Source organism: Saccostrea echinata, unplaced genomic scaffold (assembly GCF_033153115.1).
Source record: "Saccostrea echinata isolate AGI-Se365-2 ecotype Australia unplaced genomic scaffold, CSIRO_AGI_Sech_v1 ptg000027l, whole genome shotgun sequence".
Classification (NCBI taxonomy): domain Eukaryota; kingdom Metazoa; phylum Mollusca; class Bivalvia; order Ostreida; family Ostreidae; genus Saccostrea; species Saccostrea echinata.
The window spans coordinates 12,376,089-12,446,745 of record NW_026889776.1 but is presented as its reverse complement, the minus strand read 5'-3'; the positions used below and the strand labels follow the sequence as shown (position 1 = coordinate 12,446,745).

Genomic DNA, 70,657 nt, shown 5'->3' with positions numbered 1-70,657 from the left:
AATATCAGGCATGAGCTGTTCTTTTGTTTCCTTAAGGAATGCACGGCTAAGGGTATCTGCCAAAAACATGCATTTTCCAGGTTTATATACAACTTCGAGGTCGTAAACGCTGCAAGGTTAGCAGAAGGGACTGTAGTCTGGCAGGCGCTTGATAAAGCGGCTTACGAAAAATTGCCTGGAGTGGCTTGTGGTCGCTCTCCACCAATACGTGGCGGCCAAATACATACTGATGAAATTTGGTACATCCAAACGATATGGCTAAGGCCTCTTTTTCAATTAGGGCGTAGTTTTGCTGACTCCTTGTTAAAGCCCGCGACCCGTATGCACTTGGCTGACCATCCTGAACAAGAGCAGCACCAAGACCCTTCGAGCTGGCATCTACAGTCAAGGTTAGTGGCTTTCTCGGGTCACAGTAACGCAATACAGGTGTGTTGCTGACGAGACCTTGAAAGTTTGAAAGCTTTCTTCCTGTGGTTTGTCCCAGTGGAAGCAGACGTCCTTCTCCAGGAGTGTTCTGAGTGATGAACTCACTTCGGATAAGTTTTGTAAAAACTTTCCTAGGTATTATATGAAACCGAGAAATGTTTGTAGTTCTGAAACATTCTGTGGAGCAGGCATATCTTTAATCGCGCGAATTTTCTCAGGATCGGGCTGAATCCCTTCAGAGGTAAGTACATGCCCTACATACCCAACCTGGCTCTTCCGGAACTCGCACTTCTCAGCACTCAGTTTCAGATTGCGATCACGGATGCGATTCATGACAGCTCTTAGTCTATTATCATGTTCCTTCCTGTCTTTTCCCCATATCAGTATATCGTCTATTATTGCTTCACATCCTTCCAGGTCCCTAACCATATCTGAAACTGTGCATTGGTAAATTTCAGAAGCAGAGTTTATGCCAAATGGTAGCCTGGTGAACCTATAGCGCCCATATGGAGTATTAAAAGTGGAGAGTTTCGAACTTTCTTCTGTGAAACCAATTTGCCAAAATCCAGATGTGGCGTCTAATTTAGAAAACACCTTGGCTTCAGTGATCTGCTGTATGACGTCCTCAATGGTCTTGAGTGGGTAATGCTCTCTGCGAATGGCTTTGTTAAGATCCTTGGGATCTATGCAAATACGCAACTTTCCATTTGGTTTCAGCACGGTCACCATCGAATTAACCCATGCTGTGGGTTCTTTCTGTTGAACGATAACACCAGCTTGTTCCATGCGGTTGAGTTCATCCTTGATTTTGTCACGGAGTGCTAATGGCACACGACGAGGTGGATGTATCACTGGAGGCACCAATGGATCAATCTTGATTTCCTGTTTCACAGGTAAGAGTCCTAAGCCCTTGAAAACGTCGCCATATTCGGACTGAATATCCTTAGGAATATTTGTTGTTTCTGAATAGTCAAGCTTGTAGGCTCGCTTAACAAGTCCCATGGCTGAGCAAGAAGCAGATCCTAGGATGGGTTCTGAGGGTAGGTCAACAACTTCAAAAGTGTTTTCACTTACATGGTCTCGATATATACACTGGAGTTTAATGTTGCCAACAGGTTTCACTTTATGTCCACTGTAAGATTTCAAATTTGCTTTGGATAAAGCAAGCTGGTCAAGTTTTAAGCCTAGTTCATTGAAAATTTTCATTGGTAACACATTACACTTAGCACCAGTGTCCAACTGGAAGCATACTGGCCTGTCATTAATCCTGATGAACTAGGTCCAGTCTGTGTCCACCCTACCGATGTCTACATCCACACAACCCAGAAATAGTTCTTCAGCATCTGTAACAGGGACATGTACCGTGTTAACATGCTTTGAGCCTGAGTGACATTTTTTTGCAAAATGGTCAAGACGGCCACATTTGTGACACCGATTTCCCTTGGCTGGACATGCTAAAGGGGACGCACTGTGTGAGTATCCACAACGTGAACAATCATCTATTTGCTGTTGTTTTGTGTGGTGCGAATTAGATTTCTGTCGTTGATGTTGTTTACCATTGTTTATGGGAACAGCTTTGTTTGGTTTGGTGGATTTCCAAGACTTAGGTTGTTTGGACGGTAGTTTGCTGCGAATGGCATGAACTGAAGTGTCTTCACCAGATATTTGTCTTGCCTGAGTTGTAGATTGTTCATGAAGTCGTGCAATGTCAAGTGATTTCTGCAGAGTCAAATCAGACCCAACGTTTATGAGTTTTTAACGTATTTTATGCGATTTTACACCAATGACAATTCGATCTCGGACCATTTCATCACTTTTCTCATAGTTGCAATCACGAACAAGTAATTTTAACTCTGTAACGAACTGATCAAATGTTTCTGTATCAGACTGAACTCTAGTTTGAAATCTGTACCTGTTATAGATCACATTAGTTCGCGGCTTGACATACTCCTCAAACTTCTTGTAGTGTACACTTAGCTTTTTCCGATCATCCTCTGATAGGTTCCATGTAGCGAAGATATTACGACCTTTATCTCCTACCCAAATCATCAGGTATGCACATTTTTCTGGTTCGGATTTCGATTCAAGCGGCCCGGTAAACACAAATTCCACGTGTCGTTTGAAAGACTTCCAAGCACCCTCCAAGTCATTACTGTCCCAATTCATGGATGGACTTGATCCAATAAGGCTCTCCATCGTCCTTTTTAGAGATGATGGCTGTCGATGGCTTGGATTCGGCACACTTCTGACACCATATAAAGTTAGACACCCGTGCAACAGAACATAACATTTATTGTAGTGTCTTCCGGTTTTTGTATATTAGACAATTCGTACATAGATCATTGGTAATATGTGACACTGATGTTTCCCTTCTTAACAGTCCATAAATGTATATTACATCAGTAGTGGATGCAAAGTAGTGTTGTTTTTGAAATGCATTAATTATTTCAATAACAGTCCTTATATAGTTGTTGCAAGGAAGTGCAGTTTATGAAATGAATTCTCAACCAACATTGTTATAGTTATTTCAACAGAAGCGTTTTATCAATAGTGGTTACAAATGTATATGTACTGTTTCTAAGGTGCACTTTCAACCATTACACTGTATTAAAATAATTATTTCAATAGCATTCGTTATTATAATAGTTGCAATTCGCCCGTATCATTTAAAATTATACTCTGACAGTTACATAGAGAGAATGATAAGGTATTTACACCAGAATACAAGTCCAAAAGTTTGACAATTTGAAACTCAATAAGCAAATCAAACAAAATGCAAAATAGCTAAAACTATATCTACAGTACTGCTAAGTTTAAGAGTCGAGTCTCCTTGAAGTTTGTCGTTGCCTACACGGCTATTTACAATGTACATTTCCTTATTTCTACAAAAATCAATTTATTTATACCCATTATTATTTGCAGTGGTATCTTTAACAACTCTTTTTTAAAGGATATTATAATATTTAAATATCATGGATCTTGTGATCGTATATGTAATCATATTTTCATTGCAATTGTTTTGATTTAGTAAAAATATATTGCCAGTGAAACAGTCATATAAATTACCAACTCTAACATTTCAGTCATCCAACATACATAATAGTTAAATCTGTATTTAAAAAAATGACAATCTCTTGTTCAATTTCTATAAAAAAAAAAACAACTCTGGAAAGAATATCTACATTCTACTGGGGGTATAAAAAGAACTCCATAAATTATATTTTTGGTAGTAATAAATAAACCTTTGTTCATCTTGAACAACAGAACGTACAAAATCTGTATTTATCATGCTTACAAATTTAACAACGTTATCTTTAACAGTTAAAATAATACCCTCAGATCGAACATACGAAAGTTCACGTCTATGTTTCGTATGAGTAAATTTAACGACGTTATCCTTAACAGTTAAACAAATACACTTAGATCGAACAAACGAAAGTTCGCGTCTATGTTTAGTTTTGAACCTAGGTATTTGTATGCTATCGGAATTACATGTTTCAGTTTCTGTCAGACCAATTATATCATATTTTGAAAAAAAGGTATATAAATTCACCATTATTCAATCTGTTTTAATCCCCATACATTTAATGACAGAAATTTTAAACTATTTATAATTACACACAGCGCCCTTCGGCGCTTATTCTGTTCCTCCGCGCATTCCAAGTATCTATTTTGATCAAGAGTTGATATGTAACGCGGCTATTTTGTTAATTGACCCATCTTGTCGTTTGGATTGGATCTTCTCGCTCTTGTTGTGCTGTTCAGCTCGTGTAACCTGGAGGCATTGCGGTGAATTCGGCAGGCGCGTGATATTTAATGCAATTTATGAAAAGGGGGTCTCACAAATTTAATACGTTTATAATCTTTTTTTGAGCCTGACCACTGGATGTAACTCTACCAATCAATTAATGAAAAGTGACTGAAAGACATAAAAGGTGACCAAATGGGAGAACTTTGCCATTAAGTCACCTTTCTAGACCTTTCAGTGACCATTCAGTTGACTGAAAGGTGAAGTTTCATCCTGTGGCCCGGATAAAACTTCTTCCTTTTATTTTCTATCTATTAAAAATTGTTCGTTCACCGAGGCATGTGTTCCATTAGACCTTCAGGCTGCATTTAGACAGATATATTTCATATTTCTAGAGTATGTGAACTTGGCCACGATGTTTCTCGGCAACTTGCTAAATTCATTTGCCTTGCCCATTTTGTGCACTCGCTCGCAAAGAATATCATAATCAAGTCAAAACTTCTGATGTATCAGATTCTGAATCACAGCCCCTGTATCCTCATCTATCTCCTCTGGAATCCCTGGGAATACAGAATTACCCTGCATTGACCTTGCCTTAAAATCAGTCACAGATTCTTCTGTTCTTTTTTTTTAAACTAGGACATTTGATGTCAGTTTCTACATATACCAATGCTTTCTGGGAAAATGAGCTCATCCAGGTTTTTCTTGACATAATGAACAGTATTTCTATTTGTAACTGCTTTTTCTTTCACTGAACCAGAAATGTTACTTGGTGCGCTCTCGTTGAATTCAAGCTAACTGAAATAATTTCTTATGTTTTTCACCTCATTTTCAAGTTAAGTAGAAGATGATTTAAGTTCACTTATCGACATTTGAGTAGTCTTTAAAGACGACGCTTTCCTTTTCAATTTCACCTAATCGTGTCGAGAACCTATTTTCTTTACTTCATAATTCGAAATTATTGAATCCATCTGAGTAATTAATGTGTAAATGATTCACTTCACTTTCCCTCTAAATTTCTACAGCATTCTCCTAAATTATTTAAACATCCAATTAACCAATTTGGGATTTAACTGCAGGGTAGTAATTAACATATCCCTTATGAGGTCTCACATGCGTGGATGATAGTTGGATGTCGTCATTACCTGTATACTTTCATTAATGAAGACTGAAATGCTAAAAGAACAGGACTTGTAAAAAAGAATCAATTTTCTATTTTTTTCTTGAATATAAAAATTAATAAAATATAAAACATTTATTTTCGTAATAAATTCGCCAAATCCTTACGTCAAAATATCCAAGTATACTGACCGTTCACGGTAGCTCAGTCGGTAGAGCGCTCGCTCCGTGATCGGGAGGTCGTGAGTTCGAATCTCGGCCGCGACAGACCTAAGTCGATAAAAAATAGGTAGCGACTGTTCCTTCGCCATGCGCTCGGCACTTTGGGGTGAAAGTTGCGGGTCTTTCGGATGAGACCTTAAAAACCGAGGCCCCGTGTCACGGCAGGCGTTGGCACGATAAAGATCCCTCACTGCTCAATGGCCCTGAGTGCCGAGTAAAGGTCAAAATTTGAAGCCCTTCACCGGTATATGGTGACGTCTCCATATGAGTGAAAAATTCTCGAATGGGACGTAAAACAATATACAATCAATCAATCAATCCAAGTATACTGTAGAATATCCGAAATATAATTTTGACTCAAGTCTGTTCTCAGTTTTTATCTCTAGATGTGGTGATGCATTGTGTCAACGGACGATATTCTCAAATTATTCCTATTTTCCAGGTGAAAGAATTACATCAAAACATTTTCTTGTTTCATATTTGGATGTTTTACAACAGAAAGACATTTATGGCAAACACATAACATAATTTCATGGTGCGTATGATGACGTCGTCTTTTTTCTTCATTTTTATTGAAGACAGTAATAAATCACAAACGTACGTTGAAACAATACAAATTTGGAGCAGAACAAACAAACCACTGAAAACACCAGAGGTGGGATCAAGTGCCATGGAAGAGTGAGCGTCCCCTGCTGACTGGTCACACCCGCCGTGTGCTCCTTGTCATGGTCGGGAAAAAGGGGGGAAACCGTAGACAATGAAGTATGTACATTGTGAATAATGGCCTATCAATTAGTATGAAAAAAAAACGTCTGTCAGCATTTGAATCAATGATAGATTTTATTTGCTGACAAGGTCATTGTATCGGCCATAAAACTTGAAAAATAATGACTTTAAACGAGACTGTTTATATCCTTGTTTCATCAACTTGTTTGTCAGTAGCTTGCATGCTCTTGCGCATCGAATCAACTGAGAAACATAAACTCCATATGCAGGTGATAAGGTTATGTTGTTACATAAGTAAGGGTAGATGACGATTGAAAAGTTGAAGTCATTACGGTTATCAAAACGCTATTTGTTAGATTACCATTTTCAAGTAAAACATCAAAATGTTAAAGAGATGTGTCAGATTCTGTTGTGTCTTTTATTTCAATCTTTGAATCTTTGAATCGCCTTGTTTTCGTTCTGGTGACTGAACGACAGACTTTGTCTAGCTGATTCCATTTTCAGTTTGTCGAAGCCATTTTGAAATTAAAAGGGCGTTAATGGTAATCATTCCCGTAAAAGTGTATTAAGTTTTTTCCACGCCACAGAATATTTAACATTTCCCTCTGTTTCCATGGTAAAAGTGGCCAATTGTAGATCTAAATTTGTCCGAATGATTAAATTATACTTAATAAAGAGTCGTTGGACCATCTTCCTCAAATGTAAAAACGAAAAGTTCTTTTCATTAATTTTAACATTACCAAACTTTGTTTTCATATGGTCCCTAAGGCAGGAATAGAACAAAGATTTTTCTTCAGTCCCTAGCTATAAATTTCTTCTTTCAGCGTCAATTATCTTTATTTCAAGTGGAGTTCACTTGGAGTTCATGGCAATTTTTTATTTATTTATTTATTTTAATTTTTTTTTTCGATACGCAAGAGCATGCTCTACGTATGACCAATTTCTAAAACGAGGTATTCAGAAAATAAATTGATGAAACAGGAATATCAGTAGTCTCTTTTAGAGTCATAATTTCGTAAGTTCTGTGGTCGATTTAATGACCTAGTCAGCAAATACAATCTATCAATAAGTCAAATGCTGACAGACGTTTTTCATACCAATTGTTAGGCCATTATTTACATACTGAATTTGTCGACGGTTTTTTCCGTTATTTCCCAATTATAACGAGGAGCACGCGGCGGGTGTGACCGGTCGGCAGAGGATGCTCACTCCTCCATCGCACCTGATCCCACCTCTGATGTTTTAGAAGTCCGTGTTTGCTCTGCTCCTGATTTGTATTGTTTAATGGATTTTTGAGCTTGAACACTCTTCGTTATTTGTATATATTTCATGTACATTTGTAGATAGTGAAAGCCTAAGAGGAGTAGATACATTCTTTACCGTTGAATAAAATATCAAGAATTTCCTGCTTTTCAATAAAAGTAATTTCATTTCACTGTATATAATGCACTGCAATATTTGTAATGCATTATAGTGTTAGAATAGCATGGCTTGTAACGGAGATAAGTTTTTCTTCTTCAAAATAATACTCGTCCTGTACTCAGTTGCAAACTCCTATGGATACGGTGAGTAATAATTCTAAATAGTAAACATTACTGTTTGATTTCGAAATGGAAGCAAACAGTTATCAAATGCGTCAAAATCAAATATCTTACTTGTCAAAAATATACTCATTCCTTATATTTATTTTTAATTTCCAAAATTACTTGCACAATTTTAAAGAAATCAACATATTTACGATGGATTGAATTCTTTTAAGGTTTTTTTTTTTTTGGGGGGGGGGGGGTTCAAGCGGATTCGATTCCCTGGTTCGAAGAAGTGCGGGGTTGTTATACATTAAAAAACTTTTACTCCTCATGGGTCTCTTCATGCCACGAAAATAGGAAAAGAAAATTAAAACATAACAAAAATATGCCATTCTACAAAATGTCTTAATCGAGGGCTGAAGCAACCATTTATCTTGTCAACAGAAATCATATCTAAGTCTCTTGAACAAAGTCAGTGCTCTATATGAGAGAAAAAAAATGTTCTTTAAAAAATATCTTACAATACCGAGCGCTGTAATTTCGATTAAACACTGGTCAATAAAAGAAGAAAATCAAATTCCACCTGATACAAAGGATAATTCTCAATAAGGTCATTTTCCGGCCTCGATAAAATCACTTAAAAATGAGATTTTATGTAACTTTTATCATTCTTTTTTTATGAATCTGATGTTTGTTTTTCAACATCGATCGCTTGAGTCACGTGATTTAGAGAGAACAAATGGTGGTCATATAAAACAAAATTGAGAGTTGGTCTATTAACATCAGGTTTCTATGCATTTTTCTAAATGTAAATAATCAAAAATTGTTTATTTATGTCGGACACATATCAAATTATAGTAATGAATGATATTTGACGCATTCGCATTTTGCATATTTTAAACGTAAATGTTTACAAAACGCATACCCTATGATGTAAAAAAAAATGTTTCATTATCATTTAATTCAATTCTTATTTCATATGAGTTTTATTTTGAATTGTGTATTGTTTTTATAGATGTGCTACCTATTTTATGCTTGAAATAATAAATGTGGTTCCGAAGTATCTATTGAACTATCACAGTTGTGTATCAAATGTTGAAAACATTGAAGGACTTGTGTTTGTGTTTTAATAAAAAATGAGTTATTACTAATAAGATGGATTCTAAATTTAAAAAGAAAGAAAGAAAAAGAATCCATTAACGTACAGGATGAAAATATTAATGCAAGTAATGCAGATTCGGAACGTTTGTATTAAAAATATATACTGGTAAGTAAAATGAAATAAAATCGTTAGAGTTGTTTTGATTTAATTTCATTTCGCATGTATACACTGTAACAATATATTTAATTAAAAATGCTTTAGAAAATATAATGCACAAATATATATAAAAAAGTCAAGTCCTACCCCCTCTCTTTTAAGGGCACTCTATAAAAACGAGGAAGATTTTCAACACCTCCTTCCAATATGCATATCAAAAGTTTTAGTATATCCTTGGACTAACATCCCAGATACAAAATGGGCCTTAAGTGTTTGACGCTCGCTTCGAAATCTTGAGACCAAAGGGTTCAATAGTCGTTCCCAGTGCCGCGTCTAAAACTAACACATTTAGTGTGGCTAGTGACCTTTCCTTTGCTATGTCCTCGGCGTTAAAAGTAAAAGCCATGGGTCTTTTGCATATTACCGTAAAAAAGGAGGTCCCGTCAATAATGAAATCATTCATTTATCAAAATTGTGACACGTCACCTAAAGCGAATAATCTCTTTATCTGGATGAAAATTCTAAAATGGCGTAATGCAACATTCAAATATCAATCACATGCGACCTTAGGGAACCCCTATCCCCCTTTGCATTGCATTTTCTAAAACAGAAGTGCTGTTCTTGTAGCTAATAATGCTACCAAAGATATGTATTGCTTCCTGAAATCCAAATTGATTGAGTCCTCTCAACACCCAGGTAACACAGAATACTTGGATCCTATGCTGCTCATTCGGAAAAATATTAGGGTCCCTCTGAAATATTGAAGCGAGAATTTCCATTATGAAATCATCCCATCAGAAATTCCCTATCTATAAAAGTTACATGTGTACTCATAGAAAAATAAGTTAATGACACAAATAGCAAATTATCTTCCCACTACAACAAAGATACATGTAGCTTTTAGCATTTCTAGTACTAACAGGTATGCGGTACTACTAACGCAAAAATTTAGCATAAATAAACTAAACTATAATAATTAAAATAAATAAATAAAATAAATAACTTATATTCACACCTTAGTATGTAAAAAGTATTTTCCTTTTATTTTCAGCAGACAGTTAAATTAATTAATCCAGTCTTTGCAGTCCTTTAATTTTAGATTTTTTTTGAGAAAAAAATTCATTTATCGAGTAAAAATGCATGGCTTGTATTATTTTTGTTTATTCAACGGAAACGTGTGCTCTAACTGAAAGTTTATCAAATAAATAATCTATACAAGCTGATAACCTTCATTTTCATTTATTAGATATTCCTGCAAATATCGTTAAAAGGAAGCGAGTTTTTATTTACATGTCATAACCATCTTTAACCAAGTTAATAACTGGTAGTCACTTTTTATGTTTATAAAATGTTTACATGTAAATTTTGGTGTTGGTTAAAGATGGTTATAACATGTTTAGGAGTTGTCTAACACACCACCCCTCTTGAGTTTTCCCATTACCCTAGTGCTAATACAGACATATAGAACATTATTTTGTGACCTTATATCATAATAAATACTATAACTTCGTTAACCAATCACATTTATCATTAAATTGGATAGTTAGCCTACTGATTCATGCAATTTTTAAAGGAAGAAAGGAAGAAATACTTCTTCAAAATTTGAAGTCATTGTAGGTCGCAAAACTGCCTTATGGAGAATTGTCCTTTGATATAGACATACATAAAGCGATAACTCAATAATTCAATAATAGCAAAATGTCATATCACAATGTACTTGAATAAAGTATGATCAAAGTGGCTTTTAAAAAGTATCTGAAAAAATGTAAAACATAACCTTACATTTTCGTTATGAATGCATCTTTTTCTTATTTATTTCAATCATAATGAAAAGATCTAGAATATATGCATGATATTGCTGATAAAAATTAAAGAAAGGATTTGAGAAAAGAAAAACATATTGGGGTTTGTCTTCCGACTGATCTAATGCTCTGACTATTTTTTTTTTAATTTGTATCTATCAAAAGTGTTTGCTCTTGAATTAAATCTTATGTTATTTGGTACAACATTTATAATGGTTTTCAAAAATGTCCTTCACGAACTTAGCAATCTGAAAATCATTCCTAATAAAATAAAAGGAAATAATGTGTTATCCGAAGCTTTTGATTATAATTGAGCATTATCTGTAAACCTTTTGTTATATATCTTTTCATAGTATAAGAAAGATAAGGAAACTTTTAACATATGTAAATTTATATGGAATACATATGTTATTGTCTACCGAAACTTACCGGATGGCAGTAAGTGCAAAATTTATAATATGATAATTAAATAGCTTTATTTGTATTAACTGCTACCCGGTAAATTTTAGAATCTAGAATTAAAAATTTGAATTAGATATATTTGTTTAGCTTTAAGCCATGAATTACAGACGAAATATAACAAATTAACGAGGAAATATTAAAGTCAACACAGAGTCTGACACATCTGTTTCATATTTGGATGTTTTACAAAATAAGACATTGATGGCAAACTTGCAACTAAACTTTATGTTAAACAAAGTGCCTCCAACTTTTCTACCATTTACTTCACTTATTTATGTAGCAATATACCATTATCAGCTGCATATGGCGTTTATGTCTCCCAGTTTATTCGATACATAAGGGCATGTTCTACGTACGATAAATTTATTAAGAGACAGGCTATTGACCAGTAAGTTGATGATACAAAGATATCGAGAATCTCGTTTAAAGTCAACTTTTCCCAAATCGAAACAATGATTTCATTTGCAACTACAGTCTTTCATGCGAATTGTAAAGTCATAAATCTCACAATGAAGTATCTACAGATTTTTCCGTTTACTCGATCATGACGAAGCACACGGTGGGTGTGACCGATCGACAGGAGATCCTCACTCCTCCATGGCACCTGATCCCTTCACTGTTTTCAGAAGCCTGTGTTTGCTCTACTCACAATTTGTATTGTTTGATTTGAATTTGAGCTTGAATGCTAATCGTTATATTTACATTTCATTTAAAAACAATGTGAATCGACGCCATCCTATAGAATATAATAATGCTTATTTTGATGTTATGAAATTTTGTATGTCCCAACCTTCTGAAGAGGTACACATACCCCTTAAAAAGTTAAGAACGATAGAATTGATCTCGTGTTATCGCTGTTGAAACATTGATAACCAATAAAGTCCATTATTCTGGAGAAATGGAACAATATAATACATAATTATATTCACGCTCCGAAGGAGAGGGGTATACTGTTTTACCACTGAGAGTCTGTTTGTATGTCGGTAACAAATTTTTAAACGAAGATTTCTCAGCAACTACTCTTCGCAGATGCTTGAAATTTTTAGCACACATTTTGTTTTAGATGGCATACGGTGGAATTCATTTTTGTACAAATCCGATGTTTACTTCCCGTTTATCAGTGTGTACGTCCGTACCAAATTTCCGTCGCAGGGTTCTCAGCAACTACTTTTCGCGCGGATGCTTGGAATTTTAGCACTTTTTCTTTATTCAATCTATATGGTGGGATCTAATTTTGTACGAATCCGATGTCAACTTCCTGTTTATGCTTGCGTCAGTTCGTACCAAGTTTCCAAAAAAGTGTGTGATAGAACCTTTTGATCAATGTGAATGATTCCATAATGGATTTATATTGTTAGTACATATTACATGATGAAATAACAACAAACACAGTATACAGTGCAGGGAACTAATTTTGTTACAGCATCGATGCTTATTTGAATGCTTTCTCTTAGCCTGCCGATTTGAATGCTTCCTTTGCTTGCTGATTCAATTCTAGTAATCTTTATCCTGATGCTGTTTTATAATTAGATCAATGCTAACGGAAGTAGCATCATGCTACCGGAAGTAGATATAAATTGTATTTCAGCATTGCCGTTTCAAGCTAAAAAAGTGCCTTATGTTATCATTTGATCATAATATTTCATTATGTATCATTAATTTGAATAATTTAACCAATTATCTTTCTCTGTTTTCAAATTTTAATGACTAAAACCTCATTGATATTCTGATGCTAGTAGGTCAATGGTGATTTTAAGTAGGCCAATGCTAGTTTTATCCTTTGCTTGCTGATGCTGCTCCTGGCAACACTGTTTTTTTAAATGCTGATCCTGATGCTTGCTGGATGCTGATGCTTAATTTGCTTATGATGATGCTAATGCAGATTTATGTAATAAATTAGTTCCCTAAAGTGTATTTCTAACAGGATGCTTTGGTTATTATGTTTTGTTATTGTGGTCATTGACTTGCTGTATCAACTTTAATGATGATAAAAAAGATGAATCTTAAATGAAACCAGAAGTCCCTGATGAGACTGTAGCTCTACTGGTCTGTACGTATAGCAAAGGAAAAGTAGAACTTGGATTTGAAAATTTGCAACATGCAACAATACATAGAATTATGTATCTTAATGTAGTCTACTTCTGTGCCAAGTTTTATTGAAATCATACGAAAACTGTAGGAGGAGTAGCGCTTTGAAAGTATTTCACAGAAATTCATTTTTTAGTAACCATGACGACACCATTCACTGAAATCAAAAACCGAAATACAGAATATGTATCATTATAGTGTATTCTAATTGTGTGCCAAATTAGATTGTAGGAGGAATAACGTTTTCAAGGAATTTCACAGAAATTTCTATTCTTAGTAACCATGGCAACACTGTTCATCGAAATCAAAAACCAATGCATTAAATTTTGTATCTTAGTATAGTCTTCTTGTATGCCAAATAATATTAAAAGCAGACTAAAACCGTAGCAGGAGTAGCGTTTTAAAGGAATTTCACAGAAATTTCTATCTTTGGTAACCATGGCAATTCTGTTCTTCGAAATCAAAAACCGATGCACTAAGTTATGTATTTTAGTGTAGTCTGCTTCTGTGCCAAGTAATATTGAAATTAGACCAAAACTGTAGGAGGGGTAGTGTTTTAAAGGAATTTCACAGAAATTACTATTTTTTGTTACCATGGCAACACTGTTCATCGAAATCAAAAACCGATGCACTAAATTATGTATCTTAGTGTAGTCTACTTGTGCCAAGTTATATTGAAATCAAACCAAAACTGTAGGAGGAGAAGCCTTTTGAAAATTTGTTTACAGACAGACAGACAGCTAGACGGACGACGGACACCTTACTATCGTATAAGCTCTTTTGTCAGACCAGTAGAGCTAAAAAAATCGTAGTAAATACAATTTAAAAAAAAATATATAACTTGTTTATATCTCATGAGAACGTATATCACATCAGTAAGCATTGGCTCACAGACTCCAATCTTCATTTTATTTATTGATTGCCTTTTTGTTTCTGTTTTGATTGGACGAGAACAAATTCAAGAGGAAGTTTGCACATCGATAAATCTCTCAATCAGAACTACTTTCTTGGCTTAGCCTTTATTGTAAAAAATTGAAACAACTTGTTACTTCTCTGTTTTACATAAACGATAACAAAAACTTGAAATTAAAAAAAAATATATAAATAATTAAATAAAAACTGACTTCATGCAGGACTGATAGATGGGAATATTATGTTTATGTCATTCTCAGATCACGAGTGTGAATTTAAAAATCTCTGATATAATTTCATCGTCGTTCCCAAGACTAAGCAAATCAGCTCATTTCTCGGTGGCGCCGATATACAGGAAAGAGAAACGTATCTCAGACTCTTCCCTTATTAACATCAAATTCATATTTCTGTCCCGTCTTTGAACAAACCAGAGCAAAGCAATGGTGTCGTCGGTATGCTACTTTCATTTGAGAGCGTCAACATGGTCACGGACGAATTCTTCTGAAGTCTACTTGTATTAACGGTATTCGTTGACTTAAACAATATTCGAAAAGATTTTATAAGATTATTTTATTGAATATTTTGACAATTTAAGTTTAACTTTATCGACGTTCATCTCGATTACGTTTCATTTCCACATCGCGACATAAAGTATTCCTACGCTGTGTTAGTTTGTGAGTAAAATGTCAAGAGTTTACACATCGATAAAATTTTCAAAAAGAACGTTTAATCCTATTTTTTTTTTAATTAAAGCAATATTCCATCATTTTCAAAAAGTGTTATTGCAGATCCCACAGAATATTTATAATAAATTTATGACACCATAAGATAAATTGTATAAAACAGTACAATTACAATTTTGGCTCTCAGAAAAGAGTAAAATGCCATGTCATTATTGACACATACTGACTGTTTTGCAATGCCAGGAACGTAGCCTATAATTTAAATATTTCAAGATAATGAGAAGACGCTCTTTATAATTTTGTTTCATATGTTTACCAACAGTTGTACACTTACCTTTACGGGATCCTCTGTAAATAACTACATACATATACCTTTATATGATGAATTTTAACCATCAACTGTGCTTATTAATGATAACTCTTAAGAACTACGCACGCTAACTCTCGATTCCCGCCTACATTTTACACCCATTTAATTCAATACTAATGGCAATATGGCCAAAAAATATTTGTTAAATGCAAAGAAGAGTTCAATGGTAATTGATTAATAATTTTAATATCAGTGTTAAATAGTTAATTACTCTTAATTCCAGCTCTTTTTAAAAGGGGGTAAAAGATGTTTTTCATTGAAATCAAGCTTGAATGCAACAGCATATTTTATAATATTCTTGGATATGGATACATGTTCTTTAAATCTTTTCTTATGTTTTACACATGTAAAATGAAACATATGTAATTGATAAAATATAATGTTTAAGTTGTAAACCCCTTCGAAATTGGTGAAAAAATGAGCATATTTGTTGTGTTTTTTTGTCTGTAAACATATGCCCCCCCCCCCACCGTGAAACACAAAAAAACTTTGGTATGAATCTGTGAAATAATAATCCATATTACCTGTAAAAAGGAATTTTTGTTTCACGGGGGGGGGGGGGGGGTAAAAATATTTTCCGTTTTCTATTGATTTCTATAGTGAAAAAACAAGATTTACCAAAATTATAGAGTTATCTCTCTTTGTTTTTTTTTTTTCAAATAAGTAATGTTTTATGAAAATTCATATAAACATCCATATAAATATGAAAAATCATTCAAATATGTTAACTTTTGAGAATTGACTTGGAGGTAGGCGGGAGAACAATACTATCGTTCGCAGTTCTTTGACTTTTTTCATGTGTCAGTTTGCATTTTATCGATCCAATTGCCAGCTGATTTTATGAAAAGAGGTCCATTTTCTTTTTTGTTTCATTTCTGCTTAATTTTATATTCATTATTACCCAGGTTTTACTGACATACAAAGTTTGGTTACCACAGACATTTTTTTTTCCAATTTAAAAAAAAATGACAAAAAGAACAAAAAACTTTTGTTTCTTTTCCACTATTTTCTTCTAAGAAATCGTGTTTTACATCATATTGGTATAATACACACGTGCGTTTTTTCCGCTTGGGATTAATTTATGCTACTTACTCGGTCACGTATTCTCCGCAGAAATTTGTTATTGCTTACATTAAGAGCACATAAATATGAAATAGCAATTGGAGAAGTCTGTGTCTTTTTGAACCCGCGGACTGAAATTGCAATTCTGCGAATATGACCACTTCGAAAATACTACGTTAAAAGAATTGCATTTACTTACTTTATGCGCCTTAAAGAAACTGCATAAAGGCTAGGAGCCCTTATGACAAAAGAAAGTCCATTATTTTTCTCAACATCAAATGGTTTTGAGAATCAACGTATTGGGCATGCAAAACTTATGATGTATAATGGGTATTCTGCAGATTGCAGATATTCTGCTTTGTTTTGAATATGTTTAATGAATGCCCTCTATACATGTCCGAAAAATACAATTATAATTTTGATTTTTTAAGTGGATTTATCAAGGGCTAAAGTCGCCAGTCAGAGCTCAATTTACCCTTGTCTAGATGACGCCTGTAGCAAATTTTATATAGCATCAAATGCAGTTGATCGAGACTTGTCCACCTGTACAAGAAGCATGTACATTGGAGAAAATTCAATCACAAACACTGTATGGTGGAGAGTAGATCTCGGAAAAATTTTCAGCATTTACAGCATCAATGTTGTCTTCAAGAATTATGGTGGTTATGGTAAGAATTTTCATGTTATGTTGATTTCTGTTGATGACGGCGTTTCTTGAAAATGAATAAAAGATTTTTTTGTTAATCTAAACCAGAATGATTGATTGATTGCTTAGCCAACATGGAGTTTCCAACTTCTTTGGAAAAAAACAAAATTTAGATTTGCTCTGTTAAATACCATCAAATCAATATGTAGATAATACTTATCATTCTAACGCCCCCTGAAATAAGCTTTATATCGCAAATCTTAAGTACAATAGTCATTAAATATTGAATTAAATATGAGAGTTATTACATAACGCACATTACAAATGATAATGATTTTTTTCTTATTCCATTCAGAAATGCGACAAAGAGGCCGTATTGCGGGGTTTTCTCTTTATTTATCGAATTCTAGTCTCCGAATAATTGACTTCCTGTGTTACGAGGATGGGAAAGAATTGCCACCATTAAACTTTACGACGCCATGTGTAGGATACGGACGATACGTAACATTTTATAATCAACGATTGGATGAAATCAAATATCCTGACGGATACGAACGTAGAACAATCACTGAATTGTGCGAAGTTATAGTGAAAGGTAAATGGATTATCATTTTCTTTTAATTTCATTTATTTATAAAAAGAAAAGTTTCATCAGGGATGTTGAGTCAAGGTGACAAAATTATTAGAAGTCCATAGTTATTTAGTTCACATATCATAGATGTATGAACCCTGCGTTATTGATAAATGAGTGAATTCTATTTAGAAGCAAAAACCACACTATTTGTTTCTTATACATCTCAATGTCTTAAAACTATACAAATTAAAAAGGTTGTAGTGAAGCTGGTGTATATGGAGAAAACTGTAATGTAGCATGTCCGAAGAACTGTCAGGAACAGAGGTGTGACATCGTCAATGGAACTTGTCTTGGTTGTTTACCTGGATGGAGCGGGCGATTTTGTGAAAACAGTACTAGATCATAATTACAGTCGAGCCTCAAGAATCCGGACGCCTCTAATCCGGATGTTTTCCCTTGGGAAATATTTAAGGGCATAAGAATTTTTCGTATATATATAAACAATTAAAGTTCCGTCTCGGTGCTTCATTAATCCCGAGAATGTGCTTGGGAACCCCAAGCATTCGGATTAATGAGGCTCGACTGTATATTTAAATGAAAGTAATCAGTATCATCCGTTTAAGTAAAACTGATTGAAGACTTTAGATTTTTTTTTTGACTTTACATATGTTTAATTGATTGGAAATTTTGATTGCATAGTTTGCCAAGGTGGATGGTATGGTTTTGAATGTAAATTAAGGTGCTTTGGGCACTGCAGAAACAACGCTTTTTGCAACCACGTGACTGGTCAATGTGACAATGGATGTGCTGATGGATGGAAAGGATTATATTGTAATAAACGTACGTACATGTAGCAATCAATGTATATGTATTTCAACAAAGGTGATATTATTTCCACAGATTGAAGTTCATCTAATATGTATGTTTCAACTCCGCCATAGTAGTATAACGCGATGTTCGTTAACATGCAAGTATCCAAAATATATACAGTACATTTCCTGAAATCAGTTCTTAATTCCTGATATCAGGGTACTCACACTTGAACTTAGGGTAAGTTTTTGTCTTGATTTAAATTTTAACTGTAATCCCTCAAGAGCATGTAGTGATACTTTAGATTACTTTTGTATTTTGATTTGTTTTCATTTGTTAGCAGAGTGTAAAGATGGATACTATGGCTTGGATTGTAAATTCAAGTGCAGTGGTCATTGTCAGAATAACGGTCCCTGTAACAAACAAACTGGACATTGTGATAAAGGTTGTGAAGTAGGATACACTAATCTCTTATGTAACAGCGGTAAGGAATCTTTTTTTTTTTAATTCTAAAGGATGCTAAGAGGGATACAATGATCCCTCCCGTCACAGCATAACTTTTTTCTTAGATATATTAAGTTCACAAAGAAATATTGAAAATTAGATGTGTCAGGGTGACCGCATACCCCGCTGATATGCAGGTTCAATCTATCTGAAAGTTCAGGCATGTGAAAATAACAATAGGTGGAAATGATTAGAATAATAAGAAAGTTTAATTGGCCATAACTTTTGTAAAAAAATTAACACGAAACTCCTATTCGATCTCTAGGTCATTCCATAAGGAATTAATTCAAACTGCATTATCTACAAGCATAGCATAAAAATATGAAAAATGAATAATTTTGAAAGTTTAAGGGCCAAATTTCTGTAAAAAATCAATCATCATGAAACTTGACCTTGATCAGCAAGTCATCAATATTAAAGGTACCGTACAATAACTAGAAGATTATCAATGTTTTGTAGTTGGATAAGGAATTTATTTACTCGTTTAGTGCGAACACGGATATAGCGAATTCACGGATATAGCAAAGTTTTCTTGGAACCCAAGCTATATAAATTTTATGTATTCCTTATACTGATATAACGAATTACGGATATAACGAAGTAATTTCACAGGTCCCAATGACTTCGTTATAACCGAGTTTTACTGTAATGAGTGAGGCAGGAGTTTTTGATATTTTCACGATGGAAGGAACTTTGAGAGTATTCTGTAAGACAGTTGGTTAAGATCAACTTACTCGAAATTTATTTCCAATTTATCAGTATCTAGAGGCATACCAAAGATTCACCCTTTTTCAACAAGCATAGCAAAAAAGAGGTCTGGAAAACTGATTTATTAGAAATGTATATAGATAATAATATGTGCATGTTATTATTTTTTCTTGTAAATTTTTTCTTCTCCATGAGTTAGTGTGTCCTTCCGGGTATTTCGGGAACCGATGTATGGAACGCTGTAGTGCATATTGTTTGTATGACATGGTATGTAACCACGTAGACGGAGTCTGCGCAGACGGATGTGACGATGGGTACATAGGAGACAGATGTGACAAATGTAGGGAAAAGATACGATAATATGTATGTTTTTACAAATCACTGAAGATTAAGAACTTTTAAGAATCATTTGAATTTTTTTGTAGTTTTATTACCTGACGTCACGAACGTCAGATAGGTGAAAGATTAATTTTTCCATGGAGGGAAATCATGGGATGAAAGCTAGCAAGCTAAAAGTTGCGCAAGCAGATTTACATCTCATTCTGTTACTTATATTTCAATAACAATAGTTAGCAGAAAAAATAATCATATTACTTATGCAAAACATTGATATGTTTACTTCCTTTGGTTTTATTTATTTATTTTTGGTATGCAACTTTTTATTCCATGCAATTTCCTATATATATATATTTCCATATATTTCCTCTGTGTTTCTATATTACAATGTACTTGGTCAGTCAATTTGTCTTCTATGAAAGGGGGATAAAAACTATAAATCAAACCAAATAAAACGGGTAATTCTTCGAACCTTCTCCTTGGAATGTTCTATTCCATGGATGTGATGGCTTCCCTGGAATATAAAAATTTGTTTCTTATAACCCGATTTCTGAGACTTAGAATGTTTATTTATCAAATTCGACATTAAAGATACCCTATATGGGCAATTCTATGATAATGAATTTGCTAAGTTTAACTAATTATTTTATTTTTCACCTAAATTTGGACAAGTTTGATAAGCTATTAAATCATTAACAAATACAATCAGCACTTGCTAAATTACCATGCATTATCGCATAAAAATACACACTGCAATTGTTTTCATAAACAAATTCATATCCTTAAACACTAGTAGTCTTTTATTATAAGGTGGTTATCAATTTTCAGCAGTATTTTGGCAATTCCTGGTCTTATATGCAATTAAACTCATCCATATAATTTTTCACAGCCAAAGCTTTACAGTACTATTCATTTTATTCATTTGTTTTACTTACTTAATCTATTTTTAATTTAAAGTCATTAAACAATCTTCACTATAGCATCATTATTAAATTCTGTCAAATATTACCCACACGCGTACATCCCAGTTTTATTAAAAGAGTTCTGATGTTCTCCTAAAATCCACTCATTGAAAGTCTTCAAAATATACGGTAACGAAACATTTCGCACCCAAAGAAGTTTTTCCTGGAGCGTTTCGCACCAAAACACGTTTGGCACTACGGGGTTAAGGATTCTGATATCATTTATGTTCCATAACTTGCATCTATAAAAAAAATAACTTTGAACTTCATTAAACAGTTTTTCAAGAAAAAAAAATCCTTTTTCTATTTATTCAATATGACACAAACGCTTCAATGAAGTAAAACGTTGGTCACCTTATACGTACTACAGATATTGATTGCTATAATCAGGCAAGCTTTTTGATTGATTGATTGATTGTTTGTTGTTTAACGTCCCTTTCGAGATTTTTTCACTCATATGGAGATGCCACCACTTGCCGGTGGAAGGCTGCATATTTTGACCTATACTTGGCACTTAGGGCCATTGAGCAGTTAGGGATCTTTTCCGTGCCAGCACCTACTACGACACCGGACCTCGGTTTATACGGTCTCATCCGAAGGACCTGTCTCCACGTCCTGCAGTAGGATTCGAACCCGCGATGTAGAGCAGACGCTCTAACCACTGGGCAACGCAAGCTTTTTGAAAAACTATTACTATTAATACAGATATGTCTAAATCATTCATTATGTAGTGTGTAAAGGAGGATATTATGGTAGAAATTGTTCTCAGAAATGCTCTCCAAAATGCATTGACACCTGTCAACACACTGACGGCTCTTGTACTTGTTCCTCTGGTTGGATGGGCATTAACTGTAACCAAGGTATTAAGAATATATAAATATGGTTTTCTTAATAATTTATACTGTATAATCTATGATTACTTATCTAACAAAACAATAGCAAAATACACTTACAAATGCAATCCCCTCCATTTTTTTTTCTGAAAATCAAGAATGTCCACCTGGATATTACGGAATAAACTGTAATGAGGAGTGCAGTTTACACTGTGGATTTAATGACACATGCGAAAGATACAACGGATCTTGTCCAAGGGGATGTCAAGAACCATACACAGGGCCAAACTGCTTTAAAATGACAGGAAACTGTCCACAAAGGACAGGTAATTCTGAAAAAAATGTTTATTATTAAATTTGAAAATATCAGTTTAAGAAAATTAATTATTCTTTGTTGATCTCAAAAGAGAAATGCTATTTTATTATTCCCTTTCTCTCTCTTTCCTTAAAAAAAATTAATGTCAAAACAATGTTTTTACTTATTGATATATTATTACGCGCATTGAAGGATTGCGCTTATTGAAGGATTTTTGTCCTTTTTTATAATCTACTGTATACATGTAATATTTGTCGGTATAACAAACTCATTCTTGATTTCCTTAAGTGGATTTTATTTTATTCTACAGATTCTACAGATCCTGTTCTTCCGATTCCTTTGATCTGGTTTCTAGGACTCCTCCTGTCAGTGGTTCTGAATCTGTGTTTTGTACTCATAGCAGGTTTTAAACATTTCAGGTAATTCTGCATTTAATTGTTTAGGATTAAGAATTTCGTTGTTTGCAAAGATTTGATATTTCTTTCTTTTGGTAAATGAATTTAGTGATTTGTTTTACAATCACCGTCAACATAAGGAAATTATGGAAAGTAAAATAATTTCTAATTTTCTTTTTTGAGAAGGAGATGCCCAAACAAAAAGTCAACTTCTGTTGCTTTAAAAGATGCCTCAAGTCCTGCGCACACCCGATACGAAAGAGGAATAACTCCGCCTGGAAAGCAAAGTTATCAAGAATTAAAAAATAACATAAGTTATGAAAATGTTACATTATAACAGTAATACTGCAAAATACCTTTATTACAAATTCCTATCCCTATTCTTACTAAGCATACGCTTTATTTATTAGATATACCACAGAATCTATTTTCATAATGTTTCAATTATGTTAAAAATTTTATTGTAATTTTTTTTTTTTGCAAAGATGGATGTTATATTAAATACATTATACATGAGGTGAACGACAGGATGTGTGCTTTGCTATTTTATTCGTGTACAAGTATTTGCATTATTATGTCACCCTAAACCAAGACGGGACTCTGTATATATTGTTACTATTGCACCTATAATTTTGTGCGCAATTGCTCTTGCAAATGGCTTGAACTACCTTAATAAAATTTACAGAAATATAAGTGTAATTTTTAATTTTGCAATCGACATTTTAAGTTTTCAAAATTGATTTCGTTGCCATGGAAACAGAGAAAAAGTCAAAAATTTTTCAAGTCATTTATCCCAGTAACTATTCAGCCGATTTTCGAAATCTTTGAAACTTAAAAGGATTTTTCCTTGCATCGTCTCTAAGTGGCTTCTGTAAACAAAAAGAACTTGGTAGTTGAAGACATATTGAAGAATAAACAATTTCAGAAAACTTGCTGATACATGACCATTGTGTATGGGCATTGTTTAGGTGAGTTATCCTGTGAAATCTAAGGTTATGCGTATTTGCATACCCTGCTTCAAACTCTAAGGTCATTTTACCTGTTGCTTGTAATAGAAGACTGCTCTAATTTTGTCGCCGTGGACGCAGTCGGGGCGACAATCCCTTGGACAACGCCTTGACCACGAAATCAAATTGCAATGAACCATTATAATGTTCTCATACCAAAAAAAACATACATAAAAATTTGATACCAAGAAAATATGTGATTTCACGGTCGGTAAAAGTGACGTCACAGTTGGTTTCCCGCATTCATGAACCTATGGCCAAAAGTGCGTGTGAAGCTATGAAGAGTAAAGCTCGGCAAAATACTTTCAGAAGAATTGTAATACCAGGTATTCTTGAAGACGCGAAGGAGAAATAGTATTTCATAACTTTTGATATGACTAATTACGACCCTGTTGATCTTGATTTTTTTTCCCTTAAAATTCTTATGTAAAGTTACATTCCCCTAGCTTGCCTCACTCTAGTTCTGGGATCTTGGTTTGAACAGATTTAAATTTTTCTCTCAGTAAGGGGGTTCCACATATACTTTACCTTTTCTGATCTAGTGGATCTTGAGGAAGTTTTGTAATACATCAAGACTCGTTTTATCTCTCCTCTGAAGAGGCAATGGCTTTTCATTTTTCATCAAAAAATTAAAATTTCCTTTATCAAAGAATATTTTGCTGCAAATCTGCTAGAAATTTGTTCATTGTCTATAGAGAAGTCAAAAATCTGAAAAGTTACAACATACAGACAGATGGAAGACGTATAAATGTTTAACTGAATACCGGTAGTTCACTTAAAAATTTCTTGAGTAAACTATAAAGCAAAAAAAAAAAAAAAAAAATAACAAAATATAGCAACAAAATTTATGAAAACATGTTTTATGTACCTACGGCAGATGCAAAATTTTAAGTTGAACAATAAACATAAAACAGATAATTAGTATCAAAAATAAGCTTGATTGGATAAACACATTCTGTTAATTGCCACCTAGGTATATCTTGATGAGTGTTGGAAACCTATTTTAAGTGATTACATTACACAACAAATATAACGTAGATGATGTGCTACATATATCCATACAATGACATTATAAACTGAAAAATTACACTTTTACAATAGATTACAATGAAAATTGAAATAAGACAAAAACATTAAAAAATATTTCACAAAATAAATGTTATTTTAACAAAACCCCACAATGCAAAGTGATACAATAAATAATTTAAAAAAAAAATAATTAAAAAGCAGTTCAAATAAGCTTATCACTAATGAAAAAGTCTCGAAAGATTAATGAATATGTAAAGTTTCTTTTGATTTCGTAGGTCAAAAGTTTTTACATTAATTACAAAGGTTCATCGTATGATTTAAAAAACCACGAATGTTAAAGATATTATGTGATAAGTTATAAAAGTTTCTTCCCTTTGTCTAACAATTCGCGTAAACACTGTCATTCTGCATGTATTCTGCAAGGACATCATAACAAAGCTGGTACTCCTCCTAAAAACAGAAAATAAAATGTTACATCTAGTAAAAATTTTCTTTATTCAGTATGGGATTACCATAAATGATATGCATATTCAAAATCAAAACATGTTATTAAGCATTAAAGAATTGGACTATGCATTCGAGAGATTAAGAATGTACGAGGGTTGTTCGAAAAGTTCGTGGACTGATGCGATAAAATTAATACTATGTAGTGTATGCTTACAAAATTTTTAATGAACATAAAACAACAAAAATTAAAGAAATGTTGAAAATTTTAGCTTGATACCTTGAATATTTACCAAAGTATCATAAAATAAAAAAGACATTATATGATCATCCGGCGCTGTCGCCATTTAGTTTCATGACGTCATTTATTTTCAATGTCCGCATTCTCTACCTCATACACTTTTCTTGATGAGTTTCCTTGGAATTAAGTAAAGATTTAAACTCGCGTCTCCTGTTTATATGGTTTTACAATATCATGAACAGCATGATTCAATGCATATAATATTGTAAATAGATCTGAAAGATCCTCACTTGATTATAACAGCATATTTGCTTGTCGGAGTTCTACATCTATCACACATGATCAACGTCACTTTTCGACGTGACAAACTTTGAACACCCTCACTACAAATCGACATTCACTTTTACATCTCTCGTCTCTCTAATCTTTTTCGGCGTTTAAAAAAAGTACTCTGAATGCATTTTATTTTTTGGTAGCCCATTTAGATATTCCCTTGGCCTATGCCATTTTTTCCAGAGGGTGAAACTTTATAGAATGTTGGTAAAAGAAACCCACCCACCCCCCCTTTCTGACGTCATTACAAACCCATAATTGTTTGGACATTTCATATAAATTTTACGATAAAATTTCATAGAACTTACAGAATGGGGTAAAAATTGCAAATTTTACGGTACAACTGTGTCATACCGATGAGTGAATTAACGGGATTTTTTACATGACGAATCGTCATGTATCAAAAAGAAAAGAGTTTTATCTAAGTTACACTAAGGTAGAAAAAAACGTAATCTATGAGGTTGCGCCGCCTGGGCATACCATTGCTTTCAAAAACATCAACAATTTATTAAAAAATAAAACTAATGATGTATTGTGTATTATATAAATAAAAAAGATTATGCTAATTAAACGTTAAAAATTTCATTGATGTATCTTAAGCGGTTTTAATCTTATGGCGTTAGTCCACGAACTTTCCGAACAACCCTCGTATATTGTAACACGGAAAGCTTAAGACAAAAATAGATTTATCTCAAATTTAAGAACTCTTTTTAAAACCTTACTTACAAGAGAATCAGATTTTACAATTTGCTACATTGCAAATAACGCAAGTAAAATGCAGGGGGAAATATCGTAAAACTTTCAAAAGATCACAATAATCTACAGTTCAATCTAACTCGTACTTAGAGTGTAAAAGCACCCACCAAAGTAGACACAAACTCCGGTCTACGGATCTGAAGTTGTCGTGTGATGGTGAAGATGTCCACTTCCTTATCCATCGAGAGTTGTTCCAGAGCGTTATAGACAACAGCAAATGCTCCACAACGTGTAGCTCCATCACTAGCAGATAAATGTAATGAAGCACATGAAAAAAATTAATAACAAGAAATTCATGTGCGTTTGAAAATAATTGCTTTGAAAGTTACTTAGATGTGAAGACATTTTCTGTGCAAGCTGATTAGCATATTGACGTCCATAAAACAAAGCTGGAACTCATTGCTAAAACGTCAAGATGTTACTGACACATGTATCAAGGGTACATTTTCATCAGAATATAGTGAAACAATTGCCTGAAGATATACAGAGCTGAGACGTACCTGGACAAAACAAGTATTTTCCCCTCTTGCTTATCTTTCTCTGATTTTGCCTCTTTGACCACATCAAGTAAGACTCTTTTGTCGGTAAGAAACCTTCCTTCTTTCCAGGTCTTGCATTCCATTACAGTTAGTGTCATGTCGCTGCCTCCCTACAACATTGAAATTGTGTTTCATGTAACATATGGCCTTTCGGATACAAAGTTAGAAAGAACTATGATATGTAAACAAAACAAACCTTTGGCTGCAAAACTATATTCCGGGTTGTAAAGTTTATCGAATTTGTTGATGTTGCTAGATTAAGTACAAAACTGCCAACTGTTTTATTTTCGGATTTTGATGGAACCCAAAGGGATGACTGGAAGAAAATGAAACAAATTTTATTTGATTTTTTTAAGCAAGAATGTCAGGAGATTACATGCAATCCGTTTTTTGGTGAAATGATATCACTTACAGGTTTGCTTAAGCTTTTGTATCTACTGTACTTTAATATCAAAATATTAACATTTTCATACATTTTTCCTTAAGATTCTTTGCAAATTAGAAAAAGTTTATGTTCTCATGAGTTACCATGGGGTGAGTAAGAATATTTCCATTGTGATGTGATTGGAGAAAAAAAAGTGCAATTTTTTTTTCCAAAGATGATCGTTGAATGACAAAAAATTGTGTCAAGTCATCAGAAATATAATAAAAACATAATATATGAATTTAGATTTTGAGAATTCATGAGGAACATGAACTACAATGCTTCACGCCTGCATATTTAACAAAAAGCGTTAACGCGCTTTCATGAAATATGCCGGCGTGAAGCGTCGTAGTTTATGTCCTCATGAATTCTCAAAAATTAAATTCATCTGTTAAATCCAAAATACTTATATTATTTTCTTCCTACTTCTTTCAATTACAGATATGTTTATCTTACAGATTTTATTTCTTTCAAAAGACCTAGGAAAACCACAACACGAGCATCAAAATCTCTGATGAGTCTCAAAAGGTCCTCAGTGTATTCAGGAAGTGGGTACTGGGCGCTGATTAGACAGTCATTTTCAGTGAAAGACTAGAAAAAAAGTCCTTTTTTAAGAACGAGTATATTCATGTTCAAGATTAATCACAGAGAACAAATTAAGCTGGATTTAATATTTAAAAATTAAAAATTATTTTATATGTGTACAAAAAACCGTTATATTTATCGTTTAATAAGCACATATTGAGGAATCATTACCCTCTTTAAGTGAGAAATCTTTCGACTCATCTTTTAGATCAGCCATTCAATGCATATGGAAGACATAATTTTAAATCATGTTACTAGGAAAGCATTACTCTTTAGGACATTATCATGGTATACTTATAAATATCAGACCTGTAGAAGAACAGCGTTGTAGTAGTTGTTCCTTCCCTTTGTATAGGACAGATAGCACATGAACTTTTCCACTGAAATCCGTGTTTTAAAATGGTTAAAATATTTAGGAAAAGTTTGAAGAAATTTACAACTACATGTTATTTGCAGGCTATTTTTTTTTTCAAATATTTCTACTATCAATTCCAACATGTACTAGACAACAAAAAATTGATGTAAAAAATAAAGAATGTTATGTCCTGCATATCGACCTCTGCGTTTTTAGTCGATTGTACAAAAACCTCAAGAAATTTACAAAAATCATAAATTTTATTATTTTTCTTCCATCTAGATATTGCTACAGAAATTCCAATATGACGAAAATACATGGAATTAGAAATTGATGTAGAGAATATTAAAGATTACCCGGCAAAACACTCTCTGTATAGTTGGCTGATATGTTTGTAGGTCCAGATTCGTAATCTTTCTCTGCATATTTTATCCGAAGAGACAGTAACTCCTACAAATTAGGAATAAACTCTTGTACTCACTGTACAACTAAATTAAAGCAAATTTTACTTGTGATAGATTTCTACATTAATGTTTTAAATGATTACTGGTATCATCTAAAGTTGTATGTGCAAAAAGTACAACTATTATTAAATTTAAATGGGAATCATTTCGATGGGTTTTACCCGTATATGAATCATATCAATTATTTTTGATTTGATTACAAAATGAAAAAAAAAAACCGGTGCATTGTGTTTTGCTAAGTACGATGAATTTACCGGGAACTCTGACGACAAGGAAGTTGCATGTGCAACTTCCCCACAATTTGTGTAGCAAGATCTATCTTGCGATTGTTGTGAGAGTTTTTCAGCTGTCAAACATCTGGATCTACCACTGAACGATTCACAAAGTGCGAGATAAACGACTCTGTACTGGTCCTGATGGAAAAGAAGTTGTAATATATATTGAAGAATCATACTAAACATAAACATGTACAAATGTCAAATATGCTTAAAATCATGATATACTCATTTAAAGTAATATGTTGTTTTGATTTCACAATATTGTAGGCAAAAATCGGAACTAGAATCTGAAATAAATCAATTTTTTAATATAAATATTGCTAGTAGGTTTTTAGTATAAAAAAAAATTGAATCCCGAGAAATCATTGTGAACAAAGATTTCTAGAAGTGAATAAAAAAAACAATTTCCTTGACAAGATATCAAAGAGGCACGAAACCCTGTCGGCTTTGCCTCATTGACAATGTTTTTCTCGGAGTGTTCTGAAAGTCCCTAAGGCTAGATGCAGTTTAAAAATCTATGGTGATCTACGCGAGCATACTTTTATAAAAATAATATCAGCCCTTGTAAGTAATTGAGCCCCTTGCCATACGATATCACCCTCAGGGTGTTGTATCTTTTTTCAGAAGGTACCATTCTGTATTTTGAATTATCACCCGGCCAATGAAATAAGATAACCGTTCATGAAATTAAAATACGGTTTACTTGCCCTTCTGTGAAATAAGGCGGACGAAAGCAGCATTTTTATAGATAAATAGAAGAAAGGAAGAATTAAATTGAATGTTCCAATTGACTGACATTCTTTCCTTTCTATGCCCCCGTATCGAAGATTCGGGGGTATATAGTTTTTGCCCTGTCCGTCCGTCTGTCTGTTTATCTTTTTGTCTGTTTGTCCGCAAATTGTAATCCATTGACCTTGACCTTGGAGTTTGACCTACTTTGAAAAACTTCAACCTTGGTCATAACTTTTGAATGATTGGTTCTTCAGCTTTCATATTTCACCTGTATATTTATTGTGAGAAGGCCTTTCCTTAGGCACCATTAATTTTGACCATTTGACCTTGATGTTTGACTTACTTTTGAAAAACTTTAACCTTTTCCATATCTATTCAATGGTTGTTGCTAGGGCTTTCATATTTCTCAGGTATATTCCTCGAGACTAGACCTTACTTTGGGTACCAACATATTTGATTTGCATTTGAGAAAGTTTAACCTTTGCTATAAGTTGCCATACGGGGGCATCAGTGTTTCACAAACTCATCTTGTTTCTTACTATCTTGAATGATTCATTTGCAAATTCAGTCGAACTTCGTGAGCTCGAACTCGATGGGACAGAGGAAAATTCGAGATATCCGAGGATTCGAGATATCAGGGGTAAAATACTTAAAGAATAAGGTGTTGGGACTTCCAAATCACTTCGATGTATCCATGGTATTCGAGATATCAGTGTTCGAGATATCGAAGTTCTGTATCAATTTTTCCATATATCGTATTTAGTTTACTAATCAAACTGAATCCTATACCTTTTTACCAGTTGAGTGCAAATGGTAATTAAAGTAGCATAAAGACTGGAAATGGCAAACAAAAAAGATTGTATATTGCATTTCAGCATTGGAAATCTTATTAACACCATATTTATTCGTTTACGTGCAATACTAATAAAGTTCTTTGTCTTTTCTAGACATTTTCTAAATCCTTTAAATGTTTACTAAAATACTTATCTTACAAGAAAACTGTTGACAAAGGATTTGATTGCTTGTATTTCGTTAATAACTACAATTACTTCAGACATGCTGCGTGATGCAGCATACTGATTATTATATGAAAAAATATATATGTTTTTTTTTTTTTTTTATAATTTTAATGTAGGTCATATACCATTTACACAGAGTTGTTAACTAAGGCAAAAGAGCGTAAAGATTGTCTTTCCTTTGGAAAAAAAAATTAACTTCTTAAAAAATAACGTTTTGTATATAAACGATCCTTTCTTCTTTAATTGAGTTTTAAAACGGGATTATCTTTAAAAAAAAATTATTGCTGCCAAGTTATTAAAAAAAGAATGGTGTAATTCGTCTTTCTAGACAGCTTTACCAACAAGGAAATGTTTGAACAGGTAACACAGGGAAGGTCTTTGCATGTTTACAAGGACACGATTGGAAAAGATTATTAACCTTTAACTCTTTTTTCTTCATTTGAGGAAGGGTTTTGGAGGAAATTCAACATAAGAATTTTAACTGGCTAGTATGAGGAAATCTTTGTAGCTAGTTACGTTTAAAATTCATTATGACGAGTGAATTAAAGGGAAATATTACTTCAATTTGTTTTAAACTATGTGAAAGAAAACTTTACATAATACTTTTATGTAACAAAAGTTTTTTGTTTACTAGAGGCTTAATAATGTTATATAAGAAGAAAAAATATTGCCTCCCTGTTGCGATTAGATATAGAATGCGGAAAGTATTGTACATATTATTGCATGTACAGGAAGTTAAAACAACCATACAGGAAGTTAAAACAACCATAAAACAACCATAGAAGCACCTCTTAATTCTTTTATTGTTTACGCTGATTTATCAATACAAGTGTTTACGGAAAATCTAGTGGTAGTAACAACAACTTAAAAATGATTTTCAGAAATGAGCATTTTTTTTTTTACATCAAATTTAATATGAGACTTGGACTTTTAAATTTGTAAAAAGAAAATGTAAAATACAAATTTAAAGTCGTCTCATTTCCAAATGAAATTCAGGGGGGGGGGGGAGGAATAAAATAGAAATATAAACATACATCGCCTTGTATCATGTTCATTCTGTCTTTTCTCATGGTCCTGACATACATTGGTACATTAACTTGACCATTTCTCTTCCCTTCTCGATAGAGGGCGTCTAAAGCTATGTATGTCCCGGTTCTTCCAATTCCAGCACTATAAGAAGTACATCATGCGAATATTTCATTAAGGCTTCATCAAAATCACTTTCCATTTTTTTGTTTAACATTAAAGGTACAGATTAAGAACAGCATCAATAAAGAAAATACAGTAAAACTACAAATAGTGATCAGGGTACTGACACCAAGAAAACATCAGAGCTGGGATGAGGTGCCAAAGGGGAGTAATTATCCCCCGTAGACCGGTTATATTCGCCGTGAGCCTTTTGTATTTATTATAACGACAACGTATTCCATATTTTCATTTAGCATAAAACAATGAAATAGCAATTGTTGTGAAACTTTCGAGAAAGAAAAACATTTAACCCAGGGATAGGCTATATTTGAAAAATCATATTAAACTCACTTTAGCAAAAAGGGTTCGTGGACTTGAAATAAGCAATGAACGGTGATGTGCAGTATGAAACCAGTCGGTTCTTCACGTAGTATGATATTTTATTCACTATATACGAGATATAGTAGAGTTTGTTTGTATGTATGTTGTTTAACGTCCCTCTCGAGAATTTTTCACTCATATGGAGACACCACCACTTGCCGATGGAGAGCTGCAAATTTTGTCCTATACTCGGCACTTACGGCCATTGAGCAGTGAGGGATCTTTTTCGTGCCAGCACCTACTGCGACACGGGACCTCAGTTTATACGGTCTCATCCGAAGGACCGGTCTCCACGTCCCACAGTGAGATATAGTAGAGAGACAAATTATAAAATCAAAACGAAAGAGGAATACAGATCTTTAACAGTTCAGCAACTTTAAAAATTTAATTTGCTTTCAACAAATGAAAACTAGATGTAAGATGTCATTATGAATCTAATTAATCTATTTACGGAATGAATTTAATGGCTACCCAAGTTATACTGGTATAACCTGGGTTGGGGCAGTTTACGCTTTATAAACCGTAATAGTCCGGTACTGGTCTGATTTGATCCAGACTACTGGTTGGCTTGCCTTTTTATGTCACATATACCACAGAATAATCTGATATAGAATGTGCATGTGCCTGAATACTTATAAATAAGGCAAACGCTGATTGGTTGAAAATTTCAATGGAAAACATCATTTGCTTGAAGCATATATTTTTTTTTATAAATAGTTGCACAAAAATAAGACACTGAGTAAAATACAGTAGAACTCGGTTGGAAGATATTATCAGAGATTTTAAGATCACTTCCTTACCTCTATAAATAATTCGTTATATCCAGTTTAAAAAGCAAAACTACTGCTTTGTTTTCTGCTATTTGATAAAAATTGTCAGTTTTTAATGAGCTGATTTCGCAATGCTCGTGTTTGCTATTTAGTGTTTAACTATATAATTTGAAGAACCGAAAATAGTTCTAAGTATGTTGAAATTTAAGAATAAATTTTCAAAATAGTTTTTCTCGTCATTTTGTGAATAACTTTCTGCAATAATTTTATCAAAATAATAAGTAAGATGTTTTTGCCTTTCAAATTAAACAATCCATATTATTTGATTGTATCTTAAGTTATATTTTGTAAAAATTGAAAAATGGCAAAGAAAAGATGAATATAATAAAAAGTGAATGCATAGCTCCTATCTGCTACTGTATAAAACATACAATTCTTTGCCTAATTGGCGCTATGATGCAAACAAAAAAATTCGTTAAGGTTTCTTGATATGCACAAAAATTATGTATAGCATTCAGTGTATTTCCTAGAAGTCTTTTAGTATAACTAAAACAATGAAATATGTAAGCAAGATATGTTTATGTAGTACAAATTTTCACCGCCAGGGTTCTTTTGTAAATAGTCTATAGATTTTGCAGGGAAAATTTTGAAACAATCCATCCGATGTTTAGGTCCGACCTCGATTATACTGGTTCTCTTCTGTCTATTTAATCTTTGGAATGAAACAATATTCGTCATCTCATCATGATATACGTATGTCTTGTTCAGAGGGAGAGCTTTTCGCATACGTAAAAATTTGCATATATGTTAATTAGCTATCTTGCTGTATCAACGCACATGCACATATTCAAAAAATACTGTTTAAAGCATATTTACACCAAGTAAGGACCAGCTGCAACAACGTTTATTCATATGGCATAGAAAATCCTGTGTGCTTAGAGGTTTATGTATGTGTTTCTTGATTAAGGATAAATAACACAAACATTTTTTTCTGAAATTAGGACAATTTCTCATTTGAAATATTTGAAATACTTTGACATTTGAAATATCTCCGTATTTGATTTACCAGGTTTTTGATAGGTAAATTAAGTGTTCAATTTCACTTGATATTTATGTACACTTTCTTGAATAAAATCATATGTAGTCATTTTGTTGGAATTTTAATGGGCACTCATTGTACTCCTTTGTCATTCTACCTGTACTTATATTCTTAGGAATCACAATGTGCATAAGATGAAGAGGAAAATTTTGTGTTTTTCCATCCTTCACGCCAATATATGGACATCGTTTTAAAAATTTATATCAATTAATATTTATCAACTCGATTTATCCAAGTGAGCATCAATCAAAACAGATACTAGAGACTGCCACATCTGTTTCATACTTTGATGCTTTACTTTTTTTTCTTTTATACAGTGTAAATCATATACGGTACCAATTTTGATGCACCAAATGCGCATTTCGACAAATTATGTTTCCTTTGTGATATTCAAGCCGAAACGTTGAAAGTCCAAAATATTTGAATAAAAAAGACTTGGAAGATCTGAAAAAAGGTGCCAAAGACTGCAGCCAAATGTAGCCAAGTTATATTCCATTTTTGGGTTCATATCTTCCATTTAGTTATGTGCTCATTAGAAATGTTAAGAGTGCATTTTTTTCAGAAAGAAAGAGAGAGATAGAGAATATAGAAAATTAATAGTTAGATATCACAATATAACCTGCAGTGCACCAATGTGTACTTTCCAGATTTTGAGGTATTTTTCGTCACGTGACGATGGAACACAACAAGATTGAGTGGATCAGGAACTCCATGGTCTGGCCATCTTGTGTAGTGAAACATCACAACCTCTCGGTCTTTTCTTTCCTTCAATTAAGGAATTAAGAAAGCTCATTTATCTGATTTATACCTTGTTTTCTATTTGTCATTCAAATGATAATTTCACATTGACCCAGCTTGCAAGCTCTACGTACACTTTTAAGTATAGGATGATTTCAAATACACGCTATACTTTTTCGCTAACATTTTTAAAGATAATAAAGGCCAATTACAACTACAGATATTTATAAAGACAATAAATGCCTACTAAAAAGACAGACATAGTCAATAAATGAACATGGAAGAAAATTAACGGTTTAAGTGTATGAAAACTCTTTCTTTCTTTCACTGTATGTGATTCAATTATGATAACCGCCGAAATATGGCTGAAATATTGCCGACTCGGCGTATAACAACAACAATCAATCAATCAATTATAATATAATGTATTAAGAGAAAGAAACGGCATCCTTGATGAATATGTCTTACAGATGATCACATTTCCTCAATAATTCCATTAAAGATTGTTCATTTTATTTTCTTAAATACTGAAAAGTCCAGGCCCCGGGATCATGAAACATCTTAAGCTTACGTCAAAATCTTTATGTTGTACTAAAATGTTGCAGAAGTCAAACAGAGCAAAATTAAGCCCTTTTACAGTACTACTTAACACAAATGTTGTTATCTGCAAAATTAGAGATTAATTCAATAAATAATAAGCATTTTACAGGCAATTGAAAATTTGACTCAAGTCTAAGTCTGTTTCATGATCCTGGGATCAGAATGCACGTTACAGTCCTTTAAATCCCACATTTTGTGAACAGACAGTTACACATCTAGACGGACAAATAAATATAAGGGTAAAAACATTTTGATTTCCAATTTTGTTTGAAGGGAATGTTGGAAGGGAGTAGATGTTAAAAAAAACGCAGATGGACATGCAAACTATTCCAATAATCAAAACAGAAATATTTTACTAAATAAATATACTTATATAAATTTGCTACAGTTAATAAAAAGAGAAAAAATAGGATAAGGATGATTAGAACTCTAGAAAAAAAGTTGGTTGCTTTATACATTCTGTTGAAAGATCCAAAAGGGGGAGGGGGGCTAACCAAAAAAAAAAGTATAGTTAGCTAAAGATTACTACAGTTAACTATAGTTTACTATAGTATTAAAGTTTTCACTAAAGTAAATGAAATATATGGAGATAATGAACAGTATTCAAGCTTAAAATCAAAATTTTAACTATAGTAAATAAAAGTATTTTTACTATGGATTTCAAATTGTTATATTTTATGTTCTCCAATTCAAGCATAAACATTTTATATACTAAATGGAAATATCTCTTGTAAATTTACATATTATATCAAAATTTTATATCACTGTTATTGAATTTAAAAGATTTTTAGCTTTGAAATCTCAAAAAAGTTCCAGAGTTAAGTTTTATAGTAAATCAAAGTATAAAAGATTTTACTATAGTTAAGCAAAGTAAACTATCGATATCTATAGTAAATTTTTGTTAGGGGGGATATAGTGTATATCGGACGTTTCATTAACACTAAATTTTCTAGACTTCTATAGTAGAAGTAATTCTAAATAAGGCGCATTTGAACAGTTCTGAGCATTTAAAATATGAAATTGTAAGTTTCACTGGAAATTATTCTGGAATTATTTGGTATCGTTGGTTAGATGAAGAAAATATGTCCTTGAACTGTTATTTCACTTTTTTGTGACATGTAACAACATAAGTGATGGCATTTAGTTCCTAAAAAATGTAACAGTGATGTCATAATGAGTATGACGTAACAGTGTTATATTCTGAAGAGAGACTAATCTATAAAAAAGCATAGATTTTAATGCTATTTTCGAAACAGAAAAAAAGAATAAAGAATTAATCAATGTAGATGTCAACTGCTTCGGTTCAACTCCCAAATTCTAAGAACAAATCAGCACATTTCGTGCTCGTTCGATATGATTTCTGTAAGTTTTTATATCTAGGGATATTTCAGTCATTATTTTTGAAACGTTGCTTTTAGCTAAAAAATATCTATACGAAAACAAGGGCTTAATTTTTCAAGGGTTAATAATACATTACTTGAATCATACTCACCTCCCGCACACACACTTCCAGCAAAGTATTATGTTTATGATTATCGCTTGTTATTTCAATTTTGATAATTCTCGAATGGGACTTTAAACAACATACAAATCAATCAAATAATCAATGTTGATGTTAATTCTGACATCGCTAAGATCTTGAAAGCAACATTAAATATCAGAATTACAGAGAGCCTTTGTATCGAACAATGTGCTAGCCTAGGTGCTTACAGTAATAAGCGTTGGTTCATACTGTTTTAAAGGAGTAGGTAAGCCTCTTTGCTCCGGTCTTAAACGTAGGCTGAATTTTATGAATCAAAGTCAATGATTAAGCATTTTTCTATGCCCAAAATCCTGCATATATGTGTAAATACGAACTTCAAAGCAAGCATAAATTTCACGTTTTTGTGCTGATTAAGGTATCATGCTTTTCATATGTAAATGCAGCAAAAGATAAATTTTAAGTATAAGTAATTGGAATCGCTAATAGATCGAAACAGATCTATATGTATTAATTGAAATTTTGAGTCGATTTACATTCAAGCAAATAAAAATAATTATGAGCATGCGCATTTATTGTAAAATGGCATCTTCCCTTAAACATAGAGTATATAAGATATGTGCTAGCGTCGATATCATTTTTGGACCGGGCATTTTCTGTTCGATGTCGATCATTGAAAGTATTGTTTTCTTTTATTCCATTTGTGCTATACTAATGGTAATATACTGAATGAACATAACAGAGGATTAATCAAATAGTGGATATTTATCTATTTGCATTGAACACCGTAATAATAGGAGAAGTCAATGCAAATGAGGTCAATTAAACAATTTGTAAATCCAGGGAAATTATAAAGATTCAAGGAGGACTGACATTGTTGAAAAAATGAAAATATTGCAGATAAGTATATTGATTCTACTTGTGCTCGAGAAAGATCATATTTTGGATCTAGTCTTATTGCTTTATATGAGATGTAATTCATAATCATTCTTTTGTCTGTGTTCCTTATATACTGAGCATTTTTTGAAATCATTTTGGAGATTATGTTTTAGATGTTCAAGATGTGTAACAGCTAAAATAGATTCAATTTTAGACCTGTTCGAGAGTGGACCTGTCCATAAATATTCATTAAATAAATTGTCGGTAAAAACATGTTTATTGATTAGGGAAAAGTTCAGAAGTAAACTGCATATTTTGGCTCCCTCTAATGTACAAAATACATGACTTTGTTTATTTGAATGTTAGCATTTGTATCTTTATTGAGATTTATATGATCAATTTATATGTTCAAGAAAAAAAAAATAATAAAAAAAACTTATTTCTGTTACCTAAGCATGGCAAACATGATCATATTACAATGTCTTTGGAATTACAAGCGTAAGCTGTCTTAAAAACGAATTTACTGTCCTATAGTTCTGAGTTGATTTAAGTCTATTATAAAACATCCTTATTTCTTACCATATGGTTGTACACTTTGAAGCGTCTTGACGTGTAATTGGCGTATACCTTTTCTTCCAGATTTCTTATCACAAAAATACCATGCTGCATATTGTCGTTAAAATTCGGCCAATATTGAGTACATTTAATCTACAAGAAAAATGAGGGGTTAATTAACCAAAACACTCTCCCCTAAACCACCATAAAATAGGACATAAACACTAATCAAAATTGCATAATGGTGCCAAAAACTGCATGTGCAATGAAAGAAAAAGTGAGCAAGCTCAAATACCCCACGCTCCCCCAAATATTGACAATGCAACACATAATGAATGGCACTGTGCACTTTAAATACACAGTATTATTCAAAAAGTGGCATTACTTGCAAAAAATCATCACATCAAAACTTCTTGCATATAAGGACATTCAAACCTTTGTATGTTATAAATTTAATCGGGTTGAAGTTTCTAGATAAATAATGGAATCAAAATTTCTTATTTTCATACAAATCTACACATTATGTCTGAACTGCCTACAAAGTTTCAGGAAATTCAGTGCAGGAGCTATGCTGTTAAATTATTATTTAAATTCCTCAGTGATTTCGAGTTGTTAATGAGTGTAAGTCCATGTCTAACGTACGGCAATTTACAAATTTAAATAATTGATGGAAATTATGATGTAGTCATGGAAATTTGTTTATATACTGTACTTATGAAATTATTTAGGACACAGCACTAATTTGAAGGGGGAGGGGGGGGGGGGTTGAGAGCTTTTTGTGTACTTCTATCCAAGATTTGTGTGTGTGTGTTTTATAATTAATATTTTGATCTCAAAACCATTAGGGGTCATTATGGTCCTAAAATATTTCACATAAAATTTCATTACAAAACCTGATTTCAGTGGATTTCCTTATTACCTAGCTGGAAAGTTTCTTCAATAATAGCCAAAACTCGAAGGGCAAAAATAATAGAATCGGAATTATCTAGTTATATGCACATCTACACACTGTGTCCTAAATATCTGCAAAGTTTTGCGGAATTCTGTGCAGCGGTTTAAGAGGAGTTGCACTAACAAACTGTTCATCTCTATATTCCAGATATGGCCAAAAATCTGAATTGAAAATTTCCGAAATTCCCAGAAAAAAGTATTGAATCGGAAATTTCCTGGCAATATGCACAACTACACACTATGTCCTAAATACCTGCAAAGACTGACGAAATTCTATGCAGCGGTTTAAGATGACTTGCGCTGACAACCTGTTCACTCTATATTCAATGTATGGCCAAAAATCTAAGCTGAAAAGTGCCAAAATTCCCAGAAAAATAACCAATTCAGCATTTCCTGGCAACATACACATCTACACACTTTGTCCTGAATATCGCTTAAGTTTGACTAAATTCTATGCAGCGGTTTAAAAAGAGTTGGGCTGACAAACTGTTCATTTCTATATTCAAAATATTGGCAAACATCTAAAATGAATAGTGCAGACACTCCCAGAAAAATAATGGAATTGAAATTTCCTTGTAATATGAATATCTACACACTATGTCCTAAATATCTGCAATGTTTGATGAAATTCTATACAGCGGTTTAGGAGTTGAGCTGACCAAAAAAAAAAAAAAAAAAAAAAAAAAAAAAAAAAAAAAAGGACCTGACGGAATGACTGCAGGACGGGTCAAAAACATTATACGCCACTTAAACATTGTGTGGCTTGTTTTTTTTTTTCTTCTTTTTTTTTTTTAAATATTGCCACTTACATATACTTCTATAAAGGATAAGTTTGATAAATACCCATGAGTAGAAAAAATTATCAAAGATTTAATGTTTTTCAATAAAAGACAAAATAAACCCAACCCTTCATCGACTCATCTGCCAAAGATGTTTGTAATTTATAATCAAACAGTTTGCCTGCAAGAAATACTGGTAATGCATTTTTAATGTATGACAAATTTTTACCATGCACACTCGTGAACCTGAGTCTTGGATCCATAGCTAATAACGTTTACAATTATAATAAAGAGCTTTCTGCTAATTAGTATCATGACAACACTTTGTTTCTAAGTGTCCTGTAGTAGCAAAGACGATTTCTGAAGATTGCAGCGTTTGGTTTGATGGCTTTGGACCCCTTAGGTTTCAGGGAGTTACGACGATACATGATGACAGACAAAAGCTGATGGAGTTCAAATGAGTGACTCAGTTGACGGATTACTTGGATACATTTTTTTTATATAAAAAAAAGCACTTGAGTAGAAATATTGAGCTGCTAACTTTTGTTTTTTTAAAGGTCCTCTTTGTTATATAAATATTTTATGATTATGTTTTGAATCTTACTTATACATTACAGACATAAACTTCCTGTTATTACACAACTTGAAGTGACAACGAAAAGACATTTCTTTTCTATTTACAGGTACGCACAAACAGGAAGTAATTCAGATTACGTTCATGAGTTTGTTTGTTTATATGTTGTTTAACGTCCCTCTCGAGAATTTTTCACTCATATGGAGACTCCGCCACTTGCCGATGGAGAGCTGCAAATTTTGTCCTATACTCGACACTTACGGCCATTGAGCAGTGAGGGATCTTTTTCGTGCCAGCACCTACTGCGACACGGGACCTCGGTTTATACGGTCTCATTCGAGGGACCGACATTCATGAGATACATACGATAAAATGTTAGGGTGATTAAGTTGCTATTCATAGATAATCAACAAACCTTTGTCCCTTCTTTTAGATTGGTCAGACAAACAATTACGGTTATATATTCCTGCCACAACATCCTCCAGAAGTCAACCACTGTTTTTGGTTTTGGGCCTGAAAATATGATTTTACATATATTTTTAAATAGCACTATCACGCAGATTTCTCAAAATTTAAAACAATTAGGGAGATATGTTTGTAATTTATTGGTGATCATATTTACATCCATAAATAAAGTTACCTTGAGTTGCAATATACTTGAGATTACTCTGTGTATCCTATTGACGTAAAATGCAAATATGAAACTCATGCAAAATTAGCTAGGAAGTTAAAATTCATTTCAAAACATATCATCTAAAGCATACCAGAGGACACTTTTATGAATTTAAGAAGCAAATACTTTATAAGCATTATGATAAGAGGGATTAGATTCTGTTTATTGGGAATAAATTTTTCATGGTGAAAAAAAAAATTGTATCGCTACTGTTCTTAACACAAGACAACGCACAATACACTAGCATAAGCCAACATAGATTCGTTTTTTCTCTTTCTCAACAAAGATTTTTGGAAATAATATTCAGCTGGGTCCTTAAAACATTTATTCTTATAATTATACTTCCCTCAATATAATTAGCATTGATGTAGTCACTTTCATTTGGAGATGTAGTTTTCAATACAACTCGAGAGTGATCATCTATGGAACAACATGAAAAATACAATATAAATTATTCTTTTCATGAAAATGGGGGAAACATGATTTTATATGTACACTCTAGAAATACAACTCGAGAGTGATCATCTATGGAACAACATGAAAAATACAATATAAATTATTCTTTTCATGAAAATGGGGGAAACATGATTTTATATGTACACTCTATATTGTAGTTGTAATTCTTACATGGAAATGTAGTCGTGTATCTGTTTTTAGGTTTATTTTCAGGCTTCTTAGCTTCTTCACAGGGAAGCAATTCACCTCTTGGAATTTCCTATAAAGTTCAAGAAATTATTTTACATGGAAAATATCGAAGTATACATACAATAAAACAGACTTACAACGAAGTTCTTGGGAGGCCGATTTTGCTTCATTATAAGCGTAATTCGTTATATCCAATAAGTTTACGATATATTTTAAAGTCATGGGGGAATGAAAATCACTTCGCTAAAACGTCAATTCGTTATATGTGTGTTTGCATACATTACTGTTTTGTTCAAAGTTTGTCAAATATTGCCTTCATGTCACAACATGAATGCACAAAATTGTCATATCCAAAAAGATGGGAACATATATCTTTTAAATTCGATTGTTTGATTCTAACATGTACATAGCATATTTCAAATTGTAAATACTCAAGGAAAATTAAATTTTATATTATTTGATATAACAAATGTATCATACATGGTATTCGTGTTTGAATCCAGCATTTTCAGTAGCAGACATTTTGGCTATAACGGCCTGTAAATTTCTTGTGAGAATGGTTTTATTTGTAGGTGGACCTCTCTTAGCTATTTCCTCGACATTATGTAATTGATGATTATTTCGTTCTTTACTATTCTTTGTTGTAAATGCTGAAAAAGAAATTGTAATTTAATAGATAAAACTTACCCGCCTCTGAAGGGAAAACATCAAATCTTTGATCCATACTTTAAATACTGGTTTTTTAGCTAATGATGTATTAATAAAAATTTTGCTTATTTTTATATTTATCAGACTGAAGAAAGGGCCAATATTTAAATAGATAGTGATTAGCTTATTTTATCGAAAGTCGTTAATCTTATATTTCATTTGCAAGGTACATTGTTATTTGTTTACATTAAGAACTAATTTTTCAAGGTTTTTGCAATACAGGTATAATATTATTTTCAAGCCAAATTTAAGAGGTGCAGAAAGTCACATTCATACGTTTTTGAGAACAATTTTAATTAAATTTTTGTAAAGAATAAAATATCAAATAAACTTCAAATGAATAAAAGAGCTTTACCTGCACCTGCGCATGCAGCTTTTTGATTTTGGAATGTTACTGTGGACATTTGTATAGGTATAGAAGCATTGCTGGTTCCTTTATGTATTCTTTGTCGTAATCTATGAAATATAGACACAAATACGTTTAAGATTTATGACCCATTTCAATTACCATAAAAAAATCTGTATAATTGCAACGTTATGCTTTTCTTTGCAAATTACAGGTTACATTTTACTGTTGTATTTCTGTATTTCACAAAAATTTCAGAAAAAATTACCGCATATATAAAGCAAGCAGTGCAATTAGGACGATAACTACGGCAAATGCTCCTAAAACCGCACCAATGGTAAGTGGTTGCACAGTCGTACTTTCAGATTGAAGGCGAAAAGTTCCTTCTTCTTCAAAATAATGTAAAAAGACATGTGAAACAATGCTATAAAAAGTTTTGCAAGAACGTCGTTTACCATAAAGAATATTTTGCTTAATATGAGCCATTGGCTTAGTCATGGAATAACTTAATCAGAAACTTTATGTGCGTTTATAATATTTCTTGAATCAAATTTCCATGATGGCGAAGACTGCTGAATGAAATTATGACCGTTATTCAAGCTTTTGAGAGGACAAACTCGAAAACTTCATATTTCTACACTTACTTTCACTACACTTTTCTCCAAAATATAGTTTTATACATCCTTCTGTACAACTTCCATTAAATCTATCACAGGTCGCATTTGCACAATTTGGACTGCAGAGATGATTACAGTCCATACCATACCTATTCTGAGAACATTCTAAAATTATAAAATTATGCTAAGTTTATCTTTATGGAACAAATTGAAAATGAAATAAATATAGTACCTGCATATCGAGTTTAGAAACAACATTCATTCGTTAATGATTCAGATGTTTTAAAATTCTTGTGAAAGTATCTAAAGACGAACCTCTGTCTCCCAAGTTCATATAAAATGTGAGAAAAATAAATCTTCCAATATTATGTTCTCTTTGCATTGAATGAAATAAGTGGTTTTTCGGATATTAAGATGTCGATATTTTACTAAATTTTAACTAAATCAACGCCCAAGAAATTCTTTTGGAAAACACCAACATTTATTTACCTGAACTGCAATGTGGGGAACCCGTCCAACCAATTTTACACAAACAGGATCCATCGGTATGTTTACAATTTTCATTACAATTCTGAGAGCACATTTTAGAGCAGTTTGTACCGTAGAAACCATCCGCACAAGCTATAATGAAACATTCATTGAAAATGTCAGTCATTACAGAGCAAAAGAGAAATAAGAACTTAAAAGTAATGTACACATAAAATGTTTGTAAATTAATACTCTTAAACTTCTACATTACATTTGTCGCACATATTTCCAAGGTAGCCATTTTTACATCCATTAGGACAATATCCATCTACATGGTTACAATATTTCTCATTGGTACAGTGTCCACTACAACGCCGTCTACATCTTTCACCAAACCAGCCTTCTGTACATGCTATTAGGTACAAAAATAAAACAAGAAACATTTTACTTAGCCAAAATCATCACATTGGAAACTGGTATATTTGAAAAGTATAAGGTGATCAAAATTTAAAAAGTATATACACCTTTACTACAAAAATCTCCGATATATCCAGGAGTACACCCTGAGTCACAATGCCCTGTTTCCTTGGTACACGTGATTCCGTTTAAACAATGTCCACTGCAGTTGGAAGCACAGTTTGGTCCATAGTGTCCATAACTGCATGCTGTATTTGAGTGTCAACAAAGATAGAAGTACATGTAGCGATGAAAACAAGTTAAAGAGTGAATCCATTATAATATGTACTGATTAAATTATATTTCTGGTTAATTCTTTCTCAATACTAAAACTGAATATGAATAAATTTGAAAAAAACAATTAGAAAACGTACATTCACTACACATAGGCGGAGTCCATCCGGGAGCACAACCTTCATCACAGATTCCTGTCACTGGGTTACAGGTTTGACCATCCCGACAATGTCCTGAACAGTGAAGTTTGCAGTCTTGACCGTATGATCCACTATTACATGCTATTTTTAAAATGTCATGTATAAAGTTTGAGGACTGGGAAGTACCCACAAAATTGTAGTCAACTACTACACTAGTTTAAATAAGTCTTACCTTTTTGACACAACTTTCCGGTCCATCCAGGTTTACATCCCAGACATGCTCCGTCTATGATATTACATTCGTTCTCTTGACAATATTTGGAGCATGATAAATTGCACAATTTGCCATATGTTCCTTTTGTACAACCTACAGAAATGTTGGCTCTGAAACGCATTTACTTCCGAAAAAAATACTATGTTATCTTAAACAGAAAATGTCATATAGAATTGAAAGGTAGACCCAATTTTGACATACATTAAAGTTTCAAAAACGACAAAAAGACCCAATTATAGAAACTAGAGTGTTCTAAGTAACGCATGTGTCGTCTGCTTTAAAGCTTCATTAAAGATGTAAATGAATCTTAGAGTGGTCAGCTATTTCTTTTCTACTAGCATTATTGTTCATACCTTTACCTGCCAAAAAAAATTACATGGACAGTAACACTGCGGCAAACCCTGACAATCAAATACAAATATGAGTCCCTCAAAGGTAAAATGAATAATGAAATTGAAATTACTAACATTAGAAGTAATAATATTTTTATTTTATTATAATCTCCCAAGAGAGACTTAATCTGTCTTTACTGCAATAGTCAGTCTACATGATCAGTTTTATGAGGGGATGCACCACTTTGCGGTGCCCTTGTTCTATTCTTTTATGTGTGTCTTTATTACGATCCCAATATATTTTCATAGTATGTATTTAAATTTTAGTTTGTTTGGTAACTGTATATCATACAGTTTTAAAAGGCAGTGTCATGAGATCATAAACATTTATAAATGCTTTTAATGAAAACTTTACCTCTTAAAATTAAAATGGGGTAGAAAAGGAATAACTGACCATTCTTAGATTTTTTTAACATCTTTAATGAAGCTATTAAATAGGCGACACAGCCGTTCTTTGGATCATTTTAGTTTTTCATAACATTTAAGTAAACATGTCAAATTTCTACATAAATGCAAATGATAAAAAAAAGTTTCTAGTGTTTCACTTGTATAACGAGCTTTGTAGCAAACGGATTAAAAGTTTACAAATATTGGCGTTTGCAAAAAAAGAAATTGTTTACAGTGGGAGAGACTTGCGGATGTTGGACACCTACCAGACCTGCATATAAAAAAACCAACCTTTAACAATGACTTCACACAATTCTGTTTGAAATAAGGTCTCATATCCTTTGGGATAAACAACCCCATCCAATCGTTCGTTGTAAAATATCACATGTGAACCATGTCTGGTACAGTTTGTTGTGAAGTCCAGTGGAGGTAATTGTGGCCCGTCTTTATAACACAGATGTCCATCTTCTTTGTTGACAGTATTAGAGAGATAGAGAGAAAATCCTGCAAAGCGACCTTTTTGTCTGTTTTCTGCAAAGGAGAAATTATACCGTATAGCTAAGGCCTACGTTGGTGCGACCTCTCTTAAATTCTTTGTACTGTAGGTGACTAAAATTATCACCATGTTATTGACGAGTGATCAATGGAAATGCCAAAGACACAGTAGCAGATGGCTTTAATGGACACCTGAGTGTCATGAGTTTCTCAATTAAGGTTCAGTTGAATTGGCCTGGACTTATTTGACAAAAGTCTTACAGTTGATCTATAATATTTCATGTTCATGCAACTTTTGTCTCCTCGAGACGTCCATGAGTTAAATAAAGATAAGGAACAGTTCAATAAATTTCAAAAACGTATCCCTACTCTGGTCATGGGAAGGAGAGGGGGACTGATTTTTTTGATTATTTTTTGGAGGTATAGCTGATTAAGCCTTTTTCTAAGTTTAGCGTCCGCGTGCGCCTTGGTTTTAACAGCCAAACATCGGAAAAGGGAGTCCTGATATTGATTATTCTGGTCGAAATCTTTGAATTCTGTCAATTTCTCTAAATATCTGCCTAAAATATGTCATATTACGTATATTTTAAGCTTTAATTACCTTGATTTTGCTAAAACATAGATCTTTCTACGAGAAAAATAGATTAATGAAATCAAATCCATTGAATGATGTCATTTTTATGACTATAGAGCCTGTTTTTTTTTTTATTTTCTGGCTTGTGTTTTTTTTTCGAGGGGGGGGGATAGGTAGGTAGGTTTCTGAAAGATGGGTGAACGCTAAACAGAGAAAAAAACTTGAAATGGCCATGCATATATTTGCCTGCCACATAATGAATAATATTAATGAATAATAATTTAAAAGTTGTAATTCGCCTCTATCATATTTAATTGTTTATGACAATCCTTTATAGTTTGTCTGCTAGATATCTAAGAGAAGGGAAATTTTGTAAAGACGTAATATATTTTTAATATATGACCAAGATATCACCACTTTTGGACCTTGTCTCTGAACCCAGGAGGAACGAATTTTACAGTTTTAATAAAGGGTTGTGAACATCATGTATTTCTCAAACAATTTGTTCAAAAGATGATTTAAGAGTAGAAAAGAAATCAAAACATTTAACGAATATATTACCAACATCGCTTGACTGATACAGATACCAATAAGTCATCTAATTTACCCAGGTGACCTTATAAAAACTGTAAGTCTGGAACATATTTTTATCAGCGAAACTAAAAATCAAGGTTATTACTATTCAATTGTAATTGCCAATATAATGAAGAATTTCCCACATACATGTATTATTATCTCCTGCGATCTATGTGCGGTTGCATCAAAAATTTCACATACTCGTACAAGCAGGGCATTGAAATGTGGTTTTATTCTTTTTTTAATTCAAAAAAAAAAAATAGTTCGTTGATGATTACAGGAAATATGGATATAACGAACAATAATCCAGCTCACGAATCGGGGGCAGAGCCACGGACCTCTAAAAACATAGAGTTGGGATCATGTATCAATATTTGTGTAAAATATTCATAATTTGCTTTCAACTATGTCTTACATTCTGTAAGTGCTGTTTCAATTTTATTTTCATTTTTCATCATATAATTATTATTGATTTTTCATTTTGCTTATAAGTGTTGTCAATAGATACATGTACTCTCCAATATTAGAATGTATAAAACATGAACGCAAATCGCTATGAGTATCCGGATAATAACTAATTATCAAAAGCAGAAACATAAACAACATTATCATTTTTATGTTATTTATGTCTCTGGCCTAACGTGAAAAATAACAAGAGGCCCATGGGCCACATCCTTCACCTGAGCACTCTTTTGCGAGAATAAAAAAGAAATTGGTTGAGCAGTGAAAAGTTTTAAATATAATCGGTTTTATGTACTGAATGCGTTATAAATCCATTTATCACAGCGCACCACGTGGAATGATGCGCGCGCAATATATGCGCAAGCATTTGTACATTCCATTCTCGCACCATTTCCAAATGTTACACGTTTAGGGTTTGCTGTGAATTTTCAAGAAAATTTAGAATATTGCACAATGACATTGTCAAAAGACTGTGGCGCACAAAGACGAGGTTTTACTGATTGTTTGCACTAAATGTACCGTTAGTGTACTTCAACATGCTAATGGTTTTTTTTTGACTTCGCGCCGAAGGGCTGTAAGGAGCGTATGGACGTTAGCCGAGGCTCTTACTTGTAGGAGTATTGTTGCTGTAAATATTTGAATATTGATTGATTGATTTAATATTGATTGATATTATTGAAAATGGATTGATTCATTGGACTGAAACTTTTTGATTGATTCAACTGAATATTCATTAATTGATTGGATATTCATTAATTGAATTGATAAATTGATTGATTGATTGATTGAACTTGATATTGATTGATTAAATTGAATATTGATTGATTGATTGATTGAATATTGTTTTATAAGGCTGGTACACCGCAAAAATTGGAAAGCAAACGCCAGTCTTATAGTGTAAAAAATGACATGTGTACAGTTAATATTGATTAATTGATTGTTTGTTTGTTTGCTTTGATTGGAGGTGTGCCAAAGAACAATTGGGTCGGCACCCACTGAACACATGTATCTTAAATAATTGATTTGCAACCAGCCGTGGCCATATGATGCCAAACTTAATAAAAAAATAATTAAGAAATGGTGTCACTTGTTTTTTAGTGGTAGTCTGTGATAAAAGTTGTCCTAACCTACCCCCCAGAGGAGGGAGTATGATTTGAACGAACGTGAATCTACACTACATAACAGTGCTTCCATAAATAAATCAATATATATAAATATATATATATATATATATATATATATATATATATATATATATATATATATATATATATATATATATATATATATATATATATATATGTAGAGAGAGAGAGAGAGAGAGAGAGAGAGAGAGAGAGGATTTTACTATTCTTGAGAAGATTTTTTTAAAGATTTTTTTCCTATATAAAACTTTGATAGTCAAAAAGCCTCACCATAGCCACAAGGGGGATGATTTGAACAAACTTAAATCTACACCACCTGTGGATTCTTTCTAATAAACATGACTAATAATTATTGTGCTATTTTTAGAAGGTTTTTTATACATATCCCTATGTAAAACTTCCTAATGTGGGGCTTTCTATGGCATGTCAAACGTTGCAATATTCGATCTTTTCCATTTGTATTGTATAATTTTCCATTTGTATTGTACATTTTTTATTTGTATTCTATAATTTTCTATTTGTATTGTATAATTTTCATTTGTATTGTATAATTTTTATTTGTATTCTATAATTTTCTATTTGTATTGTATAATTTTCATTTGTATTGTATAATTTTTATTCGTATTCTATAATTTTCCATTTGCATTGTATAATTTCTTATTTGTATTGTAAAATTTCTTATTTGCATGCGATAATTTTTCATTTGTATTGTATCCGCGGATTGTTTATTTGTTTCGTTACGAAGGATTTCATTGGTCACGTTTCTGCCTCTATCGGGTTGAAGATGTTCCGGGTGCTCAAAGCAAACTGGGCTCATATGTATTTGCTTGCTTGCTTCCTTAATTGATTGATTATCGTTTAACGCTGAGTCGGCAATATTTCAGCCATATTTCGGCGGCATATGTATGGTGGCAAATAAATAATCTGTCCTTAGAAATAATGACTGAGAAAATGAATAGATTGACCTTGAGTGGTGGAACCTACCCCCACCCCAAAGAAACTGAGTTTTCGGGTTTGGGCAGATTTTCTTCTTATCGTTTTTCTCCTTGTCTCTGGTCATATTGGAAATAAATATTCCAATAAATAAACAATCCTCGGATACAATACAAATGAAAAATTATCGCATACAAATAAGAAATTATACAATACAAATAAGAAATTATACAATGCAATTGGAAAATATAGAATACAAATGAAAAATTATACAATACAAATGAAAAATTATACAATACAAATGGAAAATATACAATCCAAATGGAAAACTATAGAATCCAAATGGAAAATTACAGAATATAAATAAAAATTATACAATACAAATGGAAAATTATACAATACAAATGGAAAGTTATACAATACAAATGGAAAATTATAAAATACAAATGAAAATTATACAATGCAAATGGAAAAGATCGAATATTGCAACGTTTGACATGCCATAGCTTTCCTAGTCCTAGTGATCATTGTTTAAACAAATTTGAATCTACACTACTTGTAAATGCTTCTATATAAGTATGACTTATCATGGCTTTACTGTTATTGAGAAGATACTTTTAAAGCTTTTTTTCTATGTATTCCCATGTAAAACTTTTATCTCCCATTGTGGCCTCATCCTACACCCGGGATCATGATTTGAAATTTGAATTTAAATTGAGAAAGCTTCCATTTAAATATGACTATTCATGACTTTGCTGTTCTTCAGAAGAACAATTTAAAAGATTTTTCGGTGTATTCCCATGGAAAACTTTGATCGCCCATTGTGGCCTCACTCTAGCCCAGGGGTCATGACTTGAACAAACTTGAGTTGAAAATACTAGTTAGGGATGCTTCTGCATAAAATGACTAATCCTGGCTATGTTGTTCTTGTGAGAAAAAAATTAAAGAATTTTTCCGGTATATTCCTATGTAAAAATTTGATCGCCTAACTAGGCTCCTCCCTAGCCCGGTGGGTCACGATTTAAACAAACTTGAATGTACTCTACCCAAGATGCTTCTTTATAAACATGACTAATCATACCTTTGTTGTTGTTAAGAAATAAAGATGTTTTTTTTATAGATTGTTCCTTTAATATCTTTTGAAAAACTTAAATACCTACTGTGGCCCAACCCTAGCCCTGGGGGTCAAGATTTGAATAAATTCAAATCTACATTTTACTAAAGCTGTCACATAGGTTTTCTCCTCTTTTCTGGCTCAGTATTCAGGAAAATTTTATAAAGATGTAATTTTTTACTAATTCTTAATAATATCGCCTTGAAAGAAAAGGTGGCCCTTCATTTAAACTAACTTAAATCCCCTCTACCCAAGGGTGCTTTGTGTAAATTTGATGGAAATTGGCCCCTACATCTTTACTTTGATATCAAAACATACTTATCATATAACACTGATTTTCATGTCGAGGAATCAGATTGATATACAAATTCACTGAAAGTACGTACAATTCTGTTTATCTTTCAATTTCTATTGTTAAGGTTTTCCATTTCAGACGGATGACTTTATAGTGATTCTATAGCTTATTATTGTTATCTTTTCCCCTTTTACAATTTCTTAGAGATGATTCACTGGATTTTTCAAACTTTCAGGAATAGTAGACAATAACAATACTTGTGGATAACTATTTCATTTTTCCAAAACGCACTTCTGGTCCTGGGATACGCCCGACTTCCGATTTTTTTTTATTTTGTCCGATACGGCCGTTACTTCCGGTCGTAACCAGAAGTTATCAAAAAATCGAAAATAATTTGACTGAAACTTTCATCACATTATTGCATCTGTTTCGCAGTTTCAAAATACGTTAATCCAACCGGAAACATAAACAACTTCTGGCTAGAGGAGAAAAACTACTCAAGTTGGGTGTTTAAAGAGCTAAAGCCACGAACCATCAAATTTGGCCCTGTTTTTTTCCACAAAGATAAGTTTCGATTAAATAAGAGTACTATACATTAAATATTATAGGACAACATACTTCTTTTCCATAGGTAACTTATTTTGTTAAATAATGCGCCATTAAGCACGTGCGACGGTTGAAACATGCGACGGTGTCATAAAATTAAAGAATGCCGATTTTCGACAGATTTTCCCAAAGTTAGATGTGGCCACAGTAACGAACAACTTTTATACTTACCATAAATATAGATATTGCCGATATAAATCTTTATGCTTATTATCGTTGTTGTTCGTGGGTGTGGCCAATATGAAATTTGATTTTATATTTAAGGACAGACGATACGTTCCTCAATAATATATAATTTTTTCTACGATTTTGTCATTGAAGTATTGCTTCTTTAACATGTTAACTCGCAAAAAAATTGAGGTACCTTACCAGGCATTTGTGGAAGATACCAGAGGATGATGTTTCCCATATAATTCTTTTGGAAAAAAAACTTATTTGCCAATATCACATTTTTTAGTGTTTCAATTTTTTAAAGGCAATTAAAAACCAGTTTAGAAATCAGAAGGTAATTAAAATTCTGAATATTTTTCATTCAATACGAAGATATACAAAACAAATATTTGATGAACGTATCGTCTGACCTTAAATTTAAATGGATCAAATGATCACTTAATTGTGAATCAGTCGTTAACATTTAATTCATAAACAAATAAAAAATAATAAAAAAAATCACAAAATATGCGAGAAAAGCAATCCATTGTTCATTTAACCCTTTAACGCCCAGTGACGCCAATTGACGCCTTTTCAGCATCACATATATTTAACTGTTGGCGTTTTGTAAATAATTGGGATAGAACAAAACAATTGATATTTTCTGAAACAAGAGAAGAAACTTAACATTTTTTTCTACTCAAAGTTTTTCTGTGCGATGTTAAGAAATTATCGTAAACTTGAAGTGAATAGTGTATATCCTTGCAGGAAGTTGATAAAAGTACGCTTAAATGACTGGTTTTGTGCTATCTTCTGTCGGCTTTATCAGTCCCCTACCGGTGAAACCGGAAGGGGCTATAGGTTTCCACTGAGTCTGTTCGTCCGTCTGTCTGTCTGTCTGTCTGTCAGTTTGTCCCACTTGGTTTTCCGCATTTTTTTCCTAAACGCTTGCAGATATTGAGCTGATTTTTGGTATGTTAGTGTATCTTGGTGAGTTACACGATTGCGCTCACCTATTGTATCAGAAATCCAGGTCGAATTTTGTTTCAGCCCTACATGTACATGTAGTTAATCAAATAATTAATCATATAATTAAATACTACCGTTACCATTTCCCCAATCTTCGGATTTATTATTAGAAATGAAAAATACAAGAATATAAATCTTTCCTTTTTAGTTTGCTTTTTTCGAGTATTTTAAATGCACGTACTTTGAAAGGAAAAGTGCATTTTTTTTAATGAACGCGACAGCTGTATAACGCAGTTAGTCTTTATTTTTATTATACGATTAAAAGATAAAAATATATTAAAAGCATCCACAATTTTGATGGAAATCACAGGGTATACTAGTAAGTCTTACATTTTCTTGTCGATGAGATGAAGGATATATTTTTGATACCTGCACATATCGCATGGAAACGAAACGATAACTTTTCTTTTCCTTTTTTCAAATATAAAATAAAGTTTTAATGTATAGAAACATGAAAATAAAATAATAATAAAATATATTGTGTTATTTTAAAATAAAAAAAAAAATCAAGAAACTGTCGTTTGAATTTCCCTTTCTGTTACCATAGTTGTTATGTACACAGTGGGAAACGTAGCATGGAAGTAAGTTCGGGTTGCGATTCAAATTCCGATATTTCTACTGCGACTTTGAATAAGAAATAGAAGGAAATGGTATTTTGTCAGACACAGACAGAGATGCCGTCACTGATTTGCAAGAAACTTGTTCGACTGTGTAAATCATAATGAGGTGTAAAGGACACCCCCTCCAATAACCATTCCCTTTATATCACAGGTTCAAGTGCAGGTTCAAATCTATCATAGTATTATTTACATCACTGTAAAACTTTCTTGGAAATTATGGTATCTATTATAAATATATTTATACATGTACCAAGTGTCCAAGGAAAGACATCTGCGTGCAAGTGTAAGTTCAATGTGTCACCTATGAACTAAATAAATGCGTTCGTCGTAAAAGTAGGTTTCAATATCTAAAGTGATAATCATCATCTCAAGCCACAGTCCAGAGTCTGCTTATACATGCGCAGGTCTAGGGGGGGGGGGTCTAGAACCCCCCCCCCCCTGAAATTTGCAGAGGTATTAATATAAGTATATACTGAAGCATATAAAAAAGACCTTGGACACCCCCCCTCCCCTTAGAAAACGTGGAACCCATCATCAACACCACGAAATAGGTGTGTTTCACGTTTGGAAAATGGATTTTACGTTGTTTTTTTGTTTGTTTGTTTTGTTTTGTTATGGGTTTTTTTTTTGGCTTGTCAAGAAATCTTTGGATTGGAAATTTTTTTGACTGGAGTGGACCTCCCCCTCCCTGGAAAAAAAATCCTGGATCTGCGCTTGTTATAGCCTCCAGATTGGAAGTGGATATTTTGGCCGTGGTTAGATAGACAGCAGTTTTGCACTAGAAAAAGCGAAGTTTGTGTCACCTCAACAATTTTTCCAGTACATGTATTTTACCTTAGATTACAAAGCATATACGGTATGTCCCTAAAAAACGTTTGGTGAAATTGCTTCTCAAAAGCCTGCACTGATATTACCTCCTTAAAAAATAAAATAACAATTTAATACATCCATGTATCCTGGGCAGAGAACATGATCGAGAGCTTGACCCAAGCTGGACGCAACCAGATGCAGACACGTAGTTTTTAATTTCCTTTTTTTTTTGGGGGGGGGGGGTCACACGAGAATAGTTTTTTGGTGTTTATTTAGTAAGGAAATTCAAAGGCTGTTAATTTGCCTCCTCCATTTTTTCATCCCACACATAATAAGTTCCGTTTCCTTTTCTCTTCTTTAATTTTTAACCCCCCCCCCCCTTCCGACACAAACACACATACACATTTTGGAAAACGATGATTTATGTCTCACTCTGATAGTAAATGGAGATAGAGAATTATTCTGGGTAGTGAATATAATGGGAATCAAACAGCTATATTCCTTTTCATGCTCTGGTTGGATTATTTATTGTAAGTGCTTAGAAAACAGCCAGTGTCTATTTTGCATTTGCAAAGAAAAGCATGAAAATTTTTGGAAGGGGAATCGTGGGTGATGATAAACCATGTAATGGAAGACACGTGCAGTACTTGGTAAAACCTTCTTGTTATTAGGCACCAGATATCTTTTTTCATTGAACGGAAAAGTGGAGTGGGGATCGAAATTCAAACTCATGTGTACAGTAGTGAGTTATGTTCCCCCCTCCAAAAAGAAAAAAAGAAGATTTTCAGATATTTACCACACCATGAAGGTTTGATGATTTCCTTATATTTACTGCATAAAGTTTTTGCAGGTGTATTAAGTATTTAGACGCAGTTAAGCCTTTGTTTTGATACTAAATTTGACTACCGAATGTTTCGTCTACCTGATCAATACAAGGGCTCTCAGTGTAACAGGTCAACAGGGAATTCTTACTCCTCCTAGGCACCTGATCCTATCTCTGGAATTTCGGTGTTCCTTGTTTTTTGTCCTGTTCACAAATTTGTATTGTTAGATTTTTTTGAGATCGATCACTTTTCGTTGTCTTCCCCTTTTTCATATCATTTCTAGACCAGTAAAAAGCTCCAAGGTCATGTACATGTACACTAGTATTAATTCTGTAAGTCGTTTTATTTTCACGATGCAAAAAATTCACAATTTGTTATACGTGTACGCTACCAATGGCGACAAGATTTTAAATTTAACGTATGGGATAGTCTCATTTTTTCATGTCCGGGTTGGGTTGCTGGGGGTGGAGGGGTGGGGGTGTCAGTCTGAATGACCTTACATTTGGTCTTTTACATACTCCCAGGTAACTATATTGATAGAAATAACTTCTGAATAAATTCACAGAAAACTCAAGTTTCTTGATTCTTGTTTATTTACTTCATTGTTTCAGGTAGTCTTCACAGAGTTAAGAACAAGTATATTTCCAACTGGATTAAAATGGAAAACTAACAAATTCTCCTTCATTACCTAATTCTGTACAGATTAGCCAGGATTACAAGCATCAGTATTGCGGAAACTGAAAAAGTTTAATGTACTGCTAGAAGAATAAAACGGGGCGAGTATATAAAATATTTGCCAGAACATCGCGCGAAAATAGTAAAATGCGCTATTGAATATAAAAGCCGCCATTATACTATTTATAAAAAAAACCGCTGTGGAGAAATATTAATGAAAACACAATCAGAAGAAACTATACCTAAGCTCTATAATTTTGGTAAAACTTGTGTTTTTCACTATAGAAATCAACGGAAAATATTTTTACTCCCTCCCCCCCCTTCCGTGAAACAAAATCTGCTTTTTACATCAATTATGGATTGTTATTAACAAATTCATACCAAAGCTTTTGTTGTTTCACAAGGGGGGGGGGGGTATTTACAGACACAAATATGTTTATTTTACATGAGTTGATCATATGGAAAAAATGAAGGATCATTTATCCATAACCATGAGTATTTCAAAATCTTGGAACTATTCTAAAATCTTGTGATGTTTTCAATGGATAACATCTTCTAGCTCCCTAATTGAAATTAGTTGTAATTCAGAACAATTAACAATTAGACACTGGTATTAATATTATAAATCAATCACTATTGAACTCCTGTTTGCGTTTAAAAAAAATAAATAGCAAAAATGTCATTTTTATTGAACTAAAGGGGGATTAAAATGTAGGCTGGAAGCGAGAGTTAGTGTGCAGAGTTCTTTGCCACACTCTCCCCTTGGCTTTTAAAACTTGTATGATGAACTAATGATATTGTTTGTTCGAATACATAACAGGTATCCTTCCTTCTCTCCCTTCAACCAATGTTTTATAGATGTCAATTTTTGTAACGTTGATATTTGTAATTTTAATGCGTACCATGGTCACGATGGTGTTGAATAAAGTCGTGTTTCGTTAAGAAGTCGCCCTCTCAAATTCCTATTTTTGTAACCATGGCAACACTGTTCGTTCAAATAGAAATACTAAAATAAAGAATTGTGTATCTTTTTTTACTCTACGTGTGTACCGAGTTTTATTGAAATCAGGCAAAAACTGTAGGAGGGAAAGCGATTTGAAAATTGCTTACGACAATCAGGCAGCTGTTAAGCCAAAGCCGCACGGATGGCAGATATTTTGTATTTGTATAAACTCTTTCGATCAAATAAAGTTGACCAGTATAACTAAAAACTAATTGACTGCATGCTTTGTTTTAATAGAATTACAAAATCCTCTGTTATGGAAGTATTATTTGTAATTTGTTTGTATTTCTGGGACCCCCCCCCCCCCCAACATATTTTGGAAATTATGGGTCTCATTCATTGGTATGGCAGCAATGACGTCATTTTACTCTGCATAATTAAATACTTTAAGGTTTTACGTTTCAGAAAATATATATAGGTTGCTTTATGTAAAGGTGACTAGAAAATGTCTAAATTTCTATTTGAAATTTTTATGCCCCTGGATCAAAAAATCCCGGGGGTATATTGTTTTTGTCCTGTCTGTCTGTTTATGTGTTTGTCTGTCTGTCTATTGTCAACTCTAACCTTGCACATAACTTTTGATTGGTTGGAGCTATGACTTTCATATTTCACACGTTTATTTTTTGTGACCTTTCTTTGGGTACCATCATATTTGACCTTTTGACCTTGACCTTGGAGTTTGACCCTCTTTTGCAAAATTTTATGAGACTTTAACCTTGGCTATAACTTCTGAACAGTTGGTGCTTGGGGTTTCCAACTTCACATGTGTATTCTTTGTGACAAGGCCTTCCTTTGGATACCAACAACTTTGACCTTTTGACCTTGACTTTGGAGTTTGACTCTCTTTTCCAAAATTTTATTAGACTTTAACCTTGGCCATAACTTCTGAACAGTTGGTGCTTGGGGTTTCAAACTTCACATGTGTATTCCTTGTGACACGACCTTCCTCTGGATATCAATCTCTTTGACCTTTTGACCTTGACCTAGGAGTTAGACCTACTTTTCAAAATTTTTTCCTTGGCCATAACTTTTGAATGGCTGATGCTAGGGCTTTCATACTTCACATATGTAATTCTTGTGACATCACCTTCCTTTGGATACCAACCACTTTGACCTTGACATAGGAGTTTGACCTTCTTTTTGAAAAACTTTAACCTTGGCCATAATTTTTTAATGGTTGGTGCTAGGGCTTTCATCCTTCACATATGTAATTCTTGTGACAAGACCTTCCTTTGGATACCAACCACTTTGACCCTTTGACCTTGACATAAGAGTTTGACCTACTTTCGAAAAACATTAACCTTGGTCGTAACTTTTGAATGGTTGGTGCTAGGGCTTTCTTACTTCACATATGTAATCCTTGTGACAAGACCTTCCTTTGGATACCAACAACTTTGACCTTGACCTTGATGTTTTACTTACTTTTAAGAACTTTAACCTTCGCCATAACTTTTGAACAGTTGCAGCTAGGACTTTCAACTTTAACATTTTTTATCTTTTGGCCTGCATTTGAGGAACTTTAACCTTCGGCATAAGCTGCCATACTGGGGCATCAGTGTTTCACAAACACATCTTGTTTAATCAGTTTCACAGAAAAAAATGCAAAATATCTGGTAGTTAAAGGGTTAAAACGCTTATTGTGGGGGAAAACCCAAGAATAAACATTTTCTGAAATAAATGAGATCCAAAAAAATATCATACATATCATACCTCAATTTATTAGTACAAATTATACTTCGGGTTCGTTGCCACTATGCTCAATACTATATAATGTTCTAGAAGTTTCCGTCAATATTAAGATCGGTGAATGACGAAAATAATTTGCACATTTCCCTTTTTAATCAGTTATCACAACTTATTTCTTTTATTTCATTTAAATAAAGTTTTGATTAAATAATTAAGTGATGACGTTTTATAAAATACCCCTGGTAAATAAACGATTGCTTGTTTCAGTTTCATTAAAAATTGCCAGTAACTTAGGTCCGCCAACCAGAACCGCCACCGTACTCAGTTTTTTTTGTTATTTTATGGCTGTTTATAGAAAATGAAAGTAGACTTTTAATATAATGTACGATACTTACTATGCGAGTGAAATCTGATTATAGTTTACGGACATCATCTTGTATCTAGTGTATTCATAAAGGAGTTAGTAAGAACGGTGTACTCGTTTCGAAGTTTATTTGCAAAATTTATTAATTTATAATTTTCTGAAAAAGCATGCTTTTTAATGTGAATAGGTCCATTATGTATGACGTTACTATTTGGGATGTTGCTGAAAAGTTTTTATGCTCTGGAATGCTGACATTATTTAAATGATTTAAACCCAAGTGGATGACACCATCAGAAATTCACTCCAACTTGTTTTCTTTACTGTCCTTAGCCCCCTCCCTGTAAACCTGCTTTTTAAAGCTGTTAATATGACGTCGCGCACGGTGTTGGTGTCAATTTCGGTAACGTCAAATGACGTTAGTTTACGTGACGTTAGAGAATTAATTTGACGTTTCTTTTCTGATTTACATTTTTGATGAAGGAAAATATATAAACCTAGTATGTTGTCTTATATATAATGCAGTTCATAGAAATAATTAAATTCATTGAATTGCATGCATATATCGGGCAGGAAATAATGTGCATAATTTGCCTCATTTAATAAAAAGCGGAGTAGAAATTACAAAATTTATTTGACATAGTATTTTAAATTTACCTGCTTTTTATTGCATTGAGATACATTCAAAACAATTCCGTGTCATATCAGCAGGCCTTGTAACAGCCCTCTGTTTTTAGTATAGGGTAGACATGTTACTGATTTAGCATAGAATTTATTTTTTTCATTAAAAGCCCATGTCCCCATCCCCCCTTTAACCCCCATCCTCGTATAGACACTTACATACTGAGTACTTCTTTTTTGTTACAGTAGATCTAACTATTTCAAATAATTCATTTAAAAAAGAAGAAGAGGAAACGAGACCGAGAATCGAACCCCCCCCCCCACATCCTCAATGAAAAGAATTTTTGATGTGGGGCAGTTTCGAGGTTTTGTATTTATTCAAGAAATATTTAAGTTTTCTCCGTAACCCCCTGCTCCTTTTTTTATATGCGTTAAACGTGCCTCACAGATCTAGATAATGATCGTAGATTTCGTACCCCTTGGGATACTTATGCAGTTTACCTGTTTTTAAAATGCGCTTGCATATACCTTTTTTGTTATGCTCATAAACTGAAGCGATGAAGTAAAGAGTGTTTCGTATGTTTTGTACATACTTTTTTCAAGATTCAGTTTTAAATCATTAAACCAAACCTGTACATGTAAGTCATAATAGATAAGGCTTTGAACATATTTTTCAGTCATTTCACATTAGAAGCTTATAAAAAAATCAGAAAATTATATTATTGCAAATCTAGAATAGGTTTAAGATTTTCGAATTTTTTTTATCAATATTGTCAAATTTCAAGAATGAAAGAATAAAAATATTAATCTATCAGCTCACTTCAAATTCCTTAAGCGTGTTGAAAACAGGAGGTGTAACGATATGACGAGATATCGTAATGCTTTTCGCTTGAAGTCGATTATCTGAAATACCTTCTTTTTTATACGAATGAAAAACGATGTAAAGAATTACATGAACGTAATTTCCTGCTTTACAAAATGTAATTTGTTTCTTTTCGTCAATCTTTAACTCATACGAGTTGTATTTGTAGATTGTAGAATACATTTACACCTGTCAAATGCAATGTAATTTTTGAAAAGTTATATTTTAAAAACTTTTTATAGAACAAAAATGGAAAGTTATATCATTTCACATCACGATAAACATGTCAAAATATTGATATATGTATGATAGTTTGTTTTGCTTATTGATACTCATGTCTAGTTTACACCCTATCCGTTGGTCGGTTAAGATGCATTTGGAAGCATTTTTGGAAGCATTATTTTTTTTTTCAATTTCAAAGAAAAAAAAAAGAAACATTACTTTAACAGAAAAAAGATGAAAAGATGGAAAAAAGGAAGTTACTTATATCCAAATATTATCATATTTGAATTCTCGCCTTATTCTGTTTCCATGACAACGTCTGCCATCTTGAATGTTGTTTGCACACCTATTTTTGTCCACGGTAACATAATAAAATACAACTTTGTTTTATTTCAAACGATGTTACCGGGTTGATGACAAAAGAAATAATTATCAACATACTAGTGAAAATCTGAAATTTAAGTCAAATCACAACCTACAGCTAATCCCTCTCCCCAACCCATATTTAATATTTCACTACCCATTGTAAAATGCCTTCCAACGCCCCATGTAATACGATTTGCCAGCATCAAATGACTTTATTGTCAGGAAATTCAAATTTGAAATCGTTATCCTTATGTAAATTTTGGTGTGTGTGTGTATGTGTGTGTGTGTGTGTGTGTGGTTGTTTTTCTCTTTTCTGATATTCGAAGTGCAAGTGATGAGTACTTTTGGACAGATTCTGACATGGATATATACATGGAATCATACAGTGTATACACTGTACATGTTTTGCTTTTATAATATAAATATACCTGTCAAACTTTAAATTGTTCTTAAAATTACTCATTATTGGTACATTTTTATTTCATCCACATCAGCAAAAAGAGAAAGTTTTGGGGTAAAATCTGTTGATGTTTTAAATTATATTTTATGCAAGTGCACGAAATAATGTCAAAACGCCTTATTTTTAACGTCTGTGACATAACATGTTGACTTATTTTTTAATAGGATTTTGTCACCAGTCTATTGAAAATATTTTGGAATATACTAATGAGTTTTTGAAGAGTTTCACATTTGATAAATATCGTTTAATTTTCAATATGTCTATATCAAATGACTACACATATGATTTATCCAACCACAGTTGTACCATATTAATTAAATTTATTAATTTTGGACAATGTGTGACATTCAGTGTTGACTTCGTAGATAGCCTCTAAAACAAACACTTCTTTCAAGAATCAATTCAATTTCATATCTCAGTGAAGTTTTGATTTTGCACATTTTGCATTTAATGTTGTATGGGGCCAAATTAGAAAAAAAATATTCCAAAAATGAAAGAAATTTATTGAGTCTCGTATTTAAATGTGACGTTTTTGCCGTCAAATTTCATTGTGACACATAGCAACATGTTGTACATATACGTGACACGGCAATTATTTTTAACATTTACGACATCTCAAGTTAAAATTCTGTATAGATATGCTTTTCTTAATAACATGACAACGTTTTTGTAGAATTTAAAAAAAAAATATTTAACATTGATTTTTTATGCGCCCGGATCGATAGATCGGGGGCGCATATTGTTTTTGTCCTGTCTGTCTGTTTGTCTGTCTGTTGTCAACTTTAACCTTCGCCATAACTTTTGAACCATGAGAGATAGAGACTTCATATTTGGTATGCATACTCCACTAATTAAGCTCTTTCAAATGACACTAAGGTCAATGACATTGTGACCTTGCCTGTGACCTATATGCTAAAAATAGCTTTTTCGAACTTTTGTTGCTGCCGGGTGCATAGTGTTTCACAAACACATCTTGTTATTCAGTATTACAAAATTAGCCGTTCTAGGGATCTAAAATACTTTGTGACACTGAAACTCAAATCTTTTTGACACACCATCTTACTCAATATCCTCCCAATGAATCTTCTAAATATTAGGTACCCAACGTACATACCAACACACAATATCATTCTATTCTAAAATATAGTTCTTCACACACCAAAAAGGATTATCGAGATGTAATTTCAAAATTGATTTAGCTTATTTTACATTTTTCTAAGTACCCAAAGACTTTACATTTTCATTCCATATTTCTTGGCTTAACGCTGATCTCCATCTCTGTCTTTCATTTTGAGCAAAACGTTCACAGCATACGGATTGAATGCCATCACAATTTTAAAGATTTACATCATTTACATCATATTTTTAATTTTTCTGCTAAATTCTGTGTTTGTATTGTTTGTTTTATGGAAGTTATCAACATTCTGTTATTACGTGTGCGACGCTCCCGTTACCTATCTACATGCGTTTTGAACGTAATTGACGGAATAGTCAAATTGATATATTTGATAAATGGAATATTTTTTTACCAATATTTTAAAATGAATTAAGTATACAATTACCGACCGAATGATATATAGTTTTCATACACTTAATTGTTTTAAAATTATAAAAATAGCTCAAAAGCTGCCGTAATGGAAATTCTGACTTTTTGACCAAAACACCGTGCATGACGTCTATACAATTTTATAGTTGAGCAATATTTTATTTATTTTTGATACTCTTGAGAAAATTTAATACTGTTGTGCGTGTTAACAGACATTGCTCAAATTGGAACCAAATTAATAGAGAATGTAGCAAAGATATCACGCTAGACCTTTGTAAAACAAGCAAATTCAAATAAAAACATTAGCTAGCTCTCCAAAGTGAAAATTAAAAAAAAATAAATAAAAAAAAAATAAAAATGCATTATGATAGTTATCTACATTTCCGCTAAACGAAATCTAGGTCACTGGCGCGGGTTCCTCAAGTGCAATCTTTTCGCGAAAGCCGATATTAGTATACACATACATGTATACTATAACTATATATTCTTTTGTACTAGCATGTTTGAGCCATCGATAAAATACATGTAACTGCACTATTTAAACAAGAGGCCCATGGGCCACATCGCTCACCTGAGCACATTGGCTAGGGGAAAAAAAAGCAAAAATCAGTTAAGTATTGAAAAGTTAACGGGGGGGGGGGGGGGTTGAATTTTAAACTACCTGATGATGCTTTCATATCAATATAACAAATGGCATTGCTGTTCTTGAGCAGAAGATTTTTTCCCATATATTCATTTGTAAAAATTTGATCCCCCATTGGCCCCACCCTACCCCCCGGGGTCCCTCATTTGAACAAATTTCATTCCACAGTACCCAAGGATGCCTCCATATCAATTTTACTAATCATGGCTTTTCTGTTCTTGAGGAAAAGAAAAAAAGGGGGCTGTTGAATTTTAAACTACCTGATGATGCTTTCATATCAATATAACAAATGGCATTGCTGTTCTTGAGCAGAAGATTTTTTCCCATATATTCATTTGTAAAAATTTGATCCCCCATTGGCCCCACCCTACCCCCGGGGGTCCCTCATTTGAACAAATTTCATTCCACAGTACCCAAGGATGCCTCCATATCAATTTTACTAATCATGGCTTTTCTGTTCTTGAGGAAAAGATTTTTTCCTGTATATTTCTATGTAAAAGTTTGATCCCCCATTGTGGCCCCACCCTACCCCCGGGGGTCATGATTTGAACAAATTTGAATCTACACTACCAGAGGATGCTTCCATATAAATATGACAAATCATGGCTTTGCTGTTCTTAAGAAGAAATTTTTAAAGATATTTTCCTATATATTTCTATGTAAAACTTTGATCCCCCATTGTGGCCCCACCCTATCCCCAGGGATCATGATTTGAACAAACTTGAATCTACACTACCTGAGGATGCTTCCATATAAATATGACTAATAATGGCTTTGCTGTTCTTAAGAAGAAGATTTTTAAAGATATTTTCCTATGTATTTCTATGTAAAACTTTGATCCCCCATTGTGGCCCCACCCTATCCCCGGGGGTCATGGTTTAAACAAACTTGAATCTAAATTACCTGAGGATGCCTCCATATAAATATGACCAATCATGGCTTTGCTGTTATTAAGAAGATATTTTTAAAATATTTTCCCATATATTTCTATGTAAAACTTTGATCCCCATTGTGGCCCCACCCTACCCCCGGGGGTCATGATTCGAACAAATTTGAATCTGCACTACCTGAGGATGCTTCCATATAAATATGACCGATCACAGCTTTGTTGTTCATAAGAAGAAGATTTTTTAAAATATTTTCCTATATATTTCTATGTAAAACTTTGATCCCCCATTGTGGCCCCACCCTACCCCCGGGGGTCATGATTTGAACAAATTTCATTCTACACTACCCAAGGATGCCTCCATATCAAATTTACTAATGCAGGCTTTTCTGTTCTTAAGAAAAAGATTTTTTCCTGTATATTTCTATGTAAAAATTTGATCCCCCATTGTGGCCCCACCCTATCCCCAGGGGTCATGATTTGAACAAACTTGAATCTACACTACCTGAGGATGCTTCCATATAAATATGACCAATCATGGCTTTGCTGTTCTTAAGAAGAAGATTTTTAAAGATATTTTCCTATATATTTCTACGTAAAACTTTGATCCCCCATTGTGGCCCCACCCTACCCCCGGGGGTCATGATTTGAACAAACTTGAATCTACACTACCTGAGGATGCTTCCATATAAATATGACCAATCATGGCTTTGCTGTTCTTAAGAAGAAGATTTTTAAAGATATTTTCCTATATATTTCTACGTAAAACTTTGATCCCCCATTGTGGCCCCACCCTACCCCCGGGGGTCATGATTTGAACAAACTTGAATCTACACTACCTGAGGATGCTTCCATATAAATATGACCAATCATGGCTTTGCTGTTCTTAAGAAGAAGATTTTTAAAGATATTTTCCTATATATTTCTACGTAAAACTTTGATCCCCCATTGTGGCCCCACCCTACCCCCGGGGGTCATGATTTGAACAAACTTGAATCTACACTACCTGAGGATGCTTCCATATAAATATGACCAATCATGGCTTTGCTGTTCTTAAGAAGAAGATTTTTAAAGATATTTTCCTATATATTTCTACGTAAAACTTTGATCCCCCATTGTGGCCCCACCCTACCCCCGGGGGTCATGATTTGAACAAACTTGAATCTACACTACCTGAGGATGCTTCCATATAAATATGACCAATCATGGCTTTGCTGTTCTTAAGAAGAAGATTTTTAAAGATATTTTCCTATATATTTCTACGTAAAACTTTGATCCCCCATTGTGGCCCCACCCTACCCCCGGGGGTCATGATTTGAACAAACTTGAATCTACACTACCTGAGGATGCTTCCATTTAATTATGACCAATCATGGCTTTGCTGTTCTTAAGAAGAAGATTTTTGAAGATATTTTCCTATATATTTCTACGTAAAACTTTGATCCCCCATTGTGACCCCTCCCTACCCCCGGGGGTCATGATTTGAACAAACTTGAATCTACACTACCTGAGGATGTTTCCACATATGTTTCATCTTTCCTGGCCCAGTGGTTCTTGAGAAGATGATTTTTAAATGATGCCATTATTTTTTCACTAATTCCTAATTATCTCCCCTTGAAAGAGGGCGTGGCCCTTCATTTGAACAAACTTGAATCCCCTTTACCCAAGGATACTTTGTGGCAAGTTTGGTTGAATTTGGCCCAGTGGTTCTTGAGAAGAAGTCGAAAATGTGAAAAGTTTACAGACGGACAAAAAGTGATCAGAAAAGCTCACTTGAGCCTTCGGCTCAGGTGAGCTAAAAATATCCTCTGAAATGATTTTATGCATGTACACAAGAACGTGAATTTCCATCCTGCTTCAAAAGCATGTATATTTTTAATATGTCAGCATTTAATAAATTTTTTTGGTTAATAGTAATAATTATTATTTGAATCTATTGTCAGCTTATTCTGGTATATTATACTTGTACCCCATCTTGGCATTAATTCATTATCAGTATAATTATATGTAGAAAGAACTTATAATGGGTAGATCCAAGACTTCCAGTTGAGGCTGAAAAGAGGGGGGTCACAAACTAGCAAAACTTGCAGTTAATGTAATCATTTAAGTTTAATCCCTTCCATAAGTTGTCTCTAATTTTACTTTCTATATTATTTATTAATAGAAATCAGTCTAGAAATTGAAAATTGCTTTAGACTTTCCTACTCGTCTTATTTTTTCCCTCAGCGATTGGGGTGGAGGGAGGGTATGGCACAACCACTGTGTACGAAAAAAATATTTCGTAAAGAAAACTGAAAAGAAAATATAGGGACAGCTCCTATTGTTTCTGTGGGTAAGACCTTTCTAAGCAATTTTTTGAAAATAAAATCAATCTTGCGCTGATTGTAGGACAATAAGACAAGGATATATGAACATTTGTTCATGTATTTCACTTATGATCGTGACCCACATAAAGCTCCACTTTTTTTTTAAATCATAAAAACCATAACGTGCAATGAAATCTAAAGTGTGGATTTTTTAATGTCGCTGTCGACATTATAGTTTCGTACATGTATGCTAAAAACGAATATTTGCTCATGTTTAATCTTTTTGTACATTTACCTGGAAAATATTAATTTATTTGCAGATTTTTATCTTTACAATTCCTTGCTGTAGAGATATTTGGGATAGAAATATTCGAATATTTTGCAAGAAATGGGGGTGGGGGGTGGGGGGGTGGGGGGGTTCTAGCAAATACCAATATATATATAATGATGAACAGGGCTGATTTTTTTTTTAGGGCTACAATGTTTTGATGAGTTCTGTTTACTAAATAAATCGTTCTGATAAGTTGCGATATCCTGTGACGGTACATATTGTCGTTCTGTATATATTGTCGTCGACGACAATATGTACATACTCTCACTGCACATATTGGCGTCCATTGGTACATATTGTCGCCGGCTGAAAAGTTACACATGTACATATTGTCGCTGGCGACATTATGTGCTTCACCCTCACTGTACATATTGTCGCCCCACAGATATTGTTGCTTAAACATTTCTTTTGGGGTTTTTTTGGTAGTTTTGTGAATATAACTTGTGTATGAATCACACTGACCTGTCTCGTATGCTATTTCATGCAGTGTGAATGGACGGTACATTTTGCCGTCCTGTTTATATTGTCGCCGGCAACAATGTGAACGTACCCTCAGTGCGCATATTGTCGTCCATCAGAACATGTCGCATATAATGCACGGTAATGCTCCATATGAATATGGCCAGAGAAACCAAAAACTTCAAAAATGGTCATATACACTAATTTTGATCGCCGAAATATGGCTGAAATATTGCCCACTTGGCATTAAACAGTAATAATCAACCAATCCATCTAAATATGACAAATCATTGCTTTGCTGTTTCTGAGAAGATAACTTTTGCGAATTTTTCCATATATTTCTATGTAAAACTTCGATTGCCATTGTGGCCCCACCATAGGCCCGGTTTGATTCGAAGATACTTGAATCTGCGCTACCTGAGGATGCTTCCATGTAAACTTCACTAATTACGGGTCCACTGTAGTTCTCAGTGGTGGATCCAGAGATTTCAGAACGGAGGGGGGGGGGGTTTCAGAATTTTTTTTTGACAAGCAAAACCATTTAAAAAGTCATTTGTATGTAAAGGTGTGTTACTGTATATATTAAGTAAATTATCTAATTATAAAATTTTAGCTGTGGAATAAATTGAGAGCATATACAAGTTAAACAAACAGAATTTACCAAGGCAGAAAAAAATCAAACCATCGGGCTGGTGGGGGGTTGGGGGGTTGGGTTGGGTTGGGCTGTGCTACAACGAGACTGCTAATATTCTTGTTTCATCAACTTGTTTGTCAATAACTTACCTCGTTTTAGAAATTGTACATACGTAGAGCATGCTCTTGAGTATCGATTCAACTGAGAGATATAAACCCCGTATGCAGGTGATGAAAGTATATTGCTGCACAAGCAAGGGAAGTTAACGATTGAAAAGTTAAAGTCATCATGTTTATCATAAAGCTTGGTGTGTATGTATGTATGTATGTATGTATGTATGTATGTATGTATGTTGTTTAACGTCCCTCTCGAGAATTTTTCACTCATATGGAGACGCCACCATTTGCCGTTGGAAAGCTGCAAATTTTGTCCTATACTCGGCACTTACGGCCATTAAGCAGTGGGGGTTCTTTTTTGTGCCAGCACCTACTGCGAGGCGGGACCTCGGTTTATACGGTCTCATCCGAAGTTCCAGTCTCCACGTCCCACAGTGGGATTCGAACCAGCGACGTAAGGATCAACTCCTTACTCCGAGACTCTAGAGCAGACGCTCTTACCACTGCCCCACACGGGCGACCTATAAAGCTTGGTTGTTAGATTACCATTAACGTCTTTTTCAAGTAAAATATCCAAATATGAAATAGAGGCGTCAGACTCTGTGGTAGTTTTTATCTCAAGCTCACCAGGATATACTGTACCGAACAGGCACAACCTAACACCAGAGCAAACCCAAAGCGCACCCTGGGTTCGCTTTCTGGGTTCGCTCGGGGTCAGGTTCGGGTCCGCTTTCAGAAATTTTGGATGCGCTCTGGGCTAGCTTCGGGTTCGCTCTGTGTTCGCTCGGGGTCAGCTCTGGGTCCACTATAGCGAACCCGACGTTCGCTTTCTGGGTTCGCTTTACGCACTCATGCGTTTTTGTGGCGATCGATACATGTGCTTGTACAGTGGCTGCAATGTTATTGTTGACAACATACACGAACGATTACGTTTTACACAAAATAGTTAAACATATTTAGGAGTGGATATTTTTTAAAAAAAGAAACTTAATAGATATTTTAGATTAAAATATTTACTACTGCAATTCATCACCTTTGGAAAACTGAAAAAAAAAAAATATAGAAATAAATTACTTTTGAAACTACATGTAATAAAATCAAATAGGTATTTTAGATTACAAATAATTATTAATGTAATTCTCCGACTTAGAATTTTTTTTTATCTTTTTGATATGTAAAGATGTAATTTATGATCGAATGCGGCTTGTTCTATCACATTATATACATGTAGGTTGGCTGTCAGTTTTGATTCAATTGGATTTTATGATATGCAGTATGGGGGTAAAAGATTTTTAAAAGTGGCCTAAAAAATGAATGAAAACTGATATCCATCTTTCCGTTTATGAATTTCGAAAAATCAGCAATTTTTTAAAAATTCATTCATCTGCAGAAATTAAAATAATAATGAGTATCAGGGATAAAAAGTAACCCCTACAATCATGTCGTGTACATTTGCCGACTAAATATTTATGTAATTATTGGGAATTATATATATATATATATATATATATATATATATATATATATATATATATATATATATATATATATATATATATATATATATATATATATATATTGTAAAAATATACATTTTTGATGTATTAATATAAAAATATCATGACCACAATACGCAGTTAACGGGGCCCATCATCAGAGAAAAAAAATTATTAAACATCTTAAATATGCTTTATCATTAAAAGTTAGTAAATATGCTATTTTAAAAGAATACAATACTGTACGACTTATTATATTGCTTATTTTCTACCGATAATCAGTTCGTTCAATCATGTACATGTAAATCGCGCTTTGTTTTTTT

General features: G+C 33.2%; 2 protein-coding genes across 2 annotated transcripts; one reads left to right on the top strand and one right to left on the bottom strand.

Annotated features, from left to right (window-relative positions):
- Window positions 1-16,730: 16,730 nt before the first annotated feature.
- On the top strand, window positions 16,731-22,516 carry LOC133193251 (protein draper-like). The gene is made up of 9 exons (XM_061329209.1): window positions 16,731-16,734; window positions 16,836-17,072; window positions 17,406-17,645; window positions 17,879-18,016; window positions 18,324-18,464; window positions 18,778-18,918; window positions 21,676-21,804; window positions 21,936-22,103; window positions 22,404-22,516. Exons 1-9 carry the CDS (start codon window positions 16,731-16,733, stop codon window positions 22,514-22,516), a joined length of 1,311 nt encoding a protein of 436 aa, XP_061185193.1.
- A 2,167-nt stretch (window positions 22,517-24,683) lies between these two features.
- LOC133193069 (receptor-type tyrosine-protein phosphatase alpha-like) lies at window positions 24,684-42,650 on the bottom strand. The gene is made up of 16 exons (XM_061329055.1): window positions 42,487-42,650; window positions 41,989-42,076; window positions 41,684-41,781; window positions 41,329-41,365; window positions 41,104-41,201; window positions 38,409-38,537; window positions 34,752-34,897; window positions 31,729-31,864; window positions 28,920-29,078; window positions 28,558-28,651; window positions 28,156-28,226; window positions 27,718-27,852; window positions 27,034-27,153; window positions 26,799-26,947; window positions 26,406-26,541; window positions 24,684-24,974 (listed from the first exon to the last, which is right to left on the bottom strand). Exons 1-16 carry the CDS (start codon window positions 42,526-42,528, stop codon window positions 24,903-24,905), a joined length of 1,710 nt encoding a protein of 569 aa, XP_061185039.1. The 5' UTR covers window positions 42,529-42,650; the 3' UTR covers window positions 24,684-24,902.
- Between the last annotated feature and the right edge of the window lie 28,007 nt (window positions 42,651-70,657).

Excerpts from the sequence above, each read along its gene's own strand:
- LOC133193251 (XM_061329209.1), top strand. Across the intron at positions 17,073-17,405 it reads CAAGAATTATGGTGGTTATG|AAATGCGACAAAGAGGCCGT; the intron begins GTAAGAATTTTC and ends TATTCCATTCAG. Across the intron at positions 22,104-22,403 it reads AAACTGTCCACAAAGGACAG|ATTCTACAGATCCTGTTCTT; the intron begins GTAATTCTGAAA and ends TTTATTCTACAG.
- LOC133193069 (XM_061329055.1), bottom strand. The coding sequence starts at position 42,528 with ATGTCTGCTACTGAAAATGCTGGATTCAAACACGAATACCAT. Across the intron at positions 42,077-42,486 it reads GATTCAAACACGAATACCAT|GAAATTCCAAGAGGTGAATT; the intron begins GTATGATACATT and ends TGAACTTTATAG. Across the intron at positions 38,538-41,103 it reads ATCTAAAAGAAGGGACAAAG|ATTAAATGTACTCAATATTG; the intron begins GTTTGTTGATTA and ends TTTTTCTTGTAG.